This window comes from Arachis ipaensis, chromosome B1 (assembly GCF_059453495.1).
Source record: "Arachis ipaensis isolate K30076 ecotype BB chromosome B1, ASM5945349v1, whole genome shotgun sequence".
NCBI classification, from domain to species: Eukaryota; Viridiplantae; Streptophyta; class Magnoliopsida; order Fabales; family Fabaceae; genus Arachis; species Arachis ipaensis.
This window is the reverse complement of record NC_142436.1, coordinates 147081281-147137634: the sequence shown is the minus strand read 5'-3', so window position 1 is coordinate 147137634 and position 56354 is coordinate 147081281. Positions and strand designations below refer to the sequence as shown.

General features: G+C 31.8%; 5 protein-coding genes across 5 annotated transcripts; 4 read left to right on the top strand and 1 right to left on the bottom strand.

Annotated features, from left to right (window-relative positions):
- Positions 1–17120: 17120 nt before the first annotated feature.
- LOC107612138 (replication protein A 70 kDa DNA-binding subunit B-like) lies at positions 17121–19715 on the top strand. Its single transcript, XM_088503212.1, has 10 exons — positions 17121–17297; positions 17420–17693; positions 17804–17903; positions 18030–18239; positions 18361–18496; positions 18588–18748; positions 18853–18967; positions 19043–19234; positions 19322–19462; positions 19548–19715. Exons 1-10 carry the CDS (start codon positions 17121–17123, stop codon positions 19713–19715), a joined length of 1674 nt encoding a protein of 557 aa, XP_088359338.1.
- Positions 19716–20433: 718 nt separating this feature from the next.
- LOC107612157 (uncharacterized) lies at positions 20434–22287 on the bottom strand. Its single transcript, XM_016313977.3, has 5 exons — positions 22094–22287; positions 21703–21778; positions 21148–21617; positions 20953–21016; positions 20434–20850 (listed from the first exon to the last, which is right to left on the bottom strand). Exons 1-5 carry the CDS (start codon positions 22126–22128, stop codon positions 20581–20583), a joined length of 915 nt encoding a protein of 304 aa, XP_016169463.1. The 5' UTR covers positions 22129–22287; the 3' UTR covers positions 20434–20580.
- Positions 22288–28191: 5904 nt separating this feature from the next.
- LOC148578797 (putative F-box protein At3g25460) lies at positions 28192–29328 on the top strand. Its single transcript, XM_088503211.1, has one exon. It carries the CDS (start codon positions 28192–28194, stop codon positions 29326–29328), a length of 1137 nt encoding a protein of 378 aa, XP_088359337.1.
- Positions 29329–37398: 8070 nt separating this feature from the next.
- LOC107611491 (uncharacterized) lies at positions 37399–45668 on the top strand. Its single transcript, XM_088503210.1, has 12 exons — positions 37399–37484; positions 37593–37732; positions 37819–38268; positions 38378–38548; positions 39085–39174; positions 39293–39382; positions 40628–40717; positions 40847–40906; positions 40985–41429; positions 41525–42450; positions 42542–43762; positions 43963–45668. The coding sequence occupies exons 4-12, from the start codon at positions 38452–38454 to the stop codon at positions 45666–45668; spliced, it is 4725 nt and encodes a 1574-aa protein (XP_088359336.1). The 5' UTR covers positions 37399–37484; positions 37593–37732; positions 37819–38268; positions 38378–38451.
- Positions 45669–52517: 6849 nt separating this feature from the next.
- Positions 52518–56096, top strand: LOC148578796 (uncharacterized). The gene is made up of 5 exons (XM_088503208.1): positions 52518–53282; positions 53550–53726; positions 54079–54208; positions 54433–55007; positions 55398–56096. The coding sequence occupies exons 1-5, from the start codon at positions 52518–52520 to the stop codon at positions 56094–56096; spliced, it is 2346 nt and encodes a 781-aa protein (XP_088359334.1).
- Positions 56097–56354: the final 258 nt, after the last annotated feature.

The following is a 56354-nucleotide window of genomic DNA, read 5'->3' as shown; positions in this document are numbered from 1 at the left end:
ACATCTCCTAAAACTGGATATATATTCATTTTTACAGTTTTCACAAATTCAATCAACCTCAATCCAAAACATCACTCAAAATTCAATTAAATTCACAACAATTAAAGTCAATTAAATAAGGAACCTTCATGATTCAAATTCAAAGTAATAATCCTTAATCTTATAAATGTTGGAGATATAATATGTAAGTTAGAAGACCAAAATCTTATACCTTAGAGTGATAAATAAGTCGTGAACATGACTAATTTAAAATATAAAGCATCCATGTTGATGCATGATTAAATACATAATAAATATGATACCAGTAGGGATCTTCGTGCAGTTTGGCCATTGGTGGTCGTACATTGACTTAATCATCTCGGAGATCTCATGTGTACATGTATTGTTGTTTGGTGCAAACCTATCAACAAAAATTTAAAATTAACAAATACACAAAAACACATAAACCTTATCTGTATAAAAGATATTAAAATAGTAATAACTCACGCCTTCATGTCATCAGGTCAAATCCTCATCCGTATGACTGGTGGTGGTGGAGGGACCTCCTGTTGGGACGTATTAGACGAATCACCCACCGTGGACTTTGTCGTTGGATCTATAAGAGATGTAGCAGAAAGAGGCACATAGTTCGTGTTTGGGACCATGATGAACTACTGGTCTATTGGACCCGCCTGTGACGTCACAGGGGTCGACAGGGTAGGGGTGGCAAAACGGGTTGAACCCGTCAGGCCGACCCATCGAACCCGTTAAAAATGTAGCTCAAGCTAGATTTTGGAACCCGCCAAATTAAAAGAATCCGCCAAACCCGCACCGCCAAATTTGTGGGTTTTGGCGAGGCGAGGCGGGCCAGCCCGTCGGGCCAAGGATTTTTATTTTTTCTTTTTTTATTAAATAAAAGAGTGATTACTACTACAAAATTAATAATTATATAATTTTCAAACATTTTTTTTATTTTTTTATTTATTCTTCTTTTAGTTATTAACTTTATTCATTTTATTTTACAATTTTGTATATATGCTTAAATTATGTGACTTATTTTTTTAAATAAAGATGGTTCTAATGATAAATATTATTTTGAAAAATTTTATTGAAGTTAAAAGTTAAAAAAAAGATAGTAAAAAATTTATAATATAAATTGACTATTTTTTATTTGTATTTAATTTTTTAATTATGATTTTTTATTAATTTTAATGAATTTTATTTTTCAAAAAAAAATAAAAGAGCCAAACGGACTAACCCGCCGGCCCGCCAATCCGCCATAAAGCGAGATGAGCTAGCATTTTGAACCCACTTTAGTTGGCAGCGCGGGCTGGCTCGCCCTGTTTATGGTGCGGACCTAGGTGGGGCGGGCGGGTTGGGGCGAGTTGGCCCGCTTTGCCACCCCTATGACAGGGTAGTCGAGGTAGAGTGTGATGACTGAGCAGTCCCTAGGAATTCAGTAGAAACCCTCCCTCTACCACGACCACTAGACCCACTCAATCTACCTCTGCTACCTGTCGTTATGTCTGCAAAGAGAATATATTATTAACACTAATCAGCATATATACTACATAAATCCTTTAGCATTTACATTATTTTTAAAAAAATTTGACATAACATCTCCTAAAACTAGATATATATTCATTTTTACAGTTTTCACAAATTCAATCAATCTCAATCCAGAACATCATTCAAAACTCAATTAAATTCACAACAATTAAACTCAATTAAATAAAGAACCTTCATGATTCAAATTCAAAGTAATAATCCTTAATCTTATAAATGTTGGAGATATAATATGTAAGTTAGAAGACCAAAATCTTATACCTTAGAGTGATAAATAAGTGGTGAACATGACTAATTTAAAATAAAAAGCATCCATGTTGATGCATGATTAAATACATAATAAATATGATACCAATATATATATATATATATATATATATATATATATATATATATATATATATATATATATATATATATATTGCAAATTTAAAATCATATACAAATAAAATTATAAACACAAGTTCCATTTCAGACATTTTAGAACTTTTAAATTAAGGATAATTAGTTTTGCTTACTTTCACAATTAGTAAAAAAATTAACATAATCAAACACAATAAAATGTAATATGTATAATCCAATCCAATGCAAAAATAATATGCAAAATTTTAAGTACGAATTTGATTGAGTGAGTAGAATTGTGCCATAGACTAACGCAATTTAGCAATTCAATATGCTAAAAATGTGCTTAATAACTTATTACTTAAACTTGTAATGACCTATATCAAATGGAAACACATTATTATGACTAGGTAGCCTTAGAAGTAGGCGTACGCTTTTTATAAAACACAATTGGATTGTTATAAGATTAAATTTATAAAAAATGAAAATTCAACTATTTATTTTTAATGGCCAACTAAAAATTATAGATTAAAAAAAGTTTCATTTTAATTTCATAATTTATAGATTAAACAACAAAAATAATTTATCAAAAACACACACAACAGCAAATAATGAATATATTAGTATTAGAACTAAATTTTCATGTTTATATCTCGAGTTTTATACTAATTTTTTTTTAATATAAGTATTTTTATTTGACACCCTTACATAAAAATCCATCAATTTTTTCAAACAATTAAAGTTATATTCCTAGAGCAAACCATTTTTGTCCTTATAATAAATTTATAATTAGTATAAATATAATGAAATAACATTTTTTATTATCATATTATTACCAATAATATTGAATAATTAATTGAGTTGTTACAAAATTCTAAAATAACAAAATCCAAACTCTAAATTCATTTTTAAAGTGATCAATTCCAAACCCTAAATCCAATTTCACAATAACATAATTTAAACTCTAAATCCAAAATTCACATAAATTTGTTCAATATGCTTTTAAAAGTGGTAGAAATGACTAACTTAGTTAAAGTGGAAGAAGTGGCCGGTGGTGTAGCAAACTCCTCATCGCAATGGCGAGGCGGTGCAGATTTTTCACGGGACAGAGGCGCGGTTGAGCAACTCTCTCGTCGCGAAGAAGGAATAGTGCAAGGAGAGGAGGGAGGCGGCGGCGGCAGCAGTGCTGACGGAGTGGCGGGGAGAGGAGAGGGATAGAGAGAGAGTGGGAGAAGAAAGGGTAGAGAGAGAGAGAGGAGATTTTGAAATGAAGGAGAAGAGGGTTTGCGGTTTGAATTTAGGGGACGATTACCATCGAATTTAACGGCGGATAACTCCGACGGTAACATGGTTCGGATCGCCAAAACGCAATATTCCACTAAACGTGTCTACCGTCAGATTTTTTTCGACAGTAAATCCGACGCTAAAATTGGCGTCTATTTTCCTTTTTTTTTCCCTCAAAATATTATCGACGAATTTGCCATTGAAAGTGGTAATCCGCGGCTAATTTTTTACATGAGAATCTCACACCAAAACCATTGATAAATCTGTCGATAAAACTGACACTAATGTGCAACGCTCAATCCGACGGTACTTAACGTATTTTTTGACGTGCTTTTTTAACATTTGTATATCAGTGGTTTAATGATATTAAATCATACAAGTTTTAATATATTTTAGCATTGAAATTGAATAGATATAATTCAATCCAAAACATTAATTCGTAAAAAAATATTTTGCCCTTATAAATTATGAATTAAATGTTATATTTTTGAGAGATGTAAGCTTATAATAGTAGTGTATATAATAATAATAACCTAAATTCCACTTATGTACTTTAAAAAATAACAAAATAATTCAATTAAAGAAAATTATATCATTGTTAATTATATATTGACGGTTTGAGAAAACCCAAAAAAATCAGGTCTTTAGTAAACATTTTATTCTAATCAATTATTCATGCAATTTAAGATGGAAAGTGAAGGTATCAGTAACCTAGGTGTGAATTCTTGAAGATGATTATAGAAGCATGAGAGAGTGAGAGAGTTCGAGAGTGAGGAATCAAAGAGAGAGAGAGGAGAAGTTCTGTTCTTGAGTTGAAGAAAAAAAGGGAAAGTAAAGTTGGCTACAGTAACAGAATGGTAAGGCTTATAAAGGAAAGAAAGGGGGGTAGTGTGAAGAGTGTTAGCTGGCTCTAACTAACTAGTTTCTAGAGAGTTCCAGCTTAACAGCTAACTAACAATGACTAACTAACAACAACAACTTGTACACCAGCTTGTGCTTACTCAGTTGGCTCAAGTCCAAGTATAATGTCAATACATCTATCATTATCTCTAGTTTCTGTTTCCCTTTGTGTTTGAGCTGCTTTAGTGATCTGTTCTTGGACTGCTTCAGTAACACTTAGTTTCTCTTTGAAGTGCAGGAAGGCTTCGGATGGAATTGCCTTTGTGAGAATATCAGCTACTTGTACTGCTCCTGGGATGTGGCTCACCCTTATGCGTTTGTTGTTGACATGATCCCTCACAAAATGGAGATCAATATCAAAGTGCTTGGACTTTGAATGCAGAATGGGGTTTGCAGCGAGCAAGACTGCACTCTGATTGTTACAGTATAGCATAGGAGGCTCATTGGGGGAGAATTGAAGCTCACACAGCAGGTTGTTCACCCAAATTAACTCAGCTACTAGGTCTGCCATGCTCCTGTACTCTGCTTCTGTACTAGATCTGGCAAATACAGTCTGCTTTCTTGAGGCCCAAGATACCAAGTTTGACCCCAAGAACATACAATAGCCACTGGTGGATTTCCTATCATCAGGATCCCCAGCCCAGTCCGAATCACTGTAGGCAGTGATTGCCATAGAGTTCTCTTTCTTCAAATTCAACCCAAAATTTGCTGTTTCACTCAAGTATCTCAGCACTCTTTTTACCATTCTCCAATGACATTCTAATGGAGCTTGAACAAACTGTGCCAGTTTGTGTACACTGAAGGATATTTCAGGTCTTGTTATAGTCAGGTATTGCAAGCTGCCGATTAGAGACCTGTAAAGGGCTGGATCATGAAAGTGTGCACCTCCAAAGGCTGATAACTTGACTGTTGAGGGTAATGGAGTGTGGCAGGAAGTGCATCCTACCATCTTTGCCTTTCTTAGTAACTCGTTGATGTATTTTTTGTTGGGTGAGAATCAGTCCACCACTGCTTGTTCTTGTCACCTGAATGCCAAGAAAGTAATGTAGGCTTCCCATATCTTTTAGAGCAAACATGTTGTTTAGCTCTTTGATGACTTGACTTACTGCACTTTCAGACTCACCAGTGACTATAATATCATCTACATAGACTAATACAAATATTTTTCTTCCTTGACTGCTGCTTTGGAACACAGAAACATCAGATTTTGTGGGGTGAAGCCAATACCTTTCAGACCTGAAGCTAGCTTGCTGTACCATTCTCTTGGTGCTTGTTTTAGGCCATAGAGGGCCTTTGTCAGCCTGCACACTAATGAAGAATCTCCCTGTTCATACTCTTGTGGCTGCTTCATGTATACTTCTTCTGTTAAGTCCCCATATAGAAAAGCATTATTAACATCAAGCTGTCTTATTGTCCATGAATTTGCCAAGGCAATAGTCAGAATTATTCTGATAGAAGTAGGTTTTACCACAGAACTGTAAGTCTCTGTAAAGTCAAAACCCGGTCTTTGGGAATAGCCTTGAGCGACCAGCCTTGCCTTGTATTTTTGCAAGGAACCATCAGAGTTATATTTTACTCTAAACACCCATCTGCTACCTATTGCCTCTCTGTTTGGTGGCAACTGCACTAGCCTCCATGTGTTGTTTTTAATCAATGCATCATATTCCAAGTCCATTGCTGTTTTCCATTCTGGCATGCCAAGGGCTTGTTTCACACTTCTAGGCTCTAGGCTGGCTTGAAATGCTCTTGGTCTCACAATTCCTGCCTTGCTTCGAGTGATCATTGGATGAGTGTTTGTAGCTGGTGGGACTTCTTGGCAGGGCTCAGAAATTGGTAGGACTATCTCTATATCACTGATTGGGATGGGGGTAGGTACTGAGGAGGGTGCTATATGTCTTTGAGAGTTTCTTGCTGTGGAAGGAAGTGTTGAGGGTGGGATTGGCTGAGCTGCTCTGGCTGAGGCTGACTGAACTGTTTGTTGTATTGAGGTTGCAATTGAGTTTGAGGCTTGGGTTGAGTGACTTGTTGAAGTGAAGTTTGGTTGAGAGGGGTGGATTGGCTGCATTCTTTGAGGTGAGTCTGTAGTAGCTTGTGTTGCTACTGTGTCTGTTAAGGTTGGAAGCATAAGGATAGTAGGTGGCTGTGATAGTTGATTAGTTGAAGGAGGTAGGGATTGACTTCTTTCTTTGAGACTCTCAAAGGGAAACTTGTCTTCAACAAAGACTACATTTCGGGTGATGATTATTTTTCCATCTTGGGTGAGGCATTTGTATCCCTTGTGAGCTGTGCTGTAGCCAATGAATGTACAGGGTGAGGATCTGAACTCCAGTTTATGTCTGTTATAGGGTCGTTGATGAGGGAAACAAAGGCAACCGAAGACTCTGAGATCTTCATATGTTGGTGCTTTGCCAAAGAGCTTTTCTGTGGGGGACACTCCTTCTAAAACTGGTGTAGGCAGCAGATTGATCAACCTTGCAGCAGTACTAAAAGCTTCACCCCAGAATTTTGTTGGCATGGAGGCACCAGCCAAGAGTGTTAGCCCCATTTCCACTATATGCCTGTGCTTCCTTTCTGCTGATCCATTTTGCTGATGAACGTGAGGGCAGGAGAACCTGTGCTGCACTCCTTTCTCTCTTAAGAATTTAGACAAACTAATATACTCAGCTGCATTATCAGATTGTAACATTTTTAACTTTGTATTTAGTTGCAATTCAATCATTTGTTGGAAGTTACAAAACACTGATTTAAGTTGAGCTCTAGATTTAATAAGGTAAAGCCAAGTAAACTTTGAAAAAGCATCAATAAAGATCACAAAGTACCAGTTTTTACTGCTATCTGGCAGGGGTGCAGGTCCCCAAATATCTGAATAGACAAGATCTAATGGTGATGTATACACTATTTGTGAGGGTAAGAATGGCAATTAATGTGACTTTCCAATACAACAAGCTTCACAAATTTCTTTATTAGGCACAAAAGAGAATTTACAAGACTTAAGTACTTTTGACACTACACTTGGATTTGCATGACCTAATCTTGCATGCCAAATCAGAAATTTATTTGACTGTGTTAGTGAAGAGATGTAGACTGAGGGTGTGTGTGCAGTAGTGATGTCCCCAAACTTATACAAGCCTCTATCAACACTCCCTTGAAGGAGGAGTTCTTTACTTTCCTGTGATTTAATACAGCATTTATCAGCATGGAATTCAAAGAAAACACTGTTATCACAACAGAATTGATATACGCTCATCAGATTTTTTGTGATTTTTGGTACATGAAGCAGTTTTGTTAGAAGCAGCAATTTAGAACTCAAATCAGTGTTAAAGCACATTTTTCCAACATGATGAATATGTAAACCTGAACCATCTCCTATGACAACTTGCTCATTCCCTGTGTATTCTGCCTTCTCCACCAGGTTCTGTACATCATGAGTGACATGATGTGTAGCTCCTGAATCCGGGTACCAGTTTGGATCTTGCACAGTTGAAGGAGTTGTTATCACATTGCTATAGTTTGTCTTTGGCTGAGTGATCTGATTATTGTTATTGTAGGTATCTTCATACTGTTCTTTGTCATATCTGTACCAGCAGAATTTGGCTGTGTGTCCTATTTTATCACAGACCTGACATTGTGGCCTGCCATCTCCTTGCATTGTTCTTCTGCCTCCTCGAGACATTCTTCCTGTTCTGCCACGAGAGTTACCTCTAAAATTTTCTCTACCTCCAAAGTTCTGAGAATAGGACTGAGCTTGTGTGTACTGTGAGTGTTGAGCTATGTTTACTTGCATAAGGGTTTCAGATTTTCTAAACCTTGCTAACATGCTCTCATGAGCTAGTAACAGTGCTTCCAACTCTCCTACTGTTATGCTAGTGGATATTGCTAACACAGAGGTCATGACATTTCCATATTCTTCAGTCAAACCATGTAAGATTGCATTAACATGATCACTCTCCTTTATTGGTTCACCAACAGAGGCTAACGCATCAATAGTACTCTTTATCGACAGAACATACTCAGTGACTGACGTACCTATCTGGATCGTGCTCAACTTGTTCTTCAGCTGCATCACTTTGGCCTTGATCTGAGATGCAAAGTGATCTTCCAGCCTTTTCCAGATCTGGTGTGTGAGAGTGCATCCAACCATTCTTGTGGTGAAGGGATTCGACATTGAGGCCAGTAACCAAGACTTCAAAAGAGCATCTTGCCGCTTCTATTTTTGGAACTCTGGATTCGCTGAACCATTCGGAAGAAGCGCCTGAGGAACGTTTTCTCCAGTGAGATGATTCAACATGTCATTGCCTTCTATGGTTGACTCTGCTTGATCTTTCCACTGTAGGTAGTTGTTTTCATCTAGCTTCATAGATATGGGAGTTGCAACGAAGCTTAGCGCCATGATTCTCGAGCAGTCTTCAATCAGAGACTCACTTGATTGCTTGCGGAAGCTGTGGCACTGTAAGCTCTGATACCATGAAGGTATCAGTAACCTAGGTGTGAATTCTTGAAGATGATTATAGAAGCATGAGAGAGTGAGAGAGATCGAGAGTGAGGAATCAAAGAGAGAGAGAGGAGTAGTTCTGTTCTTGAGTCGAAGAACAAAATGGAAAGTAAAGTTGGCTACAGTAACAGAATGGTAAGGCTTATAAAGGAAAGAAAGGGGGGGGTAGTGTGAAGAGTGTGAGCTGGCTCTAACTAACTAGTTTCTAGAGAGTTCCAGCTTAACAGCTAACTAACAATGACTAACTAACAACAACAACTTGTACACCAGCTTGTGCTTACTCAGCTGGCTCAAGTCCAAGCATAATGTCAATACATCTATCAGAAAGAATATAATTGTAATTATTTTAGCATTTAAACTCTTAAAACTGCAAGTAAAGCAAGTTGGTTCCGATGCATTTTTCGAGTTTTGTTATAAAAATTTTCTTTATAAAAAATCAAACGAGCGACTCTTAAATATTTATATATTAAAAAAAGAGTTCAATTAGAAAGTCAATTTTTTTCCAATCAATATCAACTAATTTTTTAAAAGAATTTTTTATCTTGCATGATAAATCCTAAATGTTAAAATTTCTCTAATTTTTATTTTAAATTTTAAATTCTAAATCCTCTAAAAATTAAATTTTTATTGTTAAAAAAGATTAGTTAATAACTAGCTAAAAATTAATTTCTATACTTATTATTATTAAAAAAAAATCTGGTTTGAATATTAAGTGTCTAAACTTTAAATTCTTCATGTAAAGTAGTAGTGGGTTTTCTGGAACAATATAAGGATTGGTTTGAAGGTTATAACTTGACAAGTAAATTTGATTTGTTTGATATACGTGTACACAACTAGATTATATGATGATGTTGATATTTAAAAAAAAAAAAAAAACATTTTTTTTCTTTCTTATTATCAATTTTCAAAAAACAAAAAAAGGCTAATCTTTTCTCTTCAAGTATATATATATATATATATATATATATATATATATATATATATATATATATATATATATATATATATATATATATATATATAACTTTCATTGTGAGTTGACCATGATAAAGTTTGATCACTCTCTGAAATACAAATGTAACATAACAATTGAACAAATAATGAAACTTAATATTTCCGAAACAAGCATTGTAGTAGTAGAAGTAACATCTTACAAAGGGACAAATAGAATGCAGCCAAAATAATTTAAAAAAAAAGTTTGATAGTGAAATTAAAACCCTATCATATCATAACTATAATTTTATGATAAAAAGTTTAGTAGAATTTCTACATAGAGCCAAGAAAAGAGAGAAGCAAAAGATAGTGTCCCGTCATTTCTTAATGGGGGAAAAGATTAGCATTATAAGAAAGCAAATGAAACAGTGAATTGAATAAATCAATATCCATAAGTAGAAATCTAGAAAAGCAAGGTAGCTAGTAGTTTCAAAAGACATCAAGTCCTTTTTACTAACGTGGACTTCATTCATTCAATAAGTGCCATTGAATCTAGACTATTGGCTACCTATAATAATAACTTATCTTTCTTCAAATATATTTGCAAATATTTGAAGACTGATACATCACTTTCTCAAGCTTTCTTTCTCTTATCACAACTTGTTGTGTTACTTCTTTCATATCCATCTCGTCGTTATCTTCAACCTTTTCTTTCTCATCTTTATTATTCATTGCATTTTGAATTCTCCGTTTTTCCAAAATTTGGCCAATAATCAAGATTATTCCTTTTATAGTGGTAAGAAAGGGAAATATATTAATTGAAACACTAGGGGAAAAAAATGATAGAGGACAAAGAAAATTAAATTAAATGTTAGTTGTCATTTATTTGCTCGTAATAATAGAGAAAATATTAACCAACTTGAGTTAGTTGAATGATTAGTTTATTCATTTTGAGAATAATTTTAAATTATATATTATATATATTATTATATGTGCAATAATTCAGATATATATTCTTTAAAAAATACAAATTTATGTTAGATTAATCATTGTTGGTTTTAGAAAATACTGTAAAAAATAAAAACACAAACAGAGAAAATGTTTAAGAATATTCAATTAAATTTTGTTAATAAATACATTCTAATTAAGTTTGTATGTATAGTATATATATATAACATATTTTCTATTATCGTTTTATGAACTGAATTTAAGAATGTATATGTAACATATTTTTTTCTATTATAGTAATTATAGAGCTCAAAAAAATCGATGCCGACATTATTGGTGCTTTATTCAAGAGACGAACCCAGCACCAAATGAAGTGGGGAGAAGAGAGGAGGAGGGAAATATATATACCACCAGAAGTGCATTATTATTATTCAATATCTTATTATAAGTATTATAAAAAAAAAAATTAAGTGGATCTTATTCAATCTGAAAAATCAACTAAAAAAGTAATATAATAATTATTTAATATTTTTAAAAACTATATATGAAGCTTTATAATTAGTGCATTTAGTGAAAAGGTGGATATTAGATCAAGAACGCTCATCACCATGATTTTTTTTTTAATTATTGTTATATTATTTTGTTTTTACAAATTTAAATTTTTTGGAGAAGCGAATTCATAACCTAATATCATCAGTTTGTTAGATTTGTTTTATCTATAACATCTAAAATTGAATTGGTGAGTGTTGGTAAGTTTATATTGCATGCATGCTCAAGAGGATACCTTAATTAGCTTTTATATTCCTTTATTAATTAATTATATCATGTTAATAATAAAGCATCAATAATATTAAAAAATAATTAAAATTCAGCCAAAACAATTTAAAATTAATTTATTAATCGTTAAAATAATTATATCATTTTAGATATAATAAATATATAATTATAAATATTATATTTTACAAAATAATTCTAAATATGGTCTCTATATCATTGTCATAACTGGCAACATTTTGTGTGGTTTAAAAGTGAGACTACCGCTACACAGTAACTCGACTTTTGACATTAAAGACAACAAAAAAACAAAATATATATTTATTTAATTAATTAAGTGAGATCCACTAGGAAATGCCCACTTCATTGTTCATTCAATTCATTCTAAAAAGTTATATAGTTATTATTATATATATCACTTTCAATTTTTTTTTCTCTATCTACTACTTTAATTTATATACAGATAAATGTCATAACATCTAAAACAGAGTGACACTATTTCTAGATATATAGGTCCATTTAGATGATGGCTTTTTGAGCATATATAGATAGTGGGAGAATTTAGGGTTTTGTGATGACTTGGCTTTGCATAAGATCCAAGTAATTAAAATCATACATATATCTTTATTTGATAGTTACTACAGCTTGGGGTCAATTTTCCAGATGAGAACGGAACCGTATATTTATGGACGCTTAATTATATATATATGAAATCATAATCAACATACATTGTATTTCTGATATTTTTTCTCGATATCATCTTTTATCTTAACCTCAGAAACTTTGCACCGATTACTCTTTTGTATTCGTGTCATTATTTGGACCAATCTCAACTAGACATCATCCATGCAAAACGATACGAATATTTGTTTTACAAATATAATTATTCATATATTTATTTTTATCAATTTAAATATTATAAAATAAAACATTCGCGATAAAAAAAATAATGCTTCAAACATTAAAAATAAAATTAGAATTTAGTTTATTTTAAAGTTTTATGTTGAAAAACAATTCTGCGTGATGAAGAATGTAAAATACATAACTTTTCATATCTCACTATTATTTATCAATTTAAATTTTTAAATAAATAATTTAGTAATAGTTACATTTAAGATGTTCATCACGTGTATAAACAATCTAATTGTCTAATCAAAACTGATCCGGCCTGATTATATCGATTTTGTAATCGGATAATAAGATATAATAGGACTAGATTTAATTAAATTCAACCTTAATTAGTACAAGTATTAATTTAAAATAAAATAAACTATAACAATATATCGAAAATGGTTGGTAACCAAAGAAAATTAGCCAAAAACAGTTATAACTTACCTTATTTAGCATTCATTAATTGTTGCGACAATTAATAAATGTTAAATAAAATAAGTTCTAGCTGTTTTTTTTATCTCTCTAGCATTACCCATAATGTATATACAACTTTAAGAATATAAAGTGTCTCAAATTATGATATTCATTTTAAACATAAAATTAATGATGTATCGCTATTGTTTTTTTACAATTAAATATTTATAAAAAAATATTTTATTATTTTTTTTAATTTTATTTTCAATCGAATACCTAAATATTCTAATATAATCGTTGTAACTCGAATTTAATCAATTTAAATTAGTTCAAATTCGTTTAAAAAAAAATTAAAATTCAAATCAACTCGAATCAATTAAATTTTATTGAAAACTTTTCATTCTATCCCAAATTTTAATCAATCCAACTCATCACAAACACTCCTAATTATGTTTAATTTGCTGTTACGAAGAAGAAACCATATATATCCAAATGTAATGATCGATCCATATATTTTCAAAAACCAACTTTTCAATGATAACCATATATATGTTTGATTCATATAATTCTGTATGAAAGGTCACCAACCCAAAAGTGGGGTTTTACTAAAACGATACCAAGTTGCAAATGGTCCCCTACATGAACCCTATGTAAAATAGAGACATGTGTCGCGCCGTCACGGGATGGCGGGGCACGTGGCATGCATCTTCATAAACCGAATCTGATTTCCTCCCACGGCCACCAGTCACCACCATCCACGGTGTGAACTCTGACTTGGAAAAAGGTAAGTAGATAATGGCACCCCCTCTAATTTTGAGGCATCTTCATTCAACAATCAAATCCGTGTAGGTTATGAGAAGTGGACATGCAATCTTAGTTAAATTAACCAAGACATACAAAACTCATGAGTTGATACACTGCCATGTATATATCTTATGATCTAAAGATAAGATTTAGATAATCATTATACAAGTTTGAACAACTTTTTGTATTAGAGTTCGTTATAATATCGATTGTTTAGTAGTTTTCTTAAGAATCGGACAATTTTCGTTTATCATCTTCTAAAAACAGTATTGACTTAATTACTTTTTTTTTGTTATCATGATATTCTTCAGCCCGACAGCCCACGGGTTAAAAATTTATTCGTTGCGGATTGAGCTCTATTTAAGGATTTATTATTGGCTAATAAATTATTACATACACAAAGTAGAATATGAACCCTAATACTTATTTAAATAAACGAACGAGCTGATCACTCGACCAACTCAAGTTGGTTATTAACTTAATTACTTTGATCATCATCTTTATAAGTATGATTCATTTCGGTCCACATTTTAAAATTCTTGATATATAAATTGTACCGGATCGGAGTTAATGATCATATTGGTTATTATTAGAGCATCTTCCATGTTACCTTTTATTTCAATTTTATTTTAGATTCAACAAAAAATATCAGCATTGGTAGGATTATATATTATAAATAATAATTTAAAATTAAATGTATATTTTGTCTCAATTCAATTAAAATTAAAAAAAACCTGAACAAAAATAGTTATATAAAATGACAAATTTTATTTTAGATTCAACAAAAAATATCAGCATTTGTAAGATTATATATTATAAAAATGATTTAAAATTAAATGTATATTTTGTCTTAATTCAATTAGAATTAAAAAATAGTTATATAAAATGACAAATTTTGATTGGTTTTCTAATAAAATAATACGATTTTTTTAGTTACAAAGAGATTTGTCTTATTTCATCAATTATTTTTAATATAAATTTTAATTTTAAATTGATCTAATTCTTGTAGGTGTCAGAAATGATCTCAAGAATACCCTATTGAAGTTGCTATTTTATATCATGCATGAATCAATTAAAATGTTAAAACCATACTAAATGCATGCTAATACACTATTGAATATTATTATAGACCATGAAAATTTATATGACGCTAATAAAAGAAAAATATTAAAAGACCAATAAAATTTATTATTTTTGGTCAACCATTAATTAATCAGTATTGTTTAAAAATATATTATTATATTACTAAAATAAAAAAATTAGACTGATAATTAAAAATACTGAACAAAAACACTCTTGAGGTTTTTTCTAACTAGAATATATGGCTATTATTTATGATTGTTTAATTTGAAGTATGTGATATTATGATGGTGGTGGAGTACTCTAGTGAATTTTAAAATTGAGTATAGTGGGTGCAATGGAACATACAGGAGGGAGGTGTTTGTAAATAATAGAGGAGGCACTAACAAATATTTTATGTTAAGAATGGTGCAAATGTAGAGTTTGAAACCAACATAGTTACGTATACTTTATAAAAACAAGAAAAGACTGGGGAACACAGATTCACGCCTAGGTTTATAATATTGCTTCTTAACCTTATTAATTATTTAGTTCCAAACCCCAAGCGTGCGCTTAAAGGACGACAAGACATTAACACAACAACAATGGTGCCCGTCCTTTTCTTCTTCATTCTATGCTTTGGCGGCTTCTTCATTTTAATTTAATTCATCTTAATTAGCTTCATCTAATTAATCACAATATTTATTAATTCACCTTTAATTTATACTCCAACTCCAAAAAAGCACTCATCATCATGTGCTTTAATTTAAGTCTACATACATTTCGTAATGTATGTTGTTTAATTAACGAAAGAGTAGTACAATTAAGACGCAAATTGTTAAAGCATGTTGCACATCACACATATATATATAAATATTCAGAATGCAAACAAAAGTGGGAAAAAACCTGTTCACTGGAACATTCAGAACATGTTTAACGTGGGATATGAGTTCTATCAAGATATAATGAATCGTATGTTCCTTATTCAGGATAAATGTTTTTGAGTTTTGAAAAAAATAATGAGTGCAACTTCTATTTTAAAGATGATTTTTTCCTATCAGTTTAATCGAACCAATAACCTCTAAATAAGTATAAAGAGACTATGTCATGTTATTTGAGTTATAATTCGTTGATTATCAGTTTAATTTAAACTATTGAGATAAGTAATTTTATAATATAATATCAAAATTAATTGTGTTAGATATACATTAAAATTAATCATCAAAATTTGTTATTAATATAAAATATATATTAAAATATAAAATATATATAAAAAATAAATTAAATAATATATTTATTTATACCTAAATATATGACTAATTTTAGTAACTGAGTCAAGATGTGATTTTTATTGGTTAAGAAAAATGAGCATAAAGTAAATTAGAGATTATTATTATTATATGCATAGATTGTTTAATTTACCAACAAACTATATTATAAAATAAAAAATACGAAGAGAACTAAAAGACGAAATTAAAATAGAGATGATATTGATGATTTGGAATTTGCAGCACAGTAGCTGTTATCAAATTTTGTTTCTTCAAGTGGTAATTGTTCAATTCACACAAATGAACTTGGATACACTACTTTGAGACCAGACAGGCCAGGGAAATTTAAGAGCAAAATGAACTTCAATTTTGTCACATTCTTAAAATACGGAACATTTTCTGAGTACAAATATATAGGTCAACCTTTTACATACCATATCCATATATAACGGATATATGGAATCATGTCATATCGTTTTCATTACATAGCTTATCCAAGTTGTATACTAGCTAGTTTAATTTTTCCTTCAATTCATTTATCAACATTAATAATAATAATTTCTCTATGCGTTAAACAATATCTCGAGCTAATTAAAATATCAATACGGCGTCGCATTGCACCAATAATTAAGTACATATTGAAAATTAATTATTGGACCATCACCTAAAGTTCGAATTTTGTAGCTTAGCTATTTTTATTCACCTTTCTCAACAAGTAGAAGAGAAAAAAGATACTACTAATCTTTATAATATTAAAAGTAGAATAGCAAAACAGTGTAACAAACCCTTCCTTGCTAACACATTGACACGTGTACTCCCTATTTATACATTGCTAACACATTGCTACCAAATAAAGCTTAATAACCAATCTCATTAGAAATTTGTAGCATTTGGTTAGTTCTCAAGTTTCTCCTTCTCAGTTTGGTTTCAAGTTTGCAGCATTTGGTTACTTCTCAAGTTTCTCCTTCTCAGTTTGGTTTCTCCTTCTCTTTATAATATTAAAAGTAGAATAGCAAAACAGTGTAACAAACCCTTCCTTGCTAACACATTGACACGTGTACTCCCTATTTATACATTGCTAACACATTGCTACCAAATAAAGCTTAATAACCAATCTCATTAGAAATTTGTAGCATTTGGTTAGTTCTCAAGTTTCTCCTTCTCAGTTTGGTTTCAAGTTTGCAGCATTTGGTTACTTCTCAAGTTTCTCCTTCTCAGTTTGGTTTCGGCAATCCCAAGGTCATGCAATAAAATGAAGTTCCTGTTTTCTCATTGGTTGATAAGTGATTTGGAGGATCACCATGTTGGATTAGACATGCATAAAGTATGTTAAACTTTCCCGCTCTTTTAACACATTTCAATAGCAACTTTTTATTACAATTTCTTGGTCTGCCTTTCGAGCAGCTGGTAGTGTATATATACATGTTTGTTGCACAAGATTGTGTAGAAGGTGTACACACTTTTAGATGGCCACGCTTAGTATTTCAAATAGTGCAACCCATGGAGTTGATCGTGTGGCAGACATCAACCCGTCTAAACTAGAATGGTCCGTGGTGGTGGGCGTTGTTCGACTGTACGAGGTTCCGAGTCAGTGGAATCCGGATGAAGCTTTTAGCATCGAGATGATCCTTCAGGATGAACGGGTAAGTGTATCATGTATTGAAATCGTTATTATTTTAGTGTGCCCAGGCCTGTGGGTTTATTAATGTAATTTATTATATTAAATCTTTCTTTGTTTTTATGTGGTTGGCTTTTGTTCATATAGGGTGATCGGATCCATTGTAGTGTACCGAGGAACAGCATTGTGATATTTAGGAGTGTTATCCGCGAGCATGAAATCTATTCCATGAAGAACTTCATTGTGCAAGGCTATGGAAAGTCAGTGAGGACTACACCTCACAAATATAAACTAAGTTTTTATATGAAAACGTCTGTGTCTAGACTCACCCCTGACACATTTGTTTTCAACCCGTTTCGATTCACAAAGTATGAAGAAATTGAGGCAATGGCTTCAGTTGTCGCTCAAAACCACTTGATCGGTTAGTATTCGGTCTTTCATTCTAGGCTGTTATGGTTTCTTTAATTCTTGGTCACTTTGAACCGGAGTGAATAGTAAGTGATCAGAGTATGTTTTCCATGTCTTATGTAGATTGCATTGGTCATGTGGTAGCTAAAGAAGATGCAAGAGATTTGGTTACCAAAACTGGGCAACACACTAAACGCATGGTGGTTTACTTGGAGGATTTAGAGTTTGTTTTCTTGATTCTCCTTTTGTTGTTGAATGAATTTTGACGTGGTTATAATCTTTTTTATATTAGCTGTTTTTGTGTCACTTTGGTGGTGTTCTTATTGATGCATTCTGCCTGTGTTTTTAGGGGACATAAGATGAAGTGTACTCTATTTGGCACCTTTGTTGATGAAGTGGTTACATTCTTGCATAGGCCAGATTGTGAGCCATTAGTTATGGTTGCCCAGCTTTTTAAACCATATGTATATTTGAATGATGTTAACATCCAAAGTAGCTTTGACCCTTCTCGAGTATATTGTAATGCTGACTTCCCTGCTGTTATTAGTTTCAAGAAGAGGTATGCAAAAAATGAAAAAAAGGGAAGGTCAATTCCTTTAGTTTTTTCTCCATATATGCATAATTTTTTTTAACAATAAAAACTGTGCTGTGTTATGTTCAATATTTTTTGTGTTATGTAGTTTACTTGAGCAAGGTGATCTAGCTTCTCAGAGAATCAATCTTATCGAGAGTCATGGCCAACCTTCCGTCTCTGATGAAATATCTCGAGGAACAATTCCAATCAAGTCAATGGAAGAAGTTCTCAACTTGGACCATGTGAGCTTTTTGGTTGAGTGTTTGGGTTTAAACATTCCTTTATTTTATGTTCTGTTGATGGAAAGACGTTATGTTTTTTTTAAATGGTTAGGAGACATCATGTTGGGTTGTTGGTACCATAGTTTCTGTTGATGTGGGTTTGAAGGATTGGTTCTACGTATCGTGCAACACATGTCCCAGAAAAGTGCAGCCAAATAAGGACCGCTATTGGTGTGATCATTGTAGAAAGGTTGGGTTTAATGGTGCTCTGAGGTAATTAGATGACAATAAGGATGTATTCATGTGCATTTATTTAGCATGTGTCACGATACAAGTTGGTCTTCCTAATTGCCATTACAATTGTGTTGTGTTTATAGATATCGTCTTGCTGTCATCCTTACTGATGGTACCGGTTGTATTAAGGTGACCTTATGGAATTCAGAAGCCAAGACTATTGTTGGCAAATCAGCCAGTGAAATACGTGATCCGACTGTAAGTCTTTGTGATTAATAATATTTTCAATTATCGGCAAGACCTGTTTCTAAGTTGTTAATTGCCAAAACATAGGATACATACCCGGGAAGTTCGTATCCGAAAGCTTTCGATGCGATTGTTGAAAGGAAGTATTTGTTTAAATTGTCTGTGACGTATCGGAATATCAGGTCGGTTGACCAGCCTTACAATGTAGTTAAGATAAGTGATGATGAGTCGCTGATAGGCCTTTATTCGACGGAATCTTCGACTTCCGTTAATATTGGGGTATGCTGGCATCCGGTTTAACATGTTTTGTTCGTTAATAGACTACCTACTTTTGTTGCTTACAAGTAGTGTGTTTTGGTGGTTTAGGCAAGGGTTCACAGTTTTACAACCAGTTTGGGTGGTGGTTCTCATGAAGGGGATCAAAGTTTTAGTGCCACTTTGGATGGTTCTTGCCAATTGGAAACTGAATCAGAAGCAAATGCGTTGGGTTTTATATCTGCATTGAAGGTTAGAAGGCAATTAAAGATAATCCAAAAAGTTAATTTATATTATGTTATGTTTTAGAAGGCCTTACATTTTTTTGTGCACGCAGGACTCCCCAACTGAAAGCAAATGTGAAAGCGTCCATGCCAGTCCCGTTAAGTCGGTGGTCGGTGAGGTTGTTGACAATGCTATCACGGTAGGGATATGTACTCCAGATGGTCAAGGTTCCAGCAACAAGACATTTAAAAGAAACACTGGAAAGAGGAAGCTAGAGTAATCTTAGTTTGAGTTGTTTTGCATAAGGGTGAATTGAGGAATTAATGTTGTAAAACTAATGTTAAATATGTTATATTACATGTTGTTGCTTTAGTAGTGTAATGTCAAGTACATGGGAATTAAGTTCAAGGTGTTGTAAGTTCTAATTAGTTAGGGGTTGAATGATGAAGGTAGGTGTAAGTGGGTGCAAGGTGCATGTATGTATATTTAGCTATATATATATATAAAAGATTAGTATGAAATTTGGTTGCTGCTCATTTTAGTAGTTCATTTGTTCGAAAATTCATTAGTCAATATATATATATATATGGTTATATGAGAAAATAAAGTCAGAAATTTCAACAAGCTTTTTCATCATCTAAATTGTTCGCTGATGTTGAAATACCTTTAAAGAACAGTGTAGCAAGTGTATACAACTTGAAGTATTAGTACAATGGTTGTTTCTCTTGCTACAAAGTATTCAGACAAGAAAATTACTAATTTAAAATGAAGAATGAAGTGCAGAGGCAAAGAAAACCTAATACAATATCTCATTCAATATCCATCCTGTGGCTTTCATCACAACAGGTTAATATATATATATATATATATATATATATATATATATATATATATATATATATATGTTGGGCAATGTTTAAGAAGTTGTTTCTCTTGCTACAAAGTATTCAGACAAGACAATTACTAATTTAAAATGAAGATTGAACTGCAGAGGCAAGGAAAACCTAATACAATATCTCATTCAATATCTCATTCATCATATTAGATGATGTTTTACATCAGTTGATAACTCTAGCTCAAAAGATACATCATATATCAGGATTCAGCTCATAAAAATGTATCTTCTCACAAGACTTGCGGATGTTCTACTCTCTCGGATACCTTCGAATGTCTACCATCATTCGCAAATTACGTTTGCAGACTATCCTAAAGGCTAGAAGATCTTTTGGTTTCAGCACATGTGCCTTGCAAAAATCCTGCCATCCGAGTCCAAACCTGATATCAAAAGGATTAGTAGGATTTTGATGGCCTTGGAACAGAAAAGTAGACCCCTGTGGCGAAGGGGGACTTATTATTGTCCAAATGGCAGCATCTCCGAATGTTTTCAATATTTCTGCGAAGTCAACTGGCACATACTGTGGGCGTCATTCCAAAACAAAATTATTAATATAATTGCTAACAGGTTAAATTAATTGAACCATACAACATAGACTCATAGTAGTGTTGTGTTATTTTACCAGTCTGCTGGCTCCAATGTCACTTGGCTGGAGTTCTTTGGAGTAAGTGTGAAAAATTATGTCTCTAACATAGATCAACAAATTTGAACACATTGTAATTGTCAGATAATTGATTTCTATGATTATGTTTGTTGAAAGGAATGAAATGGGATGACAAAAGTCACAAAATCAACTATGGAGTAAGAGTCATCTTACCTCATGTGATTGTCGATTTCGACAGGATCAGCCGTGTTAGGGCCTACTACTTCTTCAACATCTGTTGACTGAGGTGAATCACCGCTACTTGAGGTCACTTGAGGTTGTTCATCCTTTTGTACGTACTTTAGATTCAAATTCAGTTCAATTTCATCAAGTTTGTCAGAGGTTAGTTGGTCTCTCACATAGAAATTTGGATTTTGGGTCAAAGCTAACTCAAAGTTCATCTTATCCCACAGGGAAAGATAAAAGAGACCAAAGCCTACATACCAAAGCTTAACTGTTACATCTCTTTCTGCTTGATAAAAGGCTCTAATTGTCTCAAATGTGTCTTCTTCTATAACTCTATTCATATGATTACCGACTAACTGAATCTTCAAGCAGTTGTCACAGTGATCAATTGCAAAACATGTATTACCAAATTCTTTTCCATATCTTGCTAAAAAGTGTTTGGGAAAATGTCTTTTGCCCTAACATCATATGAACATATTTCAGTCGCCGTGGAAATTGAAATTTAATTCTATGTAACTTAAAATTACAACAAAATCAGTTTACCTTTACTTTGACAAGACGAAACTTGATAAGTCTATCATCATCTGAAGGCCAACTATTCATTGTTGCCATAAATCTTCTGTGTTAACGAAAGGGTAAGCAATGTTAGATTGTACTATTTTCATTTAGTAAGTAACCTTTTTCACAAAAACTGATTGCATTTTCAGGAACATTCACCCATTCAGTTTTGAAGCGACTACTGTTCGTGGTAAGGGTTACGTCTTTTTTAATTTATACCCATAGATAGATATTCAAAAATAATAAAAAATTTCTCACACAAGTACCCACTTTGAAGTATAAAGCTCTGATTTTTAAGGAAGACACATGCATGTGTCTCATAGTATGCAATGAAAAATATAGAGTCATGAAAGTATGGTGGTTGAAGTTTTTTTACCTGTTAATGTCACTCCTGGAAGCAGAAATAGCCATGCCTACGCTTTGTTTTCTCTTCTGGTACCGGTCTTTTGAGGGTTAACAAGTTGAGAGTTGGTAGGGTTTAGGGTTTCCGAAATGAAGCAAGGAACCAAGTGATGCTTCTATGGCAGCGAGTGGAGTACCGGGTTCACCGTTCACATGGTGTAACATAATCTGCAAAGGATGTAGTTTAGAAGTTTTATTTCCGTTTCCTTCTGGACGAAGTTTTGGGGCCTCGGCTGATAGGCACAACCACGGATTAGACCTGGCACTAAACTCGCTAAATAGGCCTTTGCTTTGCTTAAAACAACATAAAAGTTGAGTTTGGAAATGAGGAAAAAATATGGTTTCGAGGGCGGGGCCTGTTAGGCCATGACTAAAACGAAAGTACTCTCTTTATTTATGTTTATTAAAATGATTTGCTTTAACAATAGAGAATTTATTTTGCAAAAATTGATCTCCCATACATGCCTAATATTAGTAATAAATATTCCTTTAAATCTCTCAGAAGATAAACTAAAATTAGTAATAATTCACTAATCAAGTTCCATTACTACTCATGTCAAATTAAACATTAAGAAAAATAAAATTCATCCAACATTAAACAAAAACATCAATTAAGTATTTAGTACGCTCCTCTCAACCATTTTTCAGTCATCAACTAAAAAATTCAAACAATTAAACAACTTCATAAAATGAAAACTTGAACACAAAATATACTATCAAGTTATTTTTCATGTTTTTTTTTCCGATAAGTTCAACTCATCAAAGCCAAAAGACCATGAGCAAGATCAGTTTGACAATGTACATCCCCAAAGATAAACTGATACAGAAAAATAACATAAACTAAAATAACCAACAAAATACTGTTACATCGGACATCTAAACAAACTATCCATACAACAAATAGTCACCTGCCATGACATTAAGACCCTAACTACAAACAATCACAGAGTTGAAGTCTCTAAATTATCTAATCACTACTCACCCACCTCTTACTAGCAAACTTTGTGTCCATTTTCATTATACATTCAAAAGCAAAAAAAGGATTGTGTTTCTTATGTCCCGCTTTTATTTTTTTTTTATCTATCCATCAATATACATATGATTTTGATGTGGTTATTTTTATCCATTTATAATTAATATGTCATTCTATTTTTGTTTTCATTTAAACTTATTATTTTTTTCTTCCCAATTACAAGTTATGGGTTATATAATATTTTTGCTGAATTTAATTTTAACCCAAAAAAAATCATTCAATGTATATTATTACTAAATTACTATTTTTGGAAAAAAAAAATAATAAGTACATGGACTAAAATAGTAATTAAATATTTTTATCTTTTCTTTTAATGAGAATATTTATTTAAATACTTAATTTAAATGATATTTAAAACATGCATCAAATCTGTCATTAGTTAAGAAAATGAGAAAACCAAATTTTTTGTTATGTTAAATTCTTTGGTGACAGTGATAAGCACGTTTCCTTTATCTGGTCATCGGGTCAGTCTAGCCAAAAAATAATTCAACCCGCCTGAAAACCCACTCATGAACCCGCCCCACCCATACTCTCCTATGTAAGCACTCATGTTTTATGGGTTTTTCTTATTGTTGTTGGTCTATGAGTTTCACAACATGTAAAATAATATAAAATAGTGAAAATCTTGAAAACCTAATAGTAGTCAACAACAATTATATCTGCGGAATGATTGAGCAATTCATTAGCTAATTTAGAACTGATCCAAAACCAATCCAAATGCAATCAAACTATTTCAGCAACTTATAACCAATTCAACATTTCAATTGTACCAAGAAGCCAAAGCTGAATGAAGAAGAATGAAATAGCTTGAAGAACAAAGACCAACAAAGGAATCTTAGAAGAGAACAGAACGAAAAAATCTGAATATACCTCTTTATTATTAGTGTAAGAAAAAAAGATCCATACAAAATCAATGATCTAAATCTCTCTCTTTACCTGATTAGTCATAGCTATTTATACATGTACTTCAAAATTATTATGCAGATCGATAACCAAGTTGAGAACACTAATCTTAACAAACCAAACTTAAAAGTAGAATAGCAAAACAGTCTTCCTTGCTAACACATTGACACGTGTACTCCCCATTTATACATTGCTAACACATTGCTACCAAATAAAGCTTAATAACCAATCTCATTAGAAGCTATTTACACATGTACTTCAAAATTATTATGCAGATGAATAACCAAGTTGAGAACACTAATCTTAACAAACCAATCTCAGTCTTCTTGGCTTTTTATTTTTTTATCTTTGCTATCTTTATTTGTACCTTCAACAAATTCATCCAGTGCCATACTTATGCCTAATCAGTTCAGCAACCAGTCAACATTTTATGATTTAAAACTTACAATTAATCAACAACAAAATATAAAGAAAAAAGCATAATCACAGTGCAGCTAAGCAATCAGAATCAAACCATAAATATCTCATAATTACGAAAATTTCAGCAGTCCATCAGAATGCAATGAGGCATGCACCATATCATCATCAACATTTTAGAATCAGGAAATCAGCTACTGGAATCACCAATCCAAAATTAGAATAAATCAGCATCAACATCTGAAGGCAGGATTAATAAATTGAACAATTGAATTTAAAACTCATCAACAGAAAGAATTCAAATAAAGAATCAAGAAATTAATATCTGAACAATCAGAATCATAAAAAAGACACCACATGCAGATTGAGAATAAAGTTCAAATTTTAGAAGAGTCGAGTCCGAGAGAGTTACTCTGAGACTTTAGACCTGAGGGTTTAACATTTGAAAACTTTGGCCATCGTGATAAACTGCAACTGCGAAACACCACACGCAGAACAGAAGCAACGACGGTGAGATACGGTGTGAATTGGACAACCAGAAACGATGCCGGCGAGGAAGGGAGTAGCAGACACGCGACGGGGGTCAGAAGCAGAAACGACGCAAAAGATGAAGGTAGAACCCGCGACGACACACGACGAGGATTGGAGACACGGCGACGACGACCCACGGCGAGGAGCAGAAAATCATTAACGACGACCCAAGGCGAGGAGCAGCGAGGCAGCGACAGAGTCAAAGAGGGCGACAGATAGACAAGGAAGAGAAGGGCTCGGTGATCACAACTATGTGGGGCTGTGTGGCCTGCGGTGGCTATGGGGTGGGTGGCTGTGGGTGGCTACGTTTCTTTTTGAAAGTCTCTGCATTTTCAGAGAGTAGAGGCTAAGAGGGGTGGGAGTGGGTTGCGGGTTTTGGGTTGTCATTTGTTTTATTTTATTTTTTTTGTATTTTTTTTCCTAACCTATAAAACCGGGCTCTTATGAGGGGGGGGGGTATTCGAACCGTAATCCTTTAATAAACCCCCCGGATCAGGAGATTCACCGGTTAATTTCCGGTTCAACATATTTTCTGTTCAGTTTTTTATCAGCCAGCCGATCCAGCTCGGGTTCGAAAACTATCTTATAATGGGGAGTGACTCTTTTAACAATTTGAGAATCAACCATAGTTAGTAAAGTAACCTGTTGATTAATGCTCTGATGGAAGCCATCATTTCACATTTCATATTTTAAATGAGGCTCATTTGTTAACACAGATACTTTATGCACACCAAGTACAGTTTATAGGTATCTATTGTTTTACTACTTAGAGTTAATAATACCCCAAAAGAAAAAGTAAATGTCATTGTCAACCATTAATGTTTGCTTTAAAAGAAAACATGTAGTCATGTAGATTGTATGGCTTCTAAATAGCAAAGTCACAGAGTTGGTATTGTCTTAGTGATTGATGTGGTTCCATCCATTCTATTAATTGCACCAACTTCTTAATAACACCATAGATTTATAACAGATGACATAAATCCTAATTTAAAAACCTATTGAATAATGTTGGATTAACTTTTGTTTTTGATCGCATACCCTAAACATAGCCACTTTAAGAATTTGATAGAATTATCGTCATTTTTTATAAATATTAGTTATTTGAAAATAGTAATATAATCACATCATATGCAAGTTATGAAAAATAATTAGAAGTTTTAATTATACTCCTATTTTTTAAATATATAATTGATTGAGATTATATAATATTTAGTGATTAATATTTGAGTAAATTATGTTATACAATATATTTTTTTTATCTTAGTTATCAGTTATCAGAGCTATTTTAAATATTATTTATATCAATATCAACAGTTATTTTTTAAAAAAATTCTCTAATTATATATTGGACATAATTAAATAAATAACAAAGATAAGATTAAATAAATTTGTTGAATTGATACATTTTTCGTCTTTCAATAATAGTTAAAAGTTTCAAAAATAGTCATCAAGGTTTATTTTGTTTCAATTTTGTCTTAGGATAAGTTTTTCCTTTGAATTAAATGTACTCTTCCTGAATAATTTTTTACACAATTTTACAATTCTTTATTTATAGTTTTGTTCTCCTATACTATATAAATTATTGGGCATAACACAGCTGTGAAGAATAATAATAATAATAATAATAATAATAATAATAATAATAATAATAATAATAATAATAATAATAATAATAATAATAATAATAATATTTTTGACAGAAATTAAATAAGTTAATGATTTTTATAAACATGGTGTTCAAATGCTTACCAAAGGGACATTTGATCGAAATCAAAATAATAATATAATCACATCATATGCAAGTTATGAAAAATTATTAAATATTTTAATTATACTCCTATTTTTTAAATATATTATTGGTTGAGATTATATAATACTTTAATGATTAATATTTGAGTAAATTATCTTTTATACAATTTTATTGTCAACGATATATTTGATTCAAATTTAAAAACTTTAAGGATAAAGGTGAAACAAACTAAAACTTAGAGTATTCCTAAAATTTTAAACGAATTTCAGAGAAAAAAAAATATACTTTATCCAAATTTGTAATTATCATCTACTTACAATTCTAAAGCCTTTTGGAAGAATTTTGTCAAAAAAATTTTGAAAATACAATTTTATCGTTAACAATTAATATGGTAATTTGAGTCTTGCTCCTTAAAAGCTCGACTTTATTTATCCATCCCAACTCTTTCACTATTTAGTATTTTACAAGGTCATTTTGCAAAGATTAAATAAATTTGTAGAATAAATACATTTTTTGTCTTTCAATAATAGTTAAAAGTTTTAAAAATAGTCATCGAAGGTTTATTTTGTTTTAATTTTGTCTCAGGATAAGTTTTCACTTTCAATTAAATGTACTCTTTGTGAGTAATTTTTTACATAATTTTACAATTCTTTATTTATAGTTTTGTTCTCCTATAATATATAGATTGTTGGACATAACACAGCTTTGAATAATAATAATAATAATAATGACAGGAATGAGGATAATGATTTTCATAAACGTGGTGTTCAAGTGTTTACCAAAGAGACATTTTATCGAAATAAAATTAATAGTATAGTCACATCATTTGCAAGTTATGAACAATGTGTAAAAATTTTAATTATACTCCTATTTTTTAAATATATAATTGGTTTAAATTATATAGTAATTTAATGATTAATATTTTAGTAAATTATCTTTTATACAATTTTCCTATCAACGATATATTTGATTCAAATTTAAAAATTTTTTGGATAAAGGTGAAACAAAGTAAAATTTAGAATATTTCTTGAATTTTAAACAAATTTCAGAGGCAAAAAATATACTTTACCCAAATTTGTAATTATCATCTACTTACATTTCTAAAGCCTTTTGGTAGAATTACGTAAAAAAATCTCTAAAATACGATTTTATCGTTAATAATTAATATAGTAATTTAAATCTTGCTCCTTAAAAGCTCAGCTTTATTTATCCATCCCAACTCTTTCACTATTTAGTATCTTACAAGGTCATTTTGCACTTAATGTTAGCTAAACCATGCAAGACCTAAAACTTGTGAAATTTATTGCATCTGAAGAAGGTAGTTGTGCTTTCAAAGACATATTAACATTCTATAAATGGACTTCAACAAGCATTGGTCACCACAACATATTGTTTGGAGTTTGTCAAGTACTCTATTTTACACTTTGTAATCCTAAGTATGAGTGATATACCTCCAACAGAAGTTGAGGTTCCACAACTCCCTGATGAGATTATAAGTGAGATCCTCTATTTATGTGACGCTCAAACCATTGTCAGTTTCAGTGCTACTTGCCGTTATTGGAGGCAAAGGGTAACTTCATTTGAATTTCTCAGTCAAATCTCAAGGATATGGAAAAGGCGTGGCTGCTCACTATTCATTCACTTTGGGTTTGCATCTCCTGTGATCACCTCGGTGGATTGGATAATGAAGATTGATGCCGTTACCGGGGAAACCGGCTACCTCAACTTGCCTTTTCTTTTAACCCAACACGGTTGGTTTCAGCTCATTGGAGTCGAGATGGGAATCTTCTGTATCCGTTACTCCTCCCTTGGAAGGAGAAGCCACTTGGTGATTTGGAATCCAGTTTTTCAAATCCCTCGGGTACTAGATGATCCTTTGCAAGGTGGTTATTGTGAGGGTGCTTTCACTTATGCCTTTGCTCACTTTCCTAACAGTGTTCATTATGCAATTTTGCATGTATTTAAAGATGAACCCGAAAGCACTGCTTACACTTTAACTATGTATACAAGTTTCACTAGGAATTGGCATGTTAGAATTGCATGTCCTTCGTATGTGCAACGGTTGGATCATTCATATGTTGCAGCCAGTGGTGTTGTGTATTGGCTTGCTGACCGTGAAGACAATGATCAACCATACATTGTATCTTTTTCATTGATGACATTGACTTTTGGCCAAATTTACGTCCCTCCTCAAGCTACGTCTCATTGTGGTTGCCTTTTGGTTAGAGATGGATGTCTATGTTTGGCATCAAATAATCACACAATCTATTCATACAACTCAGTTATATGGCAAGTAAGTGACACCCATGGAGGTGTTAACTGGTCACAACTATTTACATATAATGGAATAGGTACTTTGTACGTGCCAGCTGTCATGGTTGATCATGATGTTATCCAAGTTATGGAGAGGCACCTACAACTGGTTGGGGCTCAAGTCATTGCGTACTCTCAGTTTTTTATGGTTCGATATAACCCCATTGAAGGCACAAGAAAGAGGCTTCATCGGGTTTTTTATGATAATTATGTTAAGATTAAATCTATCCATGCATATGAAGAAACTTTATTTCCTGTGTGATGGATTACCTAGAAAGTTGTAATAGCCATGCGTTGCTCCAAACTATGCTTCCTAGGACTTAGGGTTTAAAGCTTTAAGGGTTGTGTGCTATTTAGAGTTGGTTTTAGTGGAAAACTATGTCTTTGCTTATTGTGGTTTGTTTAGTGTGTATGAGTGTTACCACCAATGTCATATATTGGTTCGACTTGCATTGTACAACGAACACCATGCATGGCATTGTTGGTTCGTTTGTAGTATTTATCCTTTATTTTTAAGTTCATCTGCCTTATTTGTGTTGTAAGGGTTTGTATTTGAGTTGGTGCAAAGTATTTTATTTATTATGCTGTGTTTTTATGATTATATACTTCGATGGGTTTGAAAAGAAAATGTTCGATTTCTTTCTCTTAGAAAGACACAACACATAGTGAAAGTTTGCCAAATAGTTTCCAATTGTATACCGTATTTGATGAGCAAGTTATATTAAAAATATCAAATCTTAAAGGGCAGCTTTGAATGACTCAAGAGAGTTTGATTATGTTATGAAACAACTTTGGATAAATGAAAAAAAAAATATTAGTCACACCAAACATAGCATTCAAAATCAATCTTAATGAAGTTGTTTGGAATAAAAAAAAGTAAAAAATAATATTGTTTACATAAAATTGTCCTAACATTTACTATCATAATCAAAGAGTTCTTCGAAGAAAGGAAATAAACGATTTTATCATACACACACACAATCCTAATAATATTAAAAAATGTTTGACAAAACTAAAATAATATTGCTATGCATGCACCCCTAGCATTATCACAAACAGGATAATACTTTGCATGTTAAAGCACCGTGTTGTTAGTGTATTACCAAAAGTTATTACATTTAATGTTGGTTTATGTCCATCCTACTTGATTGCTAATGAACTATGCTAAATGGGTGTTGACTTTCTCAAGATATTAGAGGCTAGGTGTAATTATTACTTAAGTATCTACTTTTACTTATATGTATATTTATTAGTTTGCCTCTTTTTACACTGCACTCACTAATTATTATCAAGTGGTTCAAAATAAAAAATTAAATGAAGATGGGACATGAAATATTGCTTCAGGTCATTTCTAAATCTTTTCTTACTTATTGTGGAGTAGTTCAAGACAAAGAATTAAATGGAGATAGATATGAAAGATTTCCTCCTGTCATTTCAATCTTTCTTACATTGCCTTTAGTATACTTAAAACTTAATAGATGTTAGCTTAATATCAAAATAAGAAGTAGAATTTTTGTAAGATATGATACCATTATTTATAATCTAGATTTATTAAATTTTTTAAATATTATTTACTATTTTTGTAGGAATTATTAAGTCATTCAGGAATATAATATATAATTATATATACTATAAAAAAAATTTTAAATTCTTCATTATGCACTATGCAGCGACAAATTCATTATCATATCATCTAAAATTCTCTTAAGTATATAGTCAATGGTAATGATTATTATAACAAAATGAATTAATAGAGATAAATTAAAATATATCAAAAAAAATTGCTAAAATTGCAGCTAATTATTTTTTGCAATTAAGTATTATAAAAAAATAATTCTTAAATTGTCTAATCGGTGAAGATGGTTGTTTATATCATCATTTATTTTTTTAAGTTATAAAAGTTAGCTTCTTTATTTGCTTTTTGCCACCTTCACTATTTAACTTGAAGTTTGCATCATCTACTGTTTCATTTTACATCTATCACATATTTGTCAGGTTGCCAATTTGAATGAAGGCTAATGCTACATTTAAGAGAACTATCTAAAAGTAGTGAAAGATAAAACAATAAAGCATGCAACTATGTATTAAAAAAAATATTTTCAAACCTTAACAATACACATCAACTAGCATAGATAAAGGTGCCCATATATGATGGAGCTAAGAAGAATTAATTCCTCAACTTAAAGAAACTAAACTAACATTTGGTTCCGGATCAAAAAAATAAGACGACAAGTAGAATGGCATCTTCTAAACTTTTGTATGATTTATCAATAAGTTCCAATAAAGAGAACAAGTTAAACATAATGGCAAGGTTAGAAATGGGATAGTATAAAATATCCTTTAGGCCCCATGTGATTTATTCCTAGCCAAAATTTATGTAATAGTTATGTGCAAACCGGTTATATGCCAAATACTAAAGCCCTGGTTGCATGCTTCATTACATAAGTCATGTCACTTCTTTGAACAATTTGATTGTTATTGTCCGAACAAAAAAAGAAAAATGTTTCTTGATTTAGCTTCCATGTTTTGTAATAAATAGGCACTACCACCACACTACCCTTATGCACAACTTTTTCATCTCCACTAAAAACCTTAACCTGCTCATCTGTTCAACTAAAGGGAAGCATGAGTGACATAGCTCCCACAAAAGCCTACCCTTTAACTCTTCCTGAAGAATTAATCTTTGACATTTTTCTCAAGAGTGATCCGAAAACATTGGTTGCATGCAGAGCTACAAATCACTACTGGAGGGACAAATTGAATGCGATTCCATTTTTGCAAGAGACACACTCAAAGTGGAAAGCAAGAGGCCAGTTCATCTATCTTCATTTTACTCTTGGACCTTTCAATCAAAGGCCTGATTGGATCATGAAGATGGATGCTACAACAGGGGAAGCCATGCAGCTTGCATTGCCTGTAACAATAAATCCTGGAGGTTGGTTTCGAATAATTGGCACCGCAAACGGCAATGTATGTATGCGTTTCTCCTCTACAGGTAAAGCACCTCAAATATTAATATGGAATCCTGCTGCTAATACATTACGCAGTATACGTGATCCTACTCAACACTTTTGCACTATGTGCACATTCACGTATGCCTTTCTATACTATCCTGGGTCTTCTAAGTATGCAATAGTTCATATATTTAAAAGGAATTTAGGCGATCAGGATTCTTGGCTAACCATGTTTTGTGCTGAAAGCTCCGATTGGCAATATGTTATTCCTTGTCCCAAGTATGTAAAGAACTTAGATCAAAATTGTGTGACCAGTGATGGAGTTGCCTTTTGGTTGAGTTGGTCCATGCATGACTCAACATATCCTTCCTATATTGTTTCATTTTCCATTGCAAACAAGAGTTTTTTTACTATACCAATACCACATCATATAGTGTCACATGATCATCGGCTCTTGATATATCAAGATTCTCTTTGCATGGTTTCCAATAGAGATACTCGTGATGGGTATGAAATAAATATGTTCAGAATTCTTAAAAATGGAATTCACTATGCATGGGAAAAGATTTTCACATTCACTGGCATAGGAAGCCTAGAAAACCCTGTTTTGATTCATGAAGAAGAACTTATTTTGTTAAAGAAAACCCACAGAGAGAGAAATGCACTTATGCGCCGTCCAGAAACATCCCAATTCATGTTTTTAAGATTTGATCCACTAAGTCAACATAAGAAGATACTCAATGCTCCATTCTATCTGGGACATGTACAACTTATATCAACGCACGTTTATTCACAAGGATGCTTTCCAGTGTGATCACTTGTGGTTTTAGGCTAGATGTGTTAGATGGTACAATGTGAAGTGTATTATTAAATGTAGCAACTACTATTTAAAAGACCGTGGCAAGATCTTATTTAACTCACATGTCGCTTATGATGCAAAGACATTAGTGTTTTCCCAGTTTTAATTATTTCCAATGTTATATACTAAGTTTAAGTTCAATGCTATGTAATTTAAGTCTTTTTGTGTGTATTTTAATATTCCAATGAAATTCTATTCCATGAAGTGTAAGTGTGTTGGTTGCCATTAAGAGTAGTAAAGCTAAAGAGTAGTCTATAAAAATTAAGAGCTACTATTATATGTATTCCGACTATTATGCTAGCATGAACAAAGTATATAATGACTTAAATTATTCACTTATTAAAATGGAGGTACTAAAAAAATAGAAAAAAGTGTATTATAAAGTCAAAATTGTGTGATGGTGAAAACTATTCTATTCAAAATAAATGGGGTTGTTGCCCCCAGAGCTTTTATAAAATCTTTCGGAACAAAATTATATAGAATATAATTAGAATTCATTTGGTCAAAACTTTATACACTATATGAAGTATATTGTGTTTAAGTCTTAAACTCATCCGTTTTGACTTCTTTTTTTTTAGCAAAATTTGTTGATTAATGGACTATTTATCTTTTCTTCAAGTTGATTAAAAAAATGAGCTCTCTTACTATTTTTCTTCAATTTCGTTGGACTAATGCAGTTACTAAAATAGTCCTTTATAAATTAATTGCTTCAATAAAACTCATCATCATAATCATTATAATAATTAGTTTATTTATTTAATGGTATTTTATGTCTCATTGGTTTTATTTTATTTTTTACACAAAATATTATAATATTATTTAACTATTGCTGTCATTTTATTAGTGTAAACTAATGGAACATTTTTATAATTTACAACTTTTAAAGTTTTAAACTTCCAAACTAGGTTGTAAATAATTTTATTATATTTTTTCATATAAATTTTAAAAATTTTAATAGTGCTTTTATATTTAATTAATTTGGTACTATTTTACGCTGTGTTAGTTTTTGAGTTAAATTTAAAAAAAAAATATTCACAATACAATAAGAATTGTAATTTTTAGTATTTATCGTTCTAACTAAAAAAATTTAGTTCTTATTGAATAATTGAATATTTTAAACCATGCAGTATTCGAAAAGTACGATTTTAAAGCTTTTCAAAAAAAAATTTGTATAAAATTATGCTTTTATTATCATCTTAGTTACAAACTTAAAAGCAGTTATTTATTTAAATTTTATTTTTATATCAATATTTTTTTGTTTTTTCTATGTTACAATTTTGGCCCCCCCCCCCCAGAAATATTTTTGAAGTTTTCATAATTGCTAGGGCTGGAATTGAGCCAAGCTGAAATGAGGTTGAACAGACTGAAGCTCGACTCACACAAATTGAGATTGGCTCAAGGCTCAACTCATTAATAATCGAGCCTATCTCTTAAGGTAAAGGTCGACTCACGCAAAGCTTACGACCTGGCCCAGATAAATAGAACATAATCTATACCGTTATATCAATAAATTATAACTTATATATTTTTAAAATATTTAAAAATATCAATTTCATATTGACACCTATGGATCAATTATAAATTTTTTATTTATATTATGCATCAAAATTATATATCAAAAATAAATATAAAATTGTAGATAATTAAGAATATTAATATATATATGTGTGTGTGTGTGTGTGTAATTAAAATTATATATTAATATATGAATATATATATACTATGAAAAGTAGTGTGTGTAATTAAAGTTATATATTAATATATGATTATATATACTATGAAAAGTAGTAGTATAGATTAAAATATTAAAATTATCATTGAAATGTTAAAATTATCACCGTGTGCCATCCATATTCCATATTATTATATAGATAAAGAAATTTTCCAAAAACACTTAATCACCTCTTTGCTAATTAGCTTTTTGTTAGTGGTGAAAAGATAAAAAAACTAATAATAATTCTATTATCCCTATGTACATGCTACCATCCCAAGAACCTCTAATGTAGGTAATGATGCAACACCTACAATTTTAGAGATGCTATAGTTGCTTGCGCAGTGCAAAAACTCTAATATCGATGCCATCATGTCAATATACGTAGGATAGCAACTTGGTTGCATGCCCAAGCAATCCTTTCTATTTGCACAAATTTTTTGTATTCTTAGTTATACCCCTCCTTATGTTTCTTAAACCAACATAGAGCAAATATGTGGCCAATCACTATCGAAAATCACAACAAAAAATATACAATCATAACACATTGATAAAATTTAGTTGCTGCCAAGGAGAGCAACCATACACACTCGATCCAAACAAACTTCCTTCTAAGAATACTATTTCCTGTAACTATAACCTCACAAATCAACCTACCTTCAATGTTTTTTTGTTCAACAAGTAGATGAGTAATCAAGTTACCACTCCTTGCATCTCACAACCAACGCTTCCAAAAGATCTCATATTGGATATAATTTCCAGGTGTGATCCTGCTACAATTGGTAGATGCAGAATGTTGTCACATGAATGGAAAGAAGAACTCACAGGTGAGGCATTTTTGTGGCGGCAGTACGTAACCTGTTCAACAAGAGAAAAATCAATATTGATACAAATTTTCTTTCCTCATTGGACCGCACAAAACATCAGAATAATTAGGTTAACTCCTACCACAGGTAACATTTTATCCATCCCCTTACTGCCATACCAACCCAACTATGGAAACTTTGATATCATTGGAGAACACAACGGGAGCATATGTGCTAAATATTCAACGTTGGAGCAAAAGGTGGTACTTGTGGTTTGGAACATGCTATCCCGATCAATGAAACAAATTCCACAGCTAAAGCAGTTTACTCATCATATGGCAATCAATGTGTTTGCATTTGCATACCTTCCAAACAGTATTCATTATGTCGTTTGTCATGCTTTCAAAAAAAACCTTCCTAACAAGTTCCTTTACTATAGAATATATTCTTCCGCTGAGGCTAAGTGGACATCGACATTCGCATTGGGCGGTGATATTGGAAAGATTGGTCCCAGATATGTTGTCTTACATGGTGATATTTTCTGGATTAATTTCACTACGGATGAATTCCAGGTTGCGAAAAACATCCTCATCTTATCCTTAAAAACACAACAATTCCAAATCCTTCCCATCAGAGAAAGGTACAGATCTGATTTCCAATCACTAATGATTTTTGACAATCATGTTTGTTTTGCTTCCCACCCGCGACAAGAGGATAACTATACTATAAGTTTGTGGGCTATTAACAAGACTAAAGAAAACTCCTACACGTGGTCGTCTTTGTTCAAGCTCGGTGGCTTGAGAGTATATGATAATCCCTTATTATTTGTGAGCAAAGATCTGATAACGTTAGCGGACGATAGCATCCGCACAGGAAGACCTATAAATGAGCTAATTATGTCAAGCTTTAGAGAAGAGGTTCAGTATGAAAGGAGAATTTTGAAATACAAAATTTGGGGCCAGGAAGTTGAGCTGAAATTCATCACAGAATATTGCTATGGGTTGTTCCCTGTTTAATGCACTAAAAAATAAAATATTTTGATTATTCGTGTCATCTGTGTTGTTAAATTCTTGCTATTTGTATATTGTGATACCACTGGGTATGTAAGTATGTAACCATACAATGAGATGTACTAAGGTGCTTAATATATAAGCATATTAAACCAATAATGAGCTCATGTTAAAGAAGTCTAAATTAAATGACAAAGTTTTACCAATATTTAAAAAATCGAACCGATCATCAAACCGATTTCATTATTGATTCATTTGTTTAGCGGTTCAACCACTCCAACCGTGGTTCAATCAATATTAATATTTTTTAATCAAATAATATATAAAATTATAAATGAATATAGAAAAATTTAATTATAATCTAATACATATTTTAAAAAATATGCAAATTAAAGGTACAAGTAACTTATAATAAAAATTTAATCTGGATATATTAGTAAAGTAATTATAATAGTTTTGACAATCAACGCTTAAAATTCAATTAATTCAAAAGAAAATAAAAAAAATTATTTTGAATGTTTTGAAACTTAATTGAAACCTAAATTGAATATTAAACAATTAAAACTACTCATTCAGATGTTGAGAGATTGAATTTATTTAACTAGACTTCAATTAAATTATATTGAAATAAATTTAATATTTTAATGTTATAAATATTGTGGAATAATATAACCAAAAAAATAAGTATAATCACCATTTATCGGTAGATATTAATATTATTACAAGAAATAATAATAATAATAATAATAATAATAATAATAATAATAATAATAATAATAATAATAATAGATCTTTTGAAAAAACACAAAATAGTTATTGATTATATGATATTATATAATTAATAAAATAAGAAACACTACCACCAAGTTTACTAAATGTCACGTGAATATGTAGTGAAGGAGTCCATGTGTGGTTAATATAGTCATATACTCAATGAACTCCCCAATATATGTACCCACGTCTAGCTAATCTTCTCAAGATAGGACAAGTCACATCAAATAGTCAATAAGACAATTTTCTACCTCCAAAAGTGGAGGGATCTATCCAAGACAGATAGCTTCACACCTTTGGTCTCAAGGTTAGGATTCTCAAAACTCATTAAAAAAATTCGCACAAAGTTAGATTCATAGAAATTTTTTTTTTCCACACTACATTGCTAAAGTTTCACATATCTTTGAACTTGCAGATTCCTCTAAGGACTAACACAACACTATTGTGCATATTGTTGGAATACTATGGATCTATACAATGCAAAGGAAGCAAGGAAACACAGGCATCTTATCCTGGCTGAAAAGAGGAGGAGATTAAGCGAAGACGGGCAAAAAGGTATCTTAAATCTTAATCTGAACTTTTTATTCAGGTATAATCATCTATTCAAAAACATGTCCGACTAATATTGAATTGATTTGCAGAAAATCTTTGCCTCCAGAACTGGCCAAATACTACTACGAAGGGTTCACTTCATACGCTTCAGGAAAAGTTGACATCCCTCAAAAGGAAGCCACTCACACCAAACTTCACAGGCATGTTTTAATTGTTGTGCTCCAGCTATGTAACATTCAAACTAGAAGCCTTTTCATGTAACTCAAAAAATGTGGTTTATATTTTAGTTTGTAGTACTAAGGCAAGAGGTCAAATCCATAGAAATAATACATGAAGTTGCTATATTTTTTTATGATGTGTCTTGCAAGAGTAGATGTTATCATGTGAATAGGAAATATAACTCAGCATATACAATAATACAGGACAACAAAGTGATCCTATAACTGCACACACATCACTTGGCAAGACAATCAGTTCAAACAGAGCAACAGAGCAACATACTATCTGTGTAGTTCACAGGCAAAATAATGCCACCCCAGGTGATTCCTTTATCTACTTATTGAACCAAATGAAACTAAATACCATTAAAACTTCAGTCATTCACACATTTTCATATAATTACCGAACAACGTTCCTTGCATGCTTTAGTTTTCCGTCCAACTCATGCTCGGGAACAATCCGAACATCTGTCGGATTCAATTCAATGTGTTCAATGTCTCAACATGGGAGAACCGCATCATGAAACGCAATCAACCACAACTAACAATCATATTGCTACACCAGCCATAGTGGAAGATCGATCAATCAGAGCTAAGAAAGGTTTGATATCAAGTCATAATAGCAAATATCATACGTATCTGCATTATGCGTAGGCTGCATGAACGCATGACAAATCACTTTCATGAATTGGATAATTCTTTTATCGCTAATTAATTTGGCATAATTTTTTGCTCTGTTAGTGTTTTAATTAAATTGTCTCTAAAAAATATAGTCAATGTTCAATAAATATAAAATTTTTTAATATTTATCATTCTAACTAAGAGAAATTTAGTTCTGGTGTAATTGTTGACTATTTTAAACCATTCAAGACTCCAACAGTACTATTTTAAAATATTTTATAAAATTATTCATTTATTATCATCTCAGTGACAAACTCTAAAAGCCTGTTTTCGAAAATTTTGTTTCTATAGAAATAATACAATGTATTTTCTATGTTAAAGTTTTGCCTTCCTCGATAATATTTTTGAACTTTCGCCACAGTGCATTAAGGTACCACATATTACAGGCAAAAATTATCATTAATTTTGGTTTTATATCAATTTAAAAACAAATAATCTGCTTCTTAAAAATTACAGCGAGTGCACGACGAAAGTTTACCCATCCCATACAAGGACCAAGTAAAAACATGAGGACAGCTGAAACAGTTCGAGAAGAAGATGAAGTAGGTGCGTAACTGAAATTTATGAAACAAAGTCATTATTTTTGGTATTCAAACAAAACAACGTATTTGTCGAACCTAACATCATACTTTAAAACAAATAATCTTCTTCTTAAAAATTACAGTGAGTGTACGAGGAAAGTTTTTCCATCGCATACAAGTACCAAGTCAAAACCTTCAGACAGATGAAACAGTTGGCGAAGAAGATGATGCAGGTGCGTTAATGAAGTCTATGGAACAACATTATTATATTTTATTGTATTAAAACAAAAAAATATAGTTGTGGAAAATGACATGATATTTTAAACTATTAGGTTGCCCAATTTACATAGTATACACATATTAGAACCAGAGTTATGCAAGTTCCTTCATTACTCTGCAGCTACTTTTTTAGTTAACTTTATTTAGTTTGTTGTTTTACTATAAATCTATTCATTCTAACAGTTCCCATGCTACATGATATACATGCAATGGCAGAGCTTAGTGTGCACGATGGGGGACCATGGCCCCCAAAGTTTTTATAGCATCTTTAGTAAATAAATTATATAGAATATAATTAGAGTTCAGATCACAAAATTTGTGTGCACTGTACTAAGTGTCTTGTGTTGGAGTCTTAAAGTCTTCCATTTTTACTATGCTTTTTGTTCAAATTTGTACATTCATCAGCTATCTATTCTTTCTCAAAGTTGGTACATTAATGGGCTATCTTACAATTTTTCTTCAAATTCGTCGGACTAATTCACTAACTAAAATGGTCTCTTATAAAGTATTTGATACAACAAAATTCATCTTCATAATCATTATGATAGTTACTTTATTTTTTTATGCTATTTTATTTCTTATTGGTTTTATTTTTTTTTACGCAAAATATTTAAATATTCTTTAACTATTGGTGTGATTTTATTAGCAGTAGACTAATGGAGAATTTTCATAAGTTACAACTTTTACATTTTTAATCTTTGAAAATCATTTCTCCGTAATTACATTTTTTTGTATCATCTTTAAGAAATTGAATTATTATTTTATCTGTAATTAATTTGGTGATATTTTTTGCGTTGTTAGTTTTTTAATCAAATTGTTTCTAACACATATATTTAATGTTCAATAAATAATATCATTTTTAATATTTATCATTCTAACTAAAAGAAATTTTGTTTCGGTTTAATTATTGAATATTTTAAACCGTTCAATACTTCAAGAGTACTATTTTAAATTATTTTATACAAATATTCATTTATTATCCTCTTAGTGAAAAACTTGAAAAAGTTGTTGTCGAAAATTTTGTTTCCGTTTACATTAAAATTATGTATTTCCTTTGTCAAAGTTTCAGCCTCCTAAAAAATATTTTTGAAGTTCTGCCACAGTGTGTTAAGCTACCACATAATACAAGTGAAAATTATCATTATTTTTTGTTTTATATTAACTTAAAAAAAAGTAATTTGCTTCTTAAAAAATTGCAGCGAGTGCACGAGGGAAGTTTGCCCATAGCATACAAGTACCAAGTCAAAACCTTCAGGCAGATGAAACAGTTCAAGAAGAAGATACAGCAGGTGTGCACCCAAAATTTATGGAACAGCACCATTATTTTTGGGTATTAAAACAAAACAATGTATTTGTGGAACTTAATATCATATTTTAAACTATGAAGTCACCCAACTGATAGAATATTCATTAATTAGATGCAGGCCAAGCAGAACAACATTGTGATGATGACAATGAACTTGAAGAGATCACTGAAGGTAGTATTGCATTTAGTCAATCTGATTTTTATACCAAGCCGAAACCGTTATAACCATAACATGTGTTAGCTATTTTAGAAGTCTCATATCTTGACTTTGGCAACCCTGATTATCAATGCCAACATTGTGGAGCCACATTCTGGTATGAAGAACGCCTAAACAAGCACTGTCATGAGAGAGTTCCAAAATTTGGCCTCTGTTGTCGTCAAGGGCAGGTGGAATTACCGGTACTCCAACAACCTCCGGAAATTCTTCATCAGTTACTATCAGGTTGTGATGAAAAATCCATCCACTTTCAGAAGAACACCCGTACATACAATAGTATGTTTGCTTTCACGTCTTTCGGCGGAAAGATTGACAGATCCATTAACCACAGCAAAGGACCGCCAACATTCCTACTTCATGGCCAAAACTATCATTTGATGGGTAGTTTGTTACCACAAGAGGGAAGTCCTGCCAAATTTGCACAACTATATATTTATGACACACAGAATGAAATCAACAATAGAACTGCTGTTGTTAGGTACCTAACCATGACAAAGCTACATTCCAAAAAAAATGATTGGAACCTTAAGTGACAATTTATAGTTAATAATCATTATGTTGTTTGAACTGCAGCTCTGATAACAGCACAGATCATCTAGACAAAACCATTGTGGCTGACCTTATGAAGATGCTTGACACCCACAACGTGCTGGCAAAGACATTCCGAATGATGCGCGAAGTTATGAAATCCAATCCAATTCGCGATATTCGACTTAAATTGATTGGAAAGCGAGGCAAGGATGGAAGACGGTATAATTTGCCGTCTGTTGATGAGATTGCAGGGTTGGTGGTGGGAGATTTTGATGCGTCAATGAAAGAGAGAGATATCATTGTTGAAACGAGATCAGGAGCACTACAGCGAGTTTCAGAACTAAATCCATCATACTTGGCACTACAATATCCTCTGTTGTTTCCATACGGGGAAGATGGTTGGCGTGAAAATATTCCATTGAATAGGCCACAAAAAAATACAAATGCTGAAGATGCAAACATTAGTATGCGGGACTTTTTTGCATTCCGAGTTCAGCACAGACAATCATGCAAAGGTGCTTTACTATATTCTAGGCGTCTGTTTCAGCAATTCCTGGTCGATGCATTCTCAATGGTTGAAGCAGCAAGATTGAAATACGTCTATACGAAGCAAAAAAAGCTAAGAGCTGAAATTTACAAGGGCCTTAGAGATGCAGTTCTTAATGGAGAAACAGAAGCAGCCTCGCTAGGCAAACGCGTTGTCCTACCAGCAACCTTTACTGGGGGAGCCAGATACATGATACAAAATTACCAAGATGCTATGGCAATATGCAGGTCTATTGGGTATCCAGATTTGTTCATTACAGTTACCTGCAATCCTCAATGGGAAGAGATTCAACGTTATTGCAAGGAGAATAATCTAAAGCCAGAAGATAGGCCTGATACTGTTTGCAGATTATTTAAGGCAAAGTTGGACAAGTTGATTAAGGATATTCACATAAACAAATTATTCGGAAAGTCGACTGCAGGTAACATGCAAGAAAGTTTGTTTAATCATAACAACATTTCATGCTATTTAAGTACAGGTTAACTAACATATTGCAAATTGTTTCGTTGCAGTTATATACACAATTGAGTTCCAAAAGCGTGGATTGCCTCATGCACACATATTATTGTTTCTCGCTGCTCAAGATAAGTTTCCTGCTCCTGAAGATATTGACAGGATTATTTCAGCTGAGATTCCGGATCCAACTTTGGACCCAAAATATTATGAAGCAGTAAAGAGTCAAATGATGCATGGTCCATGTGGTATTGCTAGAAAAAATTCGCCTTGCATGGATAATGGACGTTGTTCTCGACATTTTCCGAAGAAGTTTATTGAATTTACGACAGTAGATCATGATGGATATCCAGTTTATAGGCGTCGCAATGATGGCCGAACGATTGACATTTCTGGAATTCCTCTAGACAATCGTTATGTGGTGCCGCATAATCGATACTTGCTGTTAAAATATGGAGCTCATATCAATGTTGAATGGTGCAATCAATCGCGTTCCATAAAATATCTCTTTAAGTATGTTAACAAGGGAAGTGATCGAGTGATAGCTTCTTTTTATTCAAGTTCAAACGACAATAATCCCACTGTTAAGCCTGTTGATGAGATTAAGTTGTTTTATGATTGCCGGTATATTTCTCCATGTGAATCTGCATGGAGAATATTTGCTTTTAATATTCACTATCGAAAGCCATCAGTTGAACGATTGAGCTTCCACTTACCAGATGAGCAGACAGTGCTCTTTGCAGACGAAGATGACTTGTCAACTACTATAAATAAAGCGACAGTTCGAGAATCTATGTTTGTCGCGTGGTTCAAGGCAAATAAAAAATACGAGATTGCAAGACAGCTAACTTACAATGAGTTCCCAAGTAAATTTGTTTGGAAGCGCAATGCCAGGATATGGGAACCAAGGAAAAGAAATGCTGTTATTGGAAGGCTCTTTTTTGTCCCTCCAACATCTGGAGAATTATACTATCTTAGAATGTTGTTAAACATTGTTCAGGGTCCAACAAGTTATAAAGATCTTAGAACATACAGGGATATTGTGTACTCATCATTTAGAGATGCATGCTATGCAAGAGGCTTATTAGATGATGATCAAGAATACATCGATGCCATTGAAGAAGCAAGCCATTGGGGATCTGGTCATTATTTACGGAAGCTTTTTGCAACTCTATTATGGTCAAACTCAATGGTTCGGCCAGAAGTCGTATGGAGCAAGTGCTGGACTTTGCTAGCTGATGGAATTCTTCACAATCACATGAACATGTTTCAATTACAAGGTTTTGTCTTAAACTATTATTAATCATGAAACATGTTATATCTTGCTTGCATCTCAATCACCAACATTGATTACGAATTACTTAAATATATATTATCATTATTTGAGTTTTCTGGGAATATTACCATGCTTATTTGTACAATAGTCTATAATACTATATCATATGGTATCTAACTTTATAGTTCATTATATACAATACAGATATGGTTTTGACAGATGACGAGTTATCTCAGTTGACTTTACTTGAGATAGAAGAAAATCTTAATCACAATGGCAAATCATTGCGAGATTTCCCAACAATGCCATTTCCCAATATCAAGATAACTCAATCTGTAAGAGAAGGTGCCTCCCGGAACAAACTAATCATGGATGAGCTTCGTTATGATCGACGTTCATTGGCTCAGCAATATGAAAATTACTTACTACAAATGACGACAGAGCAAAGACATGTGCATGATCAGATCATTAACGCAGTTAACTCGAATTGTGGCCAATTATTTTTCTTATATGGACATGGTGGCACTGGGAAGACATTCATTTGGAAAACTCTTGCAGCTGGACTTAGATCAAAAGGTGAAATTGTGTTAGCAGTGGCTTCAAGTGGTATTGCATCTCTTTTATTGCCTGGAGGCAGAACAGCACACTCTAGGTTTGCAATTCCTCTCACACCAGATGAATATTCCACTTGCAATATCAAACAAGGTACTCCTTTGGCAGAATTAATCATAAGAACAAAGTTAATTATTTGGGATGAAGCTCCTATGATGAATAGATTCTGTTTTGAGGCACTAGATCGAACGATGAGAGATTTGTTACGAGTTAACAATGAATCAAGCTCGGGATTAAGCTTTGGAGGAAAAACAGTTGTTCTAGGTGGAGACTTTAGGCAAATACTTCCAGTGATAACAAAAGGATCTAGGCAGGATATTGTTAATGCATCAATCAATTCATCCTATCTTTGGCAACAATGTAAGCTACTTAGGTTAACACAAAATATGCGTCTAAGAGTTACTAATGGAGATGAAAACATTGAAGATTTAAGGAAATTTGCAAATTGGATTCTTGATGTGGGTGATGGAAAACTAGGAAACTTAGAAGATAGTGCCAGTGTAATCAGTATTCCACCTGAGCTTCTTATAAAGGAATTTGATGATCCAATTGAGGCAATTGTTCAAGCTATCTATGGTGATTACTTAAAAGACTCGACTGATTTTAGTCATCTTCAAGGTCGCGCAATATTAGCTCCAACTACTAACATCGTTGAAGAGGTCAATCACTACATGCTTTCTTTGAACAGTCACGAAATGAAAACATACCTAAGTTGTAACTCAGCTTCCTTTAAAGGTGGTAATAACACGTTTGACAATCTTCACACTCCCGAATTTTTGGCAACTATCAAAACTTCAGGTCTTCCAAATCATGAGCTCAATTTTAAAGAGGGATGCCCTGTAATGCTTATTCGAAATATTGATCATTCAGCAGGACTTTGTAATGGCACAAGATTAGTCATCACTAAATTAGGAGAAAAGATTATTCAAGCAGAGGTGTTATCAGGAGACAACGCTGGTGACAAAGTTCTCATTCCTAGGATGACTTTGACTCCCTCTGATGTAAGATTACCCTTTAAATTTCAACGGAGACAATACCCACTGATACTGTCCTACGCCATGACTATTAATAAAAGTCAAGGACAATCTTTAAATCAGGTTGGATTGCTTCTTAAACACCCTGTCTTCACACATGGGCAGCTTTATGTTGCCGTCTCGCGCGTCACAAGTAAAAATGGTTTGAAGATTGTGATCTCACATGATGATTCAAACAACTCAACTGAAACAAGGAATGTGGTTTATTACGAAGTCTTTAGGAACATTTCATCTCATTCTGAAAATGCATACTCTATTGACTAAATAATCAGGTAACATCAAACCTTCCAGATTACCATATTACAACTATCGTATTCAAATTTACAATCCCATTTCTATATATGTCTTTCTATATCTATATTGTTATCTTAGGTCAACTACATCTAATATTTTCTTCTATCGATAATAACAATTAGCCCTTAATCCTACATTCTATAAAGCTATCTTCATAACTTCACCAATAATTTACGAAAGTAATTGCATATAAAAATTGTCACTTTTCATGTATCCTCTGTTTTTGACATTTCTAACAAAAAAAAAAGTAACCTTTCTCAACATGCTAAAAACTCATTGTTGATATCATTTCAGGGGATGGCCTGTTTACACAACTTCAGAAGTTCATTTTGAGCAAACCATGTATGATCTCTATGTCTATAAATATATTTATCATTTTTAATATTAGGTTCCATATAATGGATTCATTATACCTTTGGAATCACTTGCAAAAACAACTCATCCAACCAACTTCTTTCACAAATATTCATGACAAATATGAAATGCGTCGATAATTGATCAAACACTAACACGCACACAAATATTTTCTTATCATAAATTGTGTCTATTAATACAGCCATAACGACAAACTCATTGTATAAATAATTCCCAATTATGACCTACACATATTGTCTAATCTATTACTCCATTATAATTATATGGCATTAATGCTTTGCAATGTACTACATCGCAAGCTTATCATCTTCAAATTAACCCTAATAAATATTAAAATTAAGTTTCAAACTTTGTTATTCATACTCACACATGTCGATACAAATTTTGCCAATACGAAGCATTACTTCTTCCATGTTTACCGCGCGGAGGCGCGGGTGGACAGCTAGTTCATATAAAGATTATCAAACGGTACTTTATCTAAATTCTATTACCAAAAATTCCATCAAGTTTTGAACAAATTTACATCTCTTAAAAGTCAATTATATGTAAAAGTTTTTATTTTAATTAAAATGACTTCGCCAATACAAGAATTGTCGCATAAATAATTATGAGTGTACAAAATTTAAAAATAATATATCTGACTCAGAACCCTAACACGTCAATATAAATCCTTTACTTCTTTTTTTTTTTTTTATCGATGTGGGACTAATTTCTTATATGTATATATTATAATATTACGGTATTCATAATAACGCGTCAATATAAAATAGTCTACATTTTTTATGACTGATTATATATACTTTAAGAAAGACATGGCATAATGATAAATAATTGGGGTATCTACGTATAGAAGCGCATTGTTCATCAAGTAAGCATAGTATATGGTAGGCTATGCAAATACAATGGATTAGAACATTTTTCATGGCACATCTTTCTACTGTTCTACACCTTTTATACCTAACATAAGTATAATTTGTCTTAAGAAAGGAGAAAATACACGCTTTAATCTGCCTCAATTCAAAGAGAGGTCAAATTTTGAGGATAGAAAAAGGATAACAATCAAACAAACAAACAAACAAACACATGTATATATATGTAAGCAATTTGGGTCAAAGACGCTTCAGATAATAATGCAAATGCCAAAGCAAAAGCATATAGTTGTGAAAAATAGTCAATTTTTTCTTATTTCAAAATAATATTACACAAAATTAAACTAACACACAAATTAGAGAGATAATGCATTTCATGAACCACTTGTCGAAAAAAGATTAAACTGATAAAAAAAAAGACACGCAAAAAATATTATCACAATTTTTTTAAGAAAAATCCAATTCTAGAACTTTCGATTATAAAACTTTAATAAATACTATATCATGTTATTATTTTTTTTAAAAATTAAAAAAAATAATAAATAGATCCCTAACTTTGTAATTTAAAGACATATAAGTTTTAACTAATTGAAAATACAAAAATGTCTCATAATCTTTTAAAATACGAGACATTTAAGTCTTTCCGTTCAAAATACATAAGGATAAATCAATCCCCTAAAAGAACTTAAATGTCTCGCATTTTAGAAATTAAATGAGATTTTTGTATTTTTAATTAGTCGATGACTTATTTATTTTCGAAATAAAAATTAAAGACTTATTTACCATTTACTCTAATTTAAATTAATAAAAAATATATAAATAGTTTCATATATAACATAAATAATTATATATCTCTTAATTCCCTGTAACCGTTTAATGGAGAACACCGTCCAATAGAAAAAGGTCAACCCCATAAATCCTGAAAATCCGGCAATCTTTTGACTAAGGAGTTATGAAACTATGGATGGCAGTGTCAGTATCACTCTGTCATTGAACACAAGATATTCCTCCCTAGTGCCTTAGTTCCCAACAATGCGTCCCTTGGTCAATAAATTTTTCCAGTAATTGCTATTAATTATTATATTTAATTAAATTATAATTATTTATTAGTTTTGAAGAGTTGGTATAATCACCAGCCAATAATGTTGTTATGACTTTACATGAAGAAATTTCATCGCTTAGCTTGACAAATAAATACATATATGATGAATTCTCATTTCATGCAATCAACTTTGCACTAAGGTCACAGTGCTAAGATAATAGATGTTTTTTAAAAGACCACTGATTGATTACAAAATTAAGGGGGGAAATATCCATTTTAATTTCTCAAAGCAAGATTTTACTTCCTTTCATTTATATATTATTTAATTTGCCAAGTTAATGGAAATGGACTACTCATTTTGTTTTATTTTATTTTTCTTATGAAATAAATATAGAATAAATCAATAATATCATCAAATTACTTCTCTTAATAACTTAGAATTTGTATGAATTTTTACATATATTTTTTTTTCTAAAATTTAAACTTTAGGTTATATATAGAAATTTTAATATTATATCATAAAATTACTTCTTTTAAAAAATAGTAAAGTATCGTTTTTGTCCCCAACGTTTGGGGTAAATCTTATTTATATCCCTAACGTTTAAATCGTCCTATTTGTATCCCTAACGTTTGTAAAAGTGATCCAATGTTATTCTGCCGTCAATTACACATCATGAGCGCTCTAGTTTGAGTTTTAAAAATCTCTTCTTCAAGTTAGAATACAAATGTTTGGAATAGAATCGATGATCTTCTCCGAGAAATAGTTCATCAAAAACTAATTCCTACAACATTTACATAATTCACTTTTCTGAGACATAATTGAATCTAAATACAAATAGTGGGTATAATATTAAAATCGAACACATCTAAGTGAGACCTAATTGAGAATGAATACATCCAAGTAAGAATAATTGAAAAATATAATCTGATTTGTTAGTATAATTGATAGTAGGATAACATTGAATCACTTTTATAAAAGTTAAGGATATAAATAGGACGATTTAAACGTCAGGGACACAAATAGAACTTACCCCAAACGTTGGGGATAAAAACGATACTTTACTCTTTAAAAAATTAAACGGACAAGAGAAGAGTCTGAAATAATTATTTGTTTAACAAATACAATACATTATTTTCGCTATAACATAGTAGAGTAATGTTATGTGTACACTAAAATCAGTCATCAAAATTAGTTATTAGTATAAAATATATGTTAAAATATAAATACATATTTAAAATAAGTTAAACTACACATATATTTATATATAAATATATTGGTAGTTGATTTTGGTGTACAAATAGCATTATTTGAATATGATAATAAAGTTAAAAAAAACTTCTAACCGTATTTAAGAATGTTTATTGCTATTTTAACAAGAGCATTATACATAAGAACTTCTCTTTCTTTACTATATCTTCAGAAAAATTCTCTAAAATTATAAAGGGTAGGTCTAATTTTTCTTATGACATTTTGGACTTCCGAATGAGAAATTGAGTAGAAAATTAAGAAAAAGAAAACAAAAGGCTAAATAATAATACCATCGTTTTATATAACTACGACTCCTGTGATGACTTTTCTAACATCTTCAAAATATGCTTTTCATGCTAACTCTTTATATTACTTTTTCATATTCGTCCCTTCCCCTTAGCTTGTCCCTTCTTATCCCTTCACCATCATATATAATTATGATTAACTAATGACCTAAGTTCCAAAACCCTGCTTTATAATAATAATATTATGTTAGTTTCTTACCTATCAAAAAAAACCATATAGTGGAATAAGATAACTATGAACAAAAAATGAAAACACAATTAATTAGTTTTCCATATACTTTTCCATATAATATATTCATGAATGCTCGTGAACCTGTATTATAATGAGTGTATTGGGAATTGGTGGGGCTTGACATTATAACATATACATGATGTTCTAAATTTGTTAACCGGATAAATTATCGAAAATATATCTGAATTATTTTGATACTAACAGAAATATTTTCGAATTATATTATCGATAAAAATATTTTTATATTATTTAAAAATATAACAAAAACATATTTATTTTTTTTCTTAACCTAAAATGTCTCGATTTATAAAAAAAAAATTGTCACTTTTTAAATTATTTAAAAATATTCTTTATTAATAACAAAATTAAAAAATATTTTTATTAACGATAAAATAATTTAAGTGTATTTTTAGTGATCTAACCTTGTTAATTTTATTATTCTATATGAGAAGAATTGAATAATGGACAAACGTGTCAAATGCTAATGAGTTAAGATGCATTATTCTAAGTTTGTTTTGCTTTTAGTCTCTTTGGAGGTCTATAGTCTCCTTTTGGGGAGTAGGAACTGATCCTTCTTCCGGAATATCTCCCTAAATTAAATTAAAATAAATTGTCTATTTAGCTGCCAACTCCTTTCACACTGCACCTTTTAGCTTCCACAACAGCCAAAATATTAGTACCAATAAAATAAATTTAATTTTAATACATTTTTTATACTATCATTTAATTATATTTATCTTTTTAGATAATTATTTATATAATTAATATAAAAATAATTATTTTTTACTTACATAACAATATATAATTAAATATATATAAAATTATTTTATAATAATAATATATTAAAATTAAATTCATAAAATAAACATATAAATATGTGTATCATGAGATTATATAGCTATAGAGAATATTCTTGTAAGTTTTGGTGATTTAAGAATAATACGAAATTATTTTTAAAGTGTAAGTTTATACTATATAAAAAGGACACGTAATAATTATATTTTTAATACATTTTTTATTTTTTTAGATTAATAAAAATTAAATTCTAAATTTTTTTATTATAAAAAATTTGATATTACGTCATTAAATTACTTATTTCAAAAATTAAATCGATAGTAAAAAACACTACCTAAACAATTATATTTCTATAAGAAAAAATCTCTTTGATACATTACTACTTTTGTTGTGGACCCCTTTATATTTAATAAGAAATATTGCACAATAGCATCTTCGTTGGCTATCACTTGTTATAATTTAATGGTGCACACAAAATTGGAATATAAACGGATCGGAAAAAGGTAACCCTATATAATTAGTTTGTAGAGATGATGATATAGTCACAACTAAAATCAGGCATTTGCGAACTGTTTAGAACAATAATTGGTATACTTTGATTGATAATGGGTTGGTAGCAATGTTTTCTTCATCATAATCAATAATTTAATTATATAAGTGGTCCTAAACACCATTAAATTAAAAGCTATATCTTTACATGTATATGTAGCTAGGGCTATCAATATATGCAGCGAAAATTAACGCATCACTACTTTGTATAAAATAATTATAATTGGCTAGCTAGAGTACCGAATGAAATAAATATACAACTTATTAAAATAGTTTCCAGATTAAATGATTTTTTTTTTTTTTTACGGTATCTCCCAACTCGCCAACTTAAGAACTAATCCGTCGCAGATCAAATCTATTTAAGGATTTATAACTAGCCAATAAATTACAGTATGTAAAATGCAAAATTCGAATCCCCGGTCCGATACTTACTTAAGCGAACTAGTGAACTAACCACTAGACCAATCTAAGTTATTTAGATTAAATGATATTAATGGGAGGACGTGGATGCTATTCCGCAAATTAAATTTGAGTTGCACCTTTCCAGCATAACCAATATTCCTGAAGAATTGGATTAGCTTAGCTCGTTGTTGAAGAATAATATTGAGTAACTTATTAAGTAGGGTTCCATCAACTTTATATGAATTATCACAATTTTCTTTTGAGAGTAACCAATGGGATGAATACAAAGCCTCTACCTAACTAGCTAGCTTGTCCTTTTAAATAGGATATAATAATATAGGCTTAATCATGCTCTCGTCTTGAAAAATGAATAAAGCCATAATCAACGAAACTGCAGACTAACTACTATTGCTTGAATCTTCTTAACATAAAATAAAACTATATTTTGCTTGATCATAGCCATAATATGTGCTACCTTATTTCTTGATCTTTTACCCTCTCCTTCATCTATCTATATGTTACAATTTAAATCGTATCTGTTTGATTTTTATTATTCAATTTAATCCAATTTCGTTCAAACTATTTTGATTTATGTTAGTTAATATTAATATATATGCTGAAAATAATATTTTCAAATATAAAAGATTTGTTAGTATATTTTTGTTTGTTTGTTAGATTGTTTAGTTGATTAGTTTGTTAGGGCTATATAATATATAGTTTGTTATTTCTTTTTGTTTTCACACCTTTTGCACAGCTATATAAACCATATAACATAGTGTGAAGTTTTTATGATGTATCATTCAATTGGAAACAGAAAATTCATCATCACAACACTCCTTTCTCTCGGTTTTTTCTCAATCATTCTTTTCTTCCGTTTCTTCTTCATTCTGTTGCAGCCATTTCACTTGCTGCCAGTAACTCTTTTTATTTTCTCCATTTATTGTTAATTTGCTGCTTAAGATTGATACCATTTTACATGGTATCAAAGCTAGGTTACATCAATGGCGATGAGCGAAGAAAACAGCTCAAATGCCAACACTCAAGTAGATTCCGCTGCAGATTTCGAACAATTCACAGCGTTTATGCGTCAGTTCTCGCAATTTCAAGCTCAGCTTAACAGATCGAACTCTTTTTCTCGAATCTCTGACCCCATCAGTCCGTATTATCTGCATCCGAGTGAAAGCTCAAGTACGGCTTTGATTCCGCTTCAGCTTACTTCTCAAAACTACTACCAATGGTCACACGATATGTGGAGAGCACTCAGATCGAAGAACAAGGTGAAGTTCTTGGATGGTTCGATCCCAAAACCAGATGAGAACCAACATTTGTTTAAAGTTTGGGATCACTGCAATAACATCTTACTTTCATGGCTCAACCTCTCGCTCTCTCAAAAAATTGCTAAGAGTGTGATGTGGATTAGCAATGCTTCAGATCTGTGGAAAGACTTGAAGAATCGTTACTCACATGGAGATGTCTTCAGAGTTGGAGAATTGAAAGAGGAATTCTACACTATCAGGCAAGGTGATTTAAATGTTACTTCCTACTTTACCAAATTGAAGTCTGTTTGGGAAGAATTAGAGAACCTTCGTACAATCCTTAGCTGTATAGCTTGTGTTAATGGATGCAACTGTGGATTAAAAATTATTAGGGATTATGCTTCTGAGGAATATGTTGTGAAATTTCTCAGAGGTCTAAATGAGCAATACTCTGCTGTGAAATCTCAGATTATGTTACTAAAATCTTTGCTTGATATCAATGCCGTTTTGGCAATGCTAACTCAACAAGAGAGGGAACTAAGTTCAGATTTTTAGGATACAAAGATAATCATAAATTTTATGGAAGTACAACATCAACAAAGAGGTAGTTATTCTTCAAGAGGCAGAGGACGAGGTCGAAGTAGTGGCAAGGAAAACACTACTCAAAAGACTTTTGGTAAAGGATACACTTCCAAATTATGCACTTACTGCAATAGAATTGGACATTTGGTTGAGAACTGCTACAAGAAAAATGGTTTTTCTGCAAACTGAAAGCAGAAAAGTGCAAATCACATCAGCACTAAAGGTGAAATTGAAGATTCAGGTGCTGGTGGTGACATTACTGATTCTGGTCAAGAAGAAGGTGGTAATGAAACTACTCTTGTCTTGACTCCAGACCAGAAGCAAACTTTAATTGCTCTTCTCCAGCAACCACTCATGACAGTTTCAAGTAGTGTGAATCATATCACTTCCTCAGCCATCTTAACTCAACCAAAAGGTAGACATATTTTGAATGCATGTTTTACTAAAACCTCTTGGATACTAGACAGTGGTGCTACTGATCATGCCTGTTATCTTCAAGATTTTTTTTTTAATTTTTTATCATATAAAGCCTGTTTTGGTTAATCTATCTGATGGATCTAAGACCTCTACGAATATTTGTGGAACTGTGCAATTGTCAACCTCTTTAATCCTTACCAATGTTTTATTCATACCTCACTTTAAATATAATTTAATTTCTGTTTCCAAACTTACTAAATCATTACATTGTAAATTTATATTTACTGATTCTTACTGTGAGATACAGGCATTTTCTTCATTGAAGATGATTGGGCAAGTTGAGATGCAAGAAGAATTATATGTGATGAAAGCTGAACCTATGAAGTTGTCTTCATTAGATTTTAGGATACAATCTATAGCTCTTATCAACACTTACAGTTGGTAGGACAAAACTAGATCCTCGAGCTCGAAAGTGTATTTTCTTAGGATCCAAGTCAGGAACCAAAGGTTCTATTTTGTTTGATTTAAACAAAAAACAAAATTTTTATCTCACGAAACACAGAATTTTTTGAACACCTCTTTCCTTTCAGATCTGTTCAAACAACAACTAGGACTCATGCAAACTCAAATTCTCACTCACAACACTCTTTTAATCTAATAGATTTTGATCCTTTTTCTGAATTGCAATTGCCTTCTGCATCATATTATGAGGATATTATTCATACATCATCACATCCTAGAATTACTGCTGATGTATCTAATAATAATAGCTCTCTTTCATCTTTGAATAATGACATTAGTACGAATTCTACATCATCTGCATCTGCATCATACATTCATGAAAATAGTGATAATGCTACTGTCATTATGCCTCATGTTGATCACATTCAACCTGAACCAACTCAGCCTGCCCTGAGAAGGTATGAGAGGGATAGAAAACTACCCTCATACCTTAAGGACTTTTATTGTTTCAGTATAGCGTCACATGAGGATCCCATCAATGCTGTTTGTTCTTCTTCAAACTGTAAGTACCCTTTATCACACCATTTGTCATATGCATCTTTCTCTCCAAAACACCTAGCCTTCACTTTTGCACTTATAAATAACCCTGACTCGAAGCACTACTCTGAGGCTGTTATGCATGATTGCTGGAGAAAAGCTATTGATGCAGAACTTGCTGCTCTTGAGCAAAACAAGACCTGGATCATTACTTCTCTTCCTCCTGGCAATAATGCAGTAGGTTGTAAATGGGCTTTTCGCACGAAATTCAATCCAAATGGGACAATTGAAAGACACAAGACTCGGTTAGTTGCTCAAGGGTTCACTTAAATTCCAGGCGTTGATTATATTGACACCTTCAGCCCGGTTGTTAAAATGAGCACAGTGAGAATTCTCTTAACAATTGCAGCATCAAAGAATTGGCATCTTCATCAATTTGATATTAATACTGTCTTCCTTCATGGGGATCTCCATGAAGATGTTTATATGAAGTTACCAAAAGGGCTGAAGTGTGATAATCCCAAGTTAGTTTGTAAATTAGAAAGATCTCTTTACAGTTTAAAATAGGCGAGCCGTCAATGGAACATCAAACTATCCAATGCTCTAATTGATTTGGGATATATTCAGTCAGAAAATGATCACTCTTTATTCACCAAGTCTACTAATGTTAGCTTCACTGCTATTTTGGTCTATGTCGATGATCTTGTGTTAGCTTGTGATGATCTCTCGAAAATTGAAGCTGTCAAACGCTTCTTGGACAGCAAATTTAAGATAAAGGATCTTGGTATTTTAAAATTCTTCATTGGCATGGAAGTAGCAAGAAGTAAAACAGGGATTGCTCTTTATCAAAGAAAATACGCTTTAGATTTGATTAATGATTGTGGCTTACTTGGAGCCAAACCTGCCACTACACCCATGAATTATACTACATCTTTGTCAAGAAATTTTGGCTCTCCTCTACCTGATGCTGCTCTTTATAGAAGGCTGATTGGTCGCCTTCTTTATCTCACCAATACTAGACACGACCTGAGCTACCCTGTAGGTTGTCTTACTCAATTCATGGATTGTCCCACTGATGTTCATCTCAAGGCAGTTTATAGAGTGATTCTATACTTGAAACAGTCACCAGCATCATGTCTTTTCTTTTCTGCCTCTAATTCTCTTATTCTCTCTAGATATACTAATTCTGATTGGGGGATTGTAAGGATACTAGAAAATCTATTACTGGTTATTGCTTCTTTCTTGACCAAACTTTTATATCTTGAAAAAGAAAGAAGCAAACAACAGTCTCTAGATCCTCTTCTGAAGCTGAATATCGAGCTCTAGCAAATGGAACTTGTGAACTTGTATGGTTGCTAAAACTTCTAAAAGAATTCAAGATTTCTCTTTCCCTGCCCGTTGATATATTCTGTGACAATAAATCTGCTATATATTGCCTCAAATTCAGTTTTTCAAGAACGGACAAAGCATGTTGAAATTGACTGTCATGTAGCTCGTAACAAATATAAAGAAGGAGTTTCAAATCTTCAACATATTGCCTCTAGTGAGCAGCTGACTGATCTGTTTACAAAGCTTCTTGCACCG

What these genes read in the sequence shown, in the direction of transcription:
- LOC148578797 (XM_088503211.1), top strand. Translation starts at nt 28,192, where the DNA reads ATGAGTGATATACCTCCAACAGAAGTTGAGGTTCCACAACTCCCTGAT.
- LOC107612157 (XM_016313977.3), bottom strand. Translation starts at nt 22,128, where the DNA reads ATGGCTATTTCTGCTTCCAGGAGTGACATTAACAG. An exon ending in TTCGTCTTGTCAAAGTAAAG is followed by an intron (nt 21,618 to 21,702) that starts GTAAACTGATTT and finishes ATATGATGTTAG; the next exon opens with GGCAAAAGACATTTTCCCAA. An exon ending in GAAATCGACAATCACATGAG is followed by an intron (nt 21,017 to 21,147) that starts GTAAGATGACTC and finishes GATCTATGTTAG; the next exon opens with AGACATAATTTTTCACACTT.
- LOC107611491 (XM_088503210.1), top strand. Translation starts at nt 38,452, where the DNA reads ATGGGAGAACCGCATCATGAAACGCAATCAACCACAACTAACAATCAT. An exon ending in TCGAGAAGAAGATGAAGTAG is followed by an intron (nt 39,175 to 39,292) that starts GTGCGTAACTGA and finishes TAAAAATTACAG; the next exon opens with TGAGTGTACGAGGAAAGTTT. An exon ending in ACTTGAAGAGATCACTGAAG is followed by an intron (nt 40,907 to 40,984) that starts GTAGTATTGCAT and finishes TAGCTATTTTAG; the next exon opens with AAGTCTCATATCTTGACTTT.
- LOC148578796 (XM_088503208.1), top strand. Translation starts at nt 52,518, where the DNA reads ATGGCGATGAGCGAAGAAAACAGCTCAAATGCCAACACTCAAGTAGAT. An exon ending in TTGATATCAATGCCGTTTTG is followed by an intron (nt 53,283 to 53,549) that starts GCAATGCTAACT and finishes AACTGAAAGCAG; the next exon opens with AAAAGTGCAAATCACATCAG. An exon ending in TCATGACAGTTTCAAGTAGT is followed by an intron (nt 53,727 to 54,078) that starts GTGAATCATATC and finishes TGTGAGATACAG; the next exon opens with GCATTTTCTTCATTGAAGAT.
- LOC107612138 (XM_088503212.1), top strand. Translation starts at nt 17,121, where the DNA reads ATGGCCACGCTTAGTATTTCAAATAGTGCAACCCATGGAGTTGATCGT. An exon ending in GTTATTAGTTTCAAGAAGAG is followed by an intron (nt 18,240 to 18,360) that starts GTATGCAAAAAA and finishes TGTGTTATGTAG; the next exon opens with TTTACTTGAGCAAGGTGATC. An exon ending in GTTTTATATCTGCATTGAAG is followed by an intron (nt 19,463 to 19,547) that starts GTTAGAAGGCAA and finishes TTGTGCACGCAG; the next exon opens with GACTCCCCAACTGAAAGCAA.